The sequence below is a fragment of the Pseudoliparis swirei genome, chromosome 12 (genome assembly GCF_029220125.1).
Source record: "Pseudoliparis swirei isolate HS2019 ecotype Mariana Trench chromosome 12, NWPU_hadal_v1, whole genome shotgun sequence".
Lineage (NCBI taxonomy): Eukaryota > Metazoa > Chordata > Actinopteri > Perciformes > Liparidae > Pseudoliparis > Pseudoliparis swirei.
Genome location: NC_079399.1, coordinates 11985686 through 12057774, shown reverse-complemented (window position 1 = coordinate 12057774; position 72089 = coordinate 11985686). Strand labels below are relative to the sequence as shown.

General features: G+C 42.2%; 3 protein-coding genes and 1 long non-coding RNA gene across 5 annotated transcripts in view; all 4 read right to left on the bottom strand.

Moving 5' to 3' along the window:
* Positions 1-3670, bottom strand: part of LOC130202740 (uncharacterized) — a 7339-nt gene extending 3669 nt beyond the window's left edge. Inside the window, exons 1-16 of the mRNA XM_056428466.1 lie at positions 3651-3670; positions 3491-3567; positions 3319-3414; positions 3116-3240; positions 2674-2817; positions 2524-2598; positions 2257-2421; positions 2084-2180; positions 1785-2002; positions 1553-1709; positions 1272-1480; positions 1066-1183; positions 594-790; positions 412-526; positions 164-330; positions 7-89 (exon numbers count right to left, since the gene is read on the bottom strand). Of these exons, the coding sequence (XP_056284441.1) occupies positions 7-89; positions 164-330; positions 412-526; positions 594-790; positions 1066-1183; positions 1272-1480; positions 1553-1709; positions 1785-2002; positions 2084-2180; positions 2257-2421; positions 2524-2598; positions 2674-2817; positions 3116-3240; positions 3319-3414; positions 3491-3567; positions 3651-3670 (2063 nt within the window). The remainder of the gene's footprint in view (positions 1-6; positions 90-163; positions 331-411; positions 527-593; positions 791-1065; positions 1184-1271; positions 1481-1552; positions 1710-1784; positions 2003-2083; positions 2181-2256; positions 2422-2523; positions 2599-2673; positions 2818-3115; positions 3241-3318; positions 3415-3490; positions 3568-3650) is intronic.
* A 4615-nt stretch (positions 3671-8285) lies between these two features.
* LOC130202549 (zona pellucida sperm-binding protein 2-like) lies at positions 8286-12508 on the bottom strand. The gene is made up of 17 exons (XM_056428188.1): positions 12451-12508; positions 12032-12175; positions 11883-11957; positions 11618-11782; positions 11440-11536; positions 11139-11356; positions 10913-11069; positions 10632-10840; positions 10428-10545; positions 9975-10171; positions 9796-9910; positions 9551-9720; positions 9387-9478; positions 9185-9315; positions 8917-9106; positions 8662-8803; positions 8286-8577 (listed from the first exon to the last, which is right to left on the bottom strand). The coding sequence occupies exons 2-17, from the start codon at positions 12137-12139 to the stop codon at positions 8443-8445; spliced, it is 2319 nt and encodes a 772-aa protein (XP_056284163.1). The 5' UTR covers positions 12140-12175; positions 12451-12508; the 3' UTR covers positions 8286-8442.
* A 9567-nt stretch (positions 12509-22075) lies between these two features.
* LOC130202763 (uncharacterized) lies at positions 22076-24554 on the bottom strand. Its single transcript, XR_008833399.1, has 3 exons — positions 24458-24554; positions 23506-23625; positions 22076-23102 (listed from the first exon to the last, which is right to left on the bottom strand). It is a non-coding gene; the product is annotated as an uncharacterized LOC130202763 (long non-coding RNA).
* A 1519-nt stretch (positions 24555-26073) lies between these two features.
* On the bottom strand, positions 26074-65535 carry LOC130202756 (pleckstrin homology domain-containing family G member 1). Of its 2 annotated transcripts, none has more exons than XM_056428498.1 (17): positions 65362-65535; positions 48506-49068; positions 43132-43232; positions 41918-41987; positions 36651-36697; positions 34758-34908; positions 34275-34406; positions 33215-33397; positions 33022-33117; positions 32592-32678; positions 32419-32452; positions 32204-32296; positions 32050-32111; positions 31768-31953; positions 31549-31668; positions 29606-31457; positions 26074-28972 (listed from the first exon to the last, which is right to left on the bottom strand). In XM_056428498.1, exons 2-17 carry the CDS (start codon positions 48917-48919, stop codon positions 27999-28001), a joined length of 4602 nt encoding a protein of 1533 aa, XP_056284473.1. In that variant the 5' UTR covers positions 48920-49068; positions 65362-65535; the 3' UTR covers positions 26074-27998. The 2 variants fall into 2 exon arrangements, with proteins under 2 accessions (XP_056284473.1, XP_056284472.1); XM_056428497.1 differs by lacking the exon at positions 65362-65535 and adding an exon at positions 57544-57818.
* Between the last annotated feature and the right edge of the window lie 6554 nt (positions 65536-72089).

Genomic DNA, 72089 nt, shown 5'->3' with positions numbered 1-72089 from the left:
CTCTACCTGTACTGAGGACCAACTGGTGATGCCCTTTTGTTGTAAGGCAAGGCAATCTCATTTTCATACAGCATGTAGTGGTCAAAGAACTTAATAAAAATAAAGACCAGAAGCATTAGAAAGTTGAAAACAATGTGGATATTTAAGGTCAATTAACACTTACTGTCCTAGTGGTTCCACAGGAAGAAACACTAAAAGAGAAATATGCAAAGCGATCATCGCTGAATGCCGGTTTGCAGGACTGGTCCTTTAGGGTCAGCCTACTCGGAATATCGGCCACAGAATCCACCTTTACAGCCGTAGCGGTCATCGTTCCATTGGGGTAGCACTCTGATGGTAGAGGGGGCAAGGGTGAAGAAAATGTCCTCCAATCACATCAGCAGAAATGCTACCATATTTTTGAAGTCTTACTGGTTGTTGTTAAGGGGAAGTTGCAGGTCAAGAAAAGATCAGCAAGCACCCAGTCTTTGCTGGTATGCAACAGAAAGAAGTCAACGCTAGCCCTTAGTGAATCTGAGGTGATCAGCTGCAAGACAAAGAGGAATGTTATCCGGTGCATACAATTAATGGTGAGATGGTGTAGTGCGACATACCTCAAAGGTTGTGTCCTTGGCAGTGTACGGCAGTACAAGGCTGAAGTGTGTTCGGTTTTCTTGGAACTGGTAGTCAGACATCTCAGGTGTCAGCAGTTGATGTCCAACCATTGCCTTCAAATTGTTGCCTTGACTCCCGAGTTTCACGTTGATGTAAAACTGGTTCTGGTCACAGGTGCCAGTGATGGTGGGTAGCTCTAAAAAGGAGAACCATATTTCACTTATGTTCAGTGAGGTCAACTCCTTTCATATATTATGACCAACATCTTTGGTCATTTTGCATCCATATTACATTTTCCAGCCAACTGACAACGGTTTTTATTTCTCCTGAAGCCACCAAAAATGATATTTCAAAGGTATACATTTTAAAAGTACTTTGAAATCTCATGGCAATATTGGTTAAATCTCTTCCAGTCACCATTTGGGTCACAACAATTGTGACCTAGATAGCATGAAATGGTAAATATCTCACCAACATCCTGCAGAGATGCCTGCAACTCGACTGGGTGGACAAATGGAGCTTCTTCAGGCAGAATGATAAACCCAAAGATCAGAGAGAGGACGTAGGTTGTAACCAAGGGTTCAGGATTCTGCAGATATAAACAACTCAGTCATGTCACTGAAACAGAGCAAATAAGCTGGCACCCAGAGACATTCAGAATCTATAATTTCACATACATCTTTCAGGACAATATCTGCATCAAAGGGCACCAACACAGAGATGCTCTTGGTTCCATTGGAGTAGAGGTGCTCCTGGACGGTAAAGCCTCTGGCATTGCTCTCTTCAACAGTGAGCACCTTGGTGAAGAAGGTGATGTTCCTCAGCACCACATCATGAAGAAGGGGCCCCAAGACAACACTAAACACCTGGGCTTCTGGGACAGTATCTGAGGGACAGATAACAGGTTTATAGCATTTCTCCACGAGCCTGAAGTTCTGTCATCTATCAGATAACTTACTTTCTTGGACGTGGAGAGGTTGAAGCATAAGAGGGGTGGTAATGGGGAACAAAACCTTGTATCTGGTATCATCTTGGGTCCCAGTGGTCCTCCACAGTACCTCAAGCATGGGCTCCACAATGTAGGCAATGTGGTACTGGTAATCTGGGGCATGGCTCTGCAAATAGTCATGACATTTTAATAAAATATGCAAAAAAGAGACTTATATTTCTAAGCTAAAGAACTTCTCAACCTTGTAGTGTCCATCAGGCGAGCCAACTGGAATCTCAATGACGAAGTGGAAATCTGTGGCAGACAGCGTGTACCCCCGTGTGGCCATCTGAGATCTATCAAGTCTCTTCCCGTTGATGCCCATGTGCATTTCTAGGATTTCAAAGCTGCCATCTACCAAAGGTGTCACACGACGAGGTACGTGCCAAGCGATTACATTGTTGAGGAAGAGGACCCCACCTGTTAATGATAAAACCAACTATTGATGCAACTGTGACGACAACTGTAACCTTGTCCATTCACCAATTGTGCAAGACTTGCCTGTGGGACAAGCAGCTGCCAAATTCACCACACTCAGACCATGGGGTGCCTTGTAGTAGGCGCTCACCCTGAAAATTTCCATGGAGACTCCGCCCACCTAAGGGATGTCAGGTTTAATGTCATGCTTTTAAGGCCAAGTTTAATGCAAAACACTTGATGGGTGAGTTGCTTACATCTTCTGAATAAGTCTCTGCTGTATTGTACGGGGATCGTACAACCAGACGGGTCGAAGTTGCCATGGCACCATAGCCGGCTTGTTCAGCCTCCCTCAGTACCATCGACACTGGTTCTGGGGTGTAAAATGTCAGCTTCCAGATACCTTGCTCTGTCCCAGAGGCCTATAGGTAAGGGGAGAATTAATAATTTCCTCCGTTCAATAAGATAACAATAGCTGCAGGTTGAAAAGCAAGTCACTGAAACAGCAGAATCTTTACACTTACATCAGAAATGATGTCGATCTGCCTAACATCTTGAGCCTGTCCCTTAGCTTCAGGAAGAGCAATGTCTTGAGACACCTAAAAACAACACGTGGTGGCTTAATAGATTGTTAGAGACCAGTTGGTATGACTATCAAATGTTAAGTGACCTACTTCCATGTAGTTCCTGTCGCAGAGAATCTCCCTAGAGGCCCACCGAGTGTAGCTGCAAGTGTGCCTCACATCATGGGTAACCACGTCTGATACACTGGGGCTGTACATCCGGAGCCTTAAGCCAACAATAAATGTTTTGTCTTCCTTTAAAATGCATGAAACAAGAATTTGGCATTAGGGGAGCATAAATCGAGCAATTTAACATTGAAAATACTTTAGTTGGTATCAAGTGTAGTGGCTAAAATATATTTTCTTTCACAGGTCAAACAATGGTTGTTTTAGATACCACTAAAAATAAAAACATATCAAGAACACTCAGGCTAAATTTTCTAATAAAACGATTAGCTTTTTAAAAAAGTATTTAATGGAACAAATTTGCAAACATGTTTCTCAAAGGCAAATTATAATAACATGTCAGCCAATAAAATGAGCTATAACATACTTTGTTTTCCACATAGCAGCCCAGCAAAGACGAGTAAATTCTGGTGTTACCCCACAGGTCAGACTCCATGCTGTATCCACACTGAGCAGCCAAGTTGGGTGTTAACACAATGTGCTGGGTGCCATCTGGGGGAAATAAAGACAAGCATGACACCACTCGCCTAGTGATGAACAAATCAAGCCTATAACACATTGTATACTTACTGAAGGCCGCCACCTCAAGCTCATTCCCTACGGCTAGGGCCTTGTCCAATGACAGCCTCATTAGATTACCCACGCACTCTGAATGTATGCCACTGCCTGGTAAAGAAAAGGCTTGTGAGGAAGAGTAAAAGTTCTGTGACATGATAAAGTAATTGTTTAAATTCAGGCTTACTTGACTGTGAATTGACCTTCATATTTGGCCTTGCTTGACCCAAGAAGATTACTGCAGCCATCAAGTTCCATAACAAACTTCAACAAGTAAAACACATCAATTAGAGACATTAAGTGTGCAGCTATCAGCCTTTGAAAAAACTAAAACTAAATTAACTTACATGTTACCAAGCCTCCACATGTTGCAGTCTGAGGGAAGCCAAACAAAAGAACTAGAGGAATCCAATCACTAGCAGAGCGTGGCACTGAATACCCAGCGCACCCAATAACAGACCAACTCTGGAAATAAGTGACTGAGTGCTTTCTGATCCACCGCCAGCTGTTTTATACATCAGTTAATTACAATACACAGGTGAGACCATCACCAGCTGTTTCAGAGGCACCCGTAGCAGGTGATCTTCCATCCTATTTTGCCTGATGCCAGAGTTCAGTATTTCTTTATAACTGCTTACACCTTGAGATCCAAATGTTTGACTTCCCCAAAGACAAACGGAAAAAATGTATTCTCTTCTTCTCTTTAAAAAAAAAAAGGCTTCAGTTTTGGGGAAATAAATGTATACGCTCTGAACATCAATTGCATTAACATTAGTTCATATCTCCTAGGTCAGTCGTTAACCTTATTGGAGGTACTGAACCCTGCAAGCTTCATCAATGCATTAGCCGAACCCTTCGGAATTGGAAAAATAAAATATGATTTCTTCAAAACATAGGTATATATTTTATTAGTGCACACAATTAACCATGCATCAGTTCTCCACAAAATCACTGTGTTCAAATAACAAAAACAACAAAACATGAATTTCACATAAAAACATGACTCAATGAATATTTGACTTAGTGTTGCCTTTCAGATACAAGTTCATAAATGTGCGGCCTCACCTCGGCAAGTGCCGAGAACAGGCAGATTTGCCTTTTCGTGGAATCTGGCTCTTTTCACCTTGAATTCAGCGAGCGTTGTGTTCTTGAACATCTCCATGCAGCTTTAGGAAGTGTTCCTTTAGTTCTGCCGGTGCTAGACTAGAATTGCTCAACATGGCCTTTTCGGACGCTGACTCCCATCACGCTCCTTTATACACGTGAATCCATACTGTACTAGTCGTCCAAACACTTTCTTTTTTTGCTCGACATAGTTATTAGTATGATTGAATGATTACAATAAAAATCCCAATTGACATATAATTACAACAGCCACAAGTTGACTACTGAGCGCACCAAGTTCCTGCAGCACAAATATCAAATCTGGCGTGATCAGCTGCAGCCAATGAGCGCCAAGCAGAGCGTGACGTCACGAAAAATAAATCGAAGCATTATTATTAAACTTGGTGATCCCGAAGTCATTGCTGTGTATTAATCGTAATCGATCAGTCCGATCAGCTGAAGCATCTAATCAAAAAACTATGAGGGGGTGTCGAGCGTTAAAACACTTCCTGGAAGGCTGTTCTTGTGCGTCCTCGCTCATTACTCATGCAAGGTTGTCTGGATTCGACTGACTGGTACCCAAACAAACAAGCTAAGCCGCAGCTTTTTAATAAAGATCTGCATAGGTAGAAATAAGAAACGTAGGCGAGTGTCTGCGGTCTTCTTAGTCTCTGAAAGCTGAATCTGTCTTCCACAAGGAAACGTCAAAAGCTAAAATTTAATGGTCCAAGTTAAGTGTTAAATATGTGAATATTACAGCACGGCACAATTGTGGAGAGAATACAAATAGGTCTGTTGAGACAAAATGTTTTCTCTCTGTAGTCTGATAAACTAACTGCACTGAATATTTAAACAGTGTTTGGTATTTATACCAGGTTCTGTTTATACGCTGAGATCTGATGATTTCTACCGGCGGAATGTCTTATTTATTTGCAATTCTTATTGTAACGTCATTAAATAACCCAGAATATATATAGATATATATATATATATGTATGAATGTTTTTCTTATAAATTATATAACTCAAGCGACACTCAGGAATGATGAGCCTCACACGACTGAACGACAATGACGACAAATGTAAAATGTTTTTCCTGTGAGCTTAGATTTTAATTGTATCCATAACAGTTTTAAGGAAACAGATTAAGACATTGTTAATTGTCCTTTTGTTCAGACCTAAATTGGACATTTTAACCAGATGGTGGATCAGAAAACCAGTTTAATCTGATCCTTCACTCCAATGGCTGTTAGTGGAATTATTCTTTTCTAGGGCCATCCAATCCAGTTCAAACATCCCAGTATGATTCAATGCAAAAAATATCACACACATTACTGTCGTAGGAAAAATGTTCACAGCTGTTTCGCCTATTTCTGAAATGCTTAGAAGATTAACCTGACTCTGTGGGGTCATGGGAAAGGGTCACGGACAATAACCTAGGGACTTATTCCTGGACAGGTCAAACATAATAGATTACGCAGGGGTGGGGGTTAGACTGAAAGGACCCTTTGGGGTTATCCAAATTCCTCTAACAGATGGTTCTGGGGACTTTGTGCGTCTCTGAAATCGTATAAAGGATGGGGTTTTGCACTGAGAAGGCAGCAGTTATTTCTGACAGTCTTGAGAGAAGGCTCAGGGATTCTGCTCCATTCAGCTGAATATTTTCATGACATTGTTTCTTGTTTGTATTTAGTGCTTGGTTGATAAGTTGTAAACTTGTTACGATAATAGGGTGTTATAGGGCAACCATGCTTAAACTACTTTTGATTTTTCACAAGGTAAAGGAACACTAATTTCCATCACAAATTGGCGACGAGGATGGGATGGACGTGCTTGTCAAGGACTCCGGCTGAATGGAAGATGGCCATAATATAGATGAATCGTCCCCCGAGGTTGAGAGGCTGCCGTTCAGGCGGATACCCGATGGCCGATCCAATCCAGTTCAAAAAACTATGGAAACACGCGGTGAGAGATACCATTTTTTTTTTTTAAACAGTCATGAAACAGGGAGAATAGAAAATCTCGCAACGATGGAGTTGTTAACAGATGTGTTTTGTAACTATTGGGTTTTCTAGAAGTTTGTATGCATCAGGGGATCAAATCGTCGATGCACACTTCTCAGTTAATACGAAAAGCAGTTGTTAGAGATAGCAGCGGTCACTGACGTGCCTTAGTCATTCATGTGTATTGTTTAGAGTTTGCATGCATTTGGTGAATCCGGGAAAAAAAATTATTGACGCACACGTCGTCGTAATACACGAATGACTAGAGATGGGTAATGCTCAGAGAAGAAGAGAGACGAATAGGAACCATGTTGTCCCCATCCTGCCGCCCCTGTGTAAATGTATGTTAGATCGTTATCCTGGCAGTTTGGATCAAATGCAAAAATGGATAGAAATTGGTTTTCCTTCAAACGGAAGTTTGAGTGAGAATCAATTTAAACAATTGGAGATGCAACTGATGGAAATGGAGATGGGCGCGAGAGCTCAGCATGCAGCCTTATCAAAGAAAAAGCAGAAGAAGAATGTGATATTTAAGGCAGACTGGGAAGCCGTTGGAATGTGGAAATTTGAGTCAAAAAAGGGAGACAGATTAAAAGCATTTAATTTGCTAATGTTCAAAAAACCTACAAAGGATGTAAACATGTGTCATTGCATTCACCCAAATAGTGTTTATCCTTGTTTTTATGAGGTCCAGAGAGAATTGGTGGCTCCAGACCTGGATTCCACCTCCCCCCCACCATTGCTCCTCCAGCCTGTGCCCAGCAGGTTCCTCAGAGAGAGACATGCAGTTTGTGTCCGTCACGCCGGATGACAGCCTTTGACACTAAATGCAGCTTCACCGGACACAGACTCTGGAACAATGCAAAGACCATCTGAAAGAGCGTTTCGTGAGTGGGACGAGACCAAAACTCTTGCAGATGGTGAGAAAAGTATATGTTCTAAAGCATACTGAACATGCTAAGGGGGAGTTGCACAGAAAAGAGACACTGGCAATGATTAACATGCTTGCAAGGCAAATACGGAATATTTCCCCATGGCAACTTGGGAGGATAAGAGGTCACGGCAGAGGCAGAATAAATCTGACCTTTACATTAAGTATGTGCTACAAGTGCGGAGGGCAAGGACACTGGCGAACAGTGTCCGGAACCCAAAAAGAAAGACCCACTTTGTGCACGTCTGAGTGGAGGGAGGCGGGGGAGGGGCAGACTCCAGAGATGGACAACCTCTCAAGGGAAAACAAGGCACACAACATCCAAGAAAGAAAAGAGCGAACTTTAACATTGATTATTTCGAAACATCTGGTAAAAAAACTAAAACTCAGGCGCTAATATATCAGTTGTAAAAGCTGAATTCCCATTATTTTAGGCTATAACAGATTGCTCAAAACCACTCTGTTGTTCAGAGTGGGAACTAATAGGCCATGGAGTTTCAATAGCTCATGGTCTTGTAGGTAAAGGAACACTAATTTCCACCACAAATAATATTGCAGTTAAATATTTATTCTAACATTAAGGACATCTTAGGCATACAATTCAGTACATTCAGTAACATGTTTATTAAATAGGGCCCTATGAACCTTGTTAGGGTCAAAGTGTGCTTGTTTTTTTAATCCTCGAGTTTCATCACAATCTTGTGTGCATTGTCCAGCGACGTTCACTTTACCCAATATGGCTGCTTGACGGTGTTCTGTTTCGTGTGCTTAATGTTGCTTACTCCTGTAACTGTCCATGCCGGGTCTGATTGGAAAAGAAGCATCTCTATACAAAGAGTTCCATTGTTTGTCTAATGTGCAGCTTCAAACAAAACATGAATGCCCCAAGTTATGCAGTGTTAAATAAAATCACTTTTCAAAGCTTTGAAACAAATCGAGTCAAGAGATGATACAGAAGTTAGTTTAATCAAAAGTTTGATCAGAGATTAACACAATAGGCCCAGAGGAGATTTGCCTTTGGTTGATTAACTCCGTTCCTCTTTGGGCTAGAAAAACAAGACACAGCAATCACCAACTGCATGTAGTTATAATTGACAAGATGTCACTTACCCCGTTTTACTCCTTTTATCTCTCGTCTGTAGTTCATCTGGTGTGCAGCTTGGAAACACTGGCCTCGGCATGAACCATCTACTTGGCTGTGTCTGTCACAAATCTCTGCATCACAGTGGACAAAGATCTGTAGACGAACAGAAGGGTTTATTATACAGGGCTAACATGCGATGTGGCCAATACACAGATCATTTGGAAACTCATATTTTACCTCGTCTTTCAGAACCTCCTCATCTTTAGTGAAGGTGAACATCTTCATAGAGAAGCGTTTGATGTGGGATGGGACGAAAACCCTATCGTCGCTCACAACAGGATGGAAAATTGTCACATAGCTGTCATCTGGATTCTCACAGCTGGGGGGAATAAAACACATGTGAATGCTTCTTTTTAAACTCATAAAATTATGCTTTTTGCATCGTAAACCCTGAAGTTTTGAGCCTGCAGCTAGCTTTATGCTACTCATTACCTGTCCACAATGATATCCCAGCTAGGCAGAGCTGTCCGGTCTTCATCAAGTGTAGCCCAACAGTTCTCTAAGATAAGCTCCAAATTTGGGTCAGTAGACTCAACCAGCGCCACCTCAAAATACAGAGGCTGCCTCAGATATTTCACAACTGGATAATCTTCTGCTCGATAGAAGAGCTCGTACGATGAATCTGGAGGAGAAGTCTTATTAGAAAGAGAAATGGCACAGTCTTACAAAAACAACACTTTAAATATATTGTCAACTTTACCCTGGGCTAGCCTCATTTGAACCATCAGCTGTCCTGAGCCGATCTCTGCAGTGGGTTCAAATAGTCTTGGTTTTGAGCTGAAGCCAACAGTCTGAGTCTCATTGACCACATAGTAGCAGGAAATCGTTTGTCTTGGAGAAAAGAAAATACACTGAAGGGGTTGAACACACTAGGTATGTTAGGATTGGACTAGTCCTGCTACCTGTACTGAGGACCAACTGGTGATGTGGGGGATGCTCTTTTGTTGTACGGCCAGGCAATCTCATTTTCATACAGCATATAGTGGTCAAAGAACTTAATAAAAATAAAGACCAGAAGCATTAGAAAGTTGAAAACAATGGATATTTAAGGTCAATTAACACTTACTGTTCTAGTGGTTCCACAGGAAGAAACACTGAAAGAGAAATATGCAAAGCGATCATCGCTGAATGCCGGTTTGCAGGACTGGTCCTTTAGGGTCAGCCTACTCGGGATGATATCGGTCACAGAATCCACCTTCACAGCCGTAGCCATCATTGTTCCATTAGGGTAGCACTCTGATGGTAGAGGGCGTAAGGGTGAAGAAAATGTCCTACAATCACATATGCAGAAATTCCATTTTAAAATCTTACCGGTTGTTGTTATGGGGAAGTTGCAGGCCAAGAAAAGATCAGCAAGCACCCAGTCGTTGCTTGTATGCAAGAGAAAGACATCAACGCGGGCTCTTACTGACTCTGAGGTTATCAGCTGCAAAACAAAGGAAGTTAACCACTGCAGAAGATTCATGGTGAGATGTTGTCGTGCGACATACCTCAAAGGTTGTGTCCTTGGCAGTGTACGGCAGTATTAGGTTGTAGTGGGTGCCGTTTTCTTTGAACTGGTAGTCAGCCATCTCAGTTGTTAGATGTTGAAGCCCAACCATTACCTTGAAATTGTTTCCTTGACTCCCGTATTTCACACTGATGTAAAATTGGTTCTGGTCACAGGTGCCAGCGATGGTGGGTAGCTCTAAAAGCAGAGAAGAAGTTCACAATTGGACCGACCTTCCTTTTTCCTCTGGTTCTCATGATTAATGGGATACAGCCTAGGCGGTTAGTTCGCTTGCATATCATATCTTTGTCGACAGACAAGATTTCTCTGGAAGGCACCAAAACCAATTTTAAAAGTACGTGGGCAAGTTTATGGCTAATAGTGATATTTCTCTCCCAAGTCACCTGTTGTCAAAGCATTTATGAGCTAGATACCATGAAACGCCAAATCTCACCAACATCCTGCAGAGATGCCTGAAACTCGACTAGGTGGGCAAATGGAGCTTCTTCAGGAAGGATGATAAAGCCAAAGTTCAGAGAGAGGAAGTAGGTTGTAACCAAGGGTTCAGGATTCTGCAGATATAAACAACAGTCAGGTCCCTGAAACAGAGCAAATAAAATGGCACCGAGTGATATTTAGCATCTATAATTTCACATACATCTTTCAGGACAATATCTGCATCAAAGGGCACCAACACAGAGATGCTCTTGGTTCCATTGGAGTAGAGGTGCTCCTGGACGGTAAAGCCTCTGGCATTGCTCTCTTCAACAGTGAGCACCTTGGTGAGGAAGGTGATGTTCCTCAGCACCACATCATGAAGAAGGGGCCCCAAGACAACACTAAACACCCGGGCTTCTGCGACAGTATCTGAGGGACAGATAACAGGTTTATAGCATTTCTCCACGAGCCTGAAGTTCTGTCATCTACCAGATAACTTACTTTCTTGGACGTGGAGAGGTTGAAGCACAAGAGGGGTGGTAATGGGGAACAAAACCTTGTATCTGGTATCATCTCGAGTGTCAGTAGTTCTCCACAGTACCTCAAGCATGGGCTCCACAATGTAGGCAATGTTGTACTGGTAATCTGGAGCATGGCTCTGCAATTATTAATGGCATTTTAATAAAATATGTGACTCTTGCATTCTTAAGGAAAAGGACTTCCCAACCTTGTAGTGTCCATCAGGAGAGCCGACTGGGATCTCAATGACGATGTGGAAATCTGTGGCGGACAGTGTGTACCCCCGTGTGGCCATCTGAGATCTATCAAGCCTCTTCCCGTTAATGCCCATGTGCATTTCTAGGATTTCAAAGCTGCCATCTACCAGTGGTGTCACACGGCGAGGTACGTGCCAAGCGATTACATTGTTGAGGAAGAGGACACCACCTGTTAATGATAAAACCAAATGTTGCTGCAACTGTGTCAACACAACGGTAACCTTCTCCATCCAAAGATTGTGCAAGACTTGCCTGTGGGACAAGCAGCTGCCAAGTTCATAACACTCAGACCATGTGGTGCCTTGTAGTAGGCACTCACACTGAATATTTTCATGGAGACACCACCCACCTAAGAGTTGTCAGATTTATAGTCATGCTTTTAAGGCCAGGTTTAATGCAAAACACTTGATGGGCGTGTTGCATTGCTTACGTCGCTGGAATACGTCTCTGCTGTATTGTACGGGGATCGCATAACCAGACGGGTCGAGGTCACCATGGCACCGTAGCCAGCTTGTTTAGCCTCCCTCAGCAACATTGAAACTGGTTCTGGGGTGTAAAATGTCAGCTTCCAGATACCATGTTCTGCACCAGAGGCCTATAAGGAGATAATTAATCTTTTGCTCCATTAAATGAGATAACCAAATGGTGCAGGTGGAAAAGCAAGTCCACTGTAACTGAATAATTAGAACACATACATCTGGATTAATGTCGATCTCTTCAACATCTTGAGCCTGTCCCTTAGCTTCAGGAGTAGCAATGTGGTGAGACACCTAAAAACAAGAAATGGTGGCTTAATAGATTGTTAGAGACCAGTTGATATAACTATCAATGTTAAATGACCTACTTCCATGTAGTTCCTGTCACAGAGAATCTCCCTAGAGGCCCACCGAGTGTAGCTGCAAGTCTGCATCACATCATGCGTAACCACTTCTGAGCGAGTGGGGCCATACATCCGAAGTCTTAAGCCAACAGTAAAGGTTTGATCGTCCTACAAATTAAATGCATGAAACAATTTTGGTATTGGTGAAAAGTGGCTAAATGTTTGGATTAATTCCAGGAATTCATTTCTTTCAGCTATATTGACAATTACAAAATATTTTCAAACTTTACTGAAAAGTAACAAACACTTTATAGCCAATTGCAGTTAAAACACAGCATGTGCCTTAAGTCTCAAGAATTTAATTAGGAGATTTATACCATATTGGTTTTCCTCACTTGCAAATTATAATAAAATGTCATCCAATTAAATGAGCTATAACATACTTCGTTGTCCACGTAGCAGCCCAGCAGAGACGAGTAGATTCGAGTGTTACCCCACGGGTCGGACTCCATGCTGTATCCACACTGAGCAGCCAAGTTGGGAGTTAACACAATGTGCTGGGTGCCATCTGGGGGAGATAAAGACGAGCATGACATCACTCTCCTAGTGATAAACAACTTATGTTTATTCGCACATTGTATACTTACTGATGGCCTCCACCTCAAGCACATTCCCTACGGCTAGGGCCTTGTCCAATGACAGCCTCATTAGATTACCCACGCAGTCTGAATGTATGCCACTGCCTGTTAAAGAAAAGGCTTGTGAGGAAGAGTACACTTTATGTAACAATGGTAAAGTAATTGTTTGAATTCAGGCTTACTTGACTGTGAATTGACCTTCATATTTGGCCTTGCGTGACCCAAGAAGGTTACTGCAGCCATCAAGTTCAATAACAAACTTCAACAAATGAAACACATTATTTAGAGACATTTAGTGTGCAGCAAGTAGTCTTTGCAAAAATAAAGTAAATTAACTTACATGTTCCCAAACCTCCACATGTTGTAATTCAACTGCAGCCAAACCAAAAACTAGAGAAATCCAATCACTATCAGAGCTTGGCACTGGACAACAGACCGACTCTGAAGATAAGTGACTGATTGCTTTCTGATCCATCACCAGCTGTTTTATGTGTTCGTTAATTTCAATACACAGGTGAGCCCATAATCAGCTTTTGTTTATGTCCGTTAATTAAAATACACAGGCGAGCTCATCACCAGATGTTTTTTATATCCGTTAATTACAATACACAGGTGAGACCATCACCAGCTGTTTTTTATATATCCGTTAATTACAGAATACAGGTGAGATGGTCATGACCTGGCTCTAAAGCCATGAAAAAAGGCGCAGATTTAAGTTAAGCAATGAAGTAATTCATAATAAATTAGACAGCTGGCAATAAAGCTATGGAATAATGAGATGTGATAATCTGTGCTGTGTGAGTGATGTTTGAGAAAGTAGGTGTTGCATGGATGAGAAGAAAAAAGAGAGATTTGGCTCTCAGAAAGGTGCAGATTTGTATGTGGAAAACACAGGGCCCAGGTGCTTCTAACTGGGCGATCAACACCTCCAGGTACATGTTGCAATAAAGAGAAAGACAGACAAGTGAACAAGCTTGGGAACAGTCCCCCCCCCCCCCCCCTCCATAAGCGCTGGGTCCTGTAGGGAATCCCAGTACCAGAATATTTTAACTGTAATACCAAAACATGACAGAGAATTGTCTGAATCCCAGAAATCCTGATACTTTATCTAATGTTCTGTTCCTATCTTAAAAACATCTTTGATGAACAAGTGTATGGAGGACAGAAGATCATTTAAGTATAAATAAATACAGGAATAAATGAATGCTTAAATAAATGTATAAAAGAATAAATAAATATAAGTTATACCTAAACAGGACATCATTAAATAAATGTATTTCTACATTTCAGTATTTTTTCATTTATTTATATCTGTATTTATGTGTCCACGCGTATTTCTTCATTTATTTATGCTTGTATTTATGTGTCCTTGTATGCACATGAGCTGGGGCGGTCCGAACCTCTGTCTGAAGCATGATTGGACACAGGAGTGTGATCACACCTGGTATCTTATGCTCTATTACTTCTACCTTGCACATGTTGTTGAAGTTGGCTCGCTCAGCTAACCGTTAGCAGAAGTTAGCCTAGACAGCTTTTGACTTCAGCCGTTTATCAATTCCAAGTACACTGAGTACAGACTTGTGTTCTTTTGGAGTTTGGTCTTGGGAGTCCAGACTCCAGAGGACGAGAGGTCGAGAGGACGGAGGATGGTCTTTCTGCAATTGGAACAGCAGTTGACTTGAGGACGTCACCACATCAGCTGTTCTTGCTCATGAGTTTAATTACTCACTTTAAAGTTACATTAGAGAAACAAATATAGGCCTTTTATCCTGAGACAAGGCCTTCAGTGGAGCCAACGACCAGAGCCGAGTTCTTACAATATTCGTATCAAATCCCGCTAGATCCAAAGCCAAAAAAAGGTATTCAGTGTAAACAATAATTTGTTTGTTGTTTACTTTTAGATGGCAAAAAGGGACAGTATTGGAAATATAATCAGCTCGATTCCATCTTTGCCCCGAAAAAGGACAGAAACAGTTTTTTGCCACAATGCAAAATAAAAAGGTTGTAAGAAGGTTGAACAATTGTTCATACATGTAAATATAAAAATTTAATGTTTTCTTTTTTTTTGGGACTAAATGCTCAATAAACACTTTAATATCAAACGGTCTTAATTTTCTGAATATTATTTGTGTCAGGGTTAAAAGTCTCATTCCTCTCATCATCCAGACATATCTACAGGACTGTCTCAGAAAATTAGAATATTGTGATAAAGTTCTTTATTTTCTGTAATGCAATTAAAAAAACAAAAATGTCATGCATTCTGGATTCATTACAAATCAACTGAAATATTGCAAGCCTTTTATTCTTTTAATATTGCTGATTATGGCTTACAGCTTAAGAAAACTCTAAAATCATATCTCATAAAATTTTAATATTTCCTCAGACCAAGTAAAAAAAAGATTTATAACAGCTGAGTGTTTGTCAAGGCTCAGGAAACCCTTGCAGGTGTTTCGAGTTAATTAGACAATTCAAGTGATTTGTTTAATACCCTACTAGTATACTTTTTCATGATATTCTAATATTTAGAGATAGGATATTTGAGTTTTCTTAAGCTGTAAGCCATAATCAGCAATAAATCAGAATAAAAGGCTTGCAATATTTCAGTTGATTTGTAATGAATCCAGAATGCATGACATTTTTGTTTTTTTAATTGCATTACAGAAAATAAAGAACTTCATCACAATATTCTAATTTTCTGAGACAGTCCTGTACATGATTATTATTATTTATGAAAGCTCAAACCCCAAAAAGCACTTTACTTAGTCCGAACACTATCTTCAGTCAGAGTTATCAACGAGCGAAGTTCTGGTCTGATATAACGTGTCAGCTAAAAGGTGGAATGTTTGGTTATAAAGTATATTTTCCAAAAATCTCTTTCATTGTGCGTCTTTTTCACTCGCTCACACTCACAAACACAAGTTAGTGTTTTAGTCTTATAGATGCCTCCATATATATATCTATATATCTACTGTATATATAGATATATAGATATATATATTAACTCTGGGTTATCATCAAATCATGCAACCTCACCCTAAAAAGTTTTAACCTTTATAATTTGTCTCATAAATAAATTTCTATTTTGCTTAGAAAATCTCTGCGGCTGTAGGTAAAGTTTTAATTACTTTTTTAAATGTAAAATAATCTCTTTTGGGGGATTCTGCCAACCCAAACTTTAACATCACTACACCTTGATTATCCTATTTGAGTATGGAGTCCAATCGCCAAAGACTATTTAAATATTATGTATATGTAATAAATTATTACTCAATTCTAAACAAGTCCCCAAGAACCCAACAAACATGGATGTTTGTTGGGATCAGGGTTACGGGCCTTTAAAAAAATATATATATATAGTTTGATCGAGAAGCAAAGGATTCAACTGCAAAATTAATAACTGATGCATTGGCATCACATTAACCTGCTGTATCGTTATTGTTTTCTCCCTGCTATGTTGATAAATAATACAAACTGAATATTCATCAGTTTATGAAAAGGGAAGAAGCACAAGTCATACAACACTTGTAACCAGGGGCGGTTTTTCCTACAGGTTTTTTTGCTGGGCAGTTTTTTTTTGCGCCCCCATCTATATCTCCAACCAATATTTTGACATTTAAAAAATAAATCTAACATTAGGGTAAAATGAGCCAAAAATCGAAACCGGAAGGAAACAGAAAACAAAAAAAACATTATTTGCAGGCGACGAGGGAGTGAATGTGCACCGTTGATCAGGGGGGCGTGGCCGGAGCGTCGTTCAGCACAGACGTGACAATTTCTCAGGGATTTTGTTCTTTATTTAATGTTTGTTCATTGTTGCGATCGTTGTTCTGTTTATTTGAAAGAAATTCAGTCTTGCAGGGCAAAATAGCGTTTGAAAGTTGCAATTCCGTTTTCGTGCAAAATCTTTCTTTTTGTTCTTTTTTTTGGGGGGGGGGGGGGGGGGCGCCACGAGTGAAGCTCGCCTAGAGCGCCAAATGTGCTGTAGCTGTGAGGTGACAGTGCTAGCCACTACACAACCGAGAAGCCTTACCCATCTAACCTAAAAAACTAACCTATTAAAAAGTTGCAAATAGTTAAAACGTTATAAAAAAGTTACAAAAAAATAAAACGTAATAAAAAAGTTATAAAGTTATAAAAAATGTTAAAAAGTTAAAAAGTAACGAAAATTTAATAAAGTATTAAAAACCATTTGCACTCACATCTATGGGAAATTTTGAGATCAATTAACATGAGCATGTCTTTGGACTGTGGGAGCCACCCCAACTGGGAATTGAACCCACGGCCCTCTTGCTGTGAGGTGACAGTACTAGCGACTACACCACCGTGAAGCCTTACCCATCTAACCTAAAAAACTAACCTCCATCTAAAAAAGTTAAATAGTAATAAAAAAGATAAAAAGTAGGAAAAAAGTAATGAAAAGTTATAAAAAAGTTACAAATAGTTAAAACGTTATAAAAAGTTACAAAAGTTAAAACGTTATAGAAAAGTTCTGAAGTTATTAAAAAAAAAGTAAAAGTTAAAAAGTAACGAAAATGAAATAATGTATTAAAAACCATTTGCACTCACATCTATGGGAAATATAGAGATCTATTAACATGAGAATGTCTTTGGACTGTGGGAGCCACCTCAACTGGGAATTGAACCCACGGCCCTGTAGCTGTGAGCAGGGCCGGAGTGGGGCCACTTTTCAGCCTGGGAATTTCAGGCTCAAGACCAGCCCACTTTTTCCATGGTAGTGGAAATTGGATAAATGAAGCAACAGTTCAGCTCTTACTATCCTGTAGTTCTTTTATTAATACCATGGTCCAACAAATAATGTAAAGGTTTAAATACAACAATAATAATCCACTTAAAATGAGAAGTTCACAAAAAATATGCATAACATTAAAAAAGGCAGAAGGGCATAGCAGGGGTGTCAGACTCAGATTAGGCAGTAGGCCAGATTTGTTGGAGTGAGACCTCATGGGAGCCGTCATTGTCATGGTCATTGTCATGGTCATTATCATTTTTCTGCATGTGTATTATATAGTGGTGATTTACTCCTTTACTACACCCACTTCTGAGCAAACAATGCATATTGGTTCATCAAGTACTGTCATATCCTGCTCTTTCTTAGAATATATAACTTTAATTCATATTATTTCCTCTGTTATCCTCTCTACCTGTCCCTGTAGTTATGGCCTCCTCATTGCAAATGTCGGGCTCATCATTTTCAGCAGGAGACTCTTATCTGCTGCTCCGAAGCTACAAAGAAAAATTAAGTCATATTACTGCATACTTCAATATCAATATCAATAGTATATATCAATATTTCCATAATATTTGCAAAGTCTATGGATTGCCATATTTTGGGTGATATAAAAAGGCTAATATTTTAATTCAATTTAATATTTTGCTTGTGAATAGGTTGACAACGCTACAATGATATTAATCAAGGCTACAACGTTAGCCGAATAGCTATGTTGCTAATCATTAGGCCTCTGTCTCTCTTTACCAGTTGCCACTTGTGTTTGTCCTCTTGAAAATAAATCTGTAAGCTTGGCACATTTGGCAGCATCCTCCTCCAATGCCTTTCTTTTTTTCAACCTGGATTTTTCAGTCGGGCCGGCCCAGCTATCCGTAGCTGAGAAAACTTTTTGGAAAAGACGGCGAAGGGCCGAACCAACTCGATTAGGAAGTGCTCCTCTCCCAAATTGAGTTGGTTGGTTCCATAATGGACTGAACCAACTCTATTATTTGGGAGGGGTGAACTTCCTCGCATGGTACAACCCATGCAGAGGCTGCGGTGTCAGAATGCGGAACGTGTATAGCCCACTTTAAGAGAAGATGGACTAACGTGACAAATGTCAACAAATACAATTCTCGACCGGCCCAGAAGTGAAGCGGCCCACCGGGAACTCTCCCGATTCTCCCGATTACCCACCCCGGGCCTGGCTGTGAGGTGACAGTGCTAGCCACTACACCACCGTGAAGCCAAAATAATAGAAAGAATTCCTACATTTTGTGCCCCCATCTATATGACATTTAAACCCACTAAATATAAATATATTCATTTTTGTAATTGATTTCATTGAAAAAAATAAAACGTAATTTATGGTACAAAAGTAATAAAAAAGTAATGAAAAAGTACAAATGTAATAAAAAGTACAAAAGTAATAAATATTACAAAAGTAATGAAAAAGTAATGAAAAATTCCAAAAGTAATAAAAAGTACAAAAGTAATGAAAAGTACAAAAGTAATAAAAAGTAAAAAAGTAATGAAAAAATAATTATGTAATAAAAAGTAATTAAAAAGTTAAAACAATTAAAAAAGTACTAAAAAGTCATAAAGAATGTAAAGTTATGAATAATTATTAAAAAGTATTACAAACCATTCACAACCATGGGAATTTTAGAGATCAATCAAGCTGCGCATGTCTTTGGACTGTGGGAGGAAGCCCACGCTGCCAAGGGGAGAACATGTAAACTCCACACAGAATGACCACCCTGACTGGGAATTGAACCCACAGCCCTGTAGCTGTGAGGTGACAGTGCTAGCTACTACACAACCATGAAGCCTCACCCATCTAACCTAGAAAACTAACCTCCATATAAAAAAGTTAAATAGTAATAAAAAAGATAAAAAGTAGTAAAAAAGTAGTAAAAAAGTAATGAAAAGTTATAAAAAAGTTACAAATAGTTAAAACGTTATAAAAAAGTTAAAAAAAGTTAAAACGTTATAAAAAAGTTATACAAATGTTTAAAAGTTAAAAAGTAACGAAAATTTAATAAAGTATTAAAAACCATTTGCACTCACATCTATGGGAAAATTAGAGATCAATTAACATGAACATGTCTTTGGACTGTGGGAGCCACCCCAAAGTAAAAACTTTTTTTGCTGGGCGCATTTTTTTGCGCCCCCCCTCTGAATGGCGCCCTAGCGGCCGCCTATACCGCCTATAGGAAAAACCGCTCCTGGCTCCCACAGTCCAAAGACATGCTCATCTTAATTGATCTCTAAATTTCCCATAGATGTGAGTGCAAATGGTTTTTAATACTTTATTACATTTTCGTTACTTTTTAACTTTTTAACATTTTTTATAACTATATAACTTTTTTATAACGTTTTAACTTTTTGTAACTTTTTTATAACGTTTTAACTTTTTGTAACTTTTTATAACGTTTTAACATTTTGTAACTTTTTAATAACTTTTCATTACTTTTTTACTACTTTTTATCTTTTTCATTACTATTTAACTTTTTTATATGGAGGTTAGTTTTTTAGGTTAGATGGGTGAGGCTTCATGGTGGTTGGAGTGTCTAGCACTGTCACCTCACAGCTACAGGGCCGTGGGTTCAATTCCCAGTTGAGGTGGCTCCCACAGTCCAAAGACATGCTCAGGTTGATTGATCTCTAAAATTCCCATAGTTGTGAATGGTTTGTAATACTTTTTTACATTTTATATTACTTTTTAACTTTTTTATAATTATTCATAACTTTACATTCTTTATGACTTTTTAGTACTTTTTTAACAAATTTAACTTTTTAATTACTTTTTATTACATAATTATTTTTTCATTACTTTTGTACTTTTTCATTACTTGTGTACTTTTTATTACTTTATTACTTTTTCATTACTTTAGTACTTTTTATTACTTTTTTATTACTTTTGTACTTTTTCATTACTTTTGTACTTTTTAGATGGGTGAGGCTTCACGGTGGTGTACTGGCTAGCACTGTCACCTCACAGCTACAGGGCCGTGAGTTCGATTCCCGGTCGGGGTGGTCATTCTGTGTGGAGTTTACATGTTCTCCCCTTGGCAGGGTGGGTTCCTCCCACAGTCCAAAGACATGCCTAGGTTTATTGATCTCTAAATTGCCCATAGATGTGAGTGTGAATGCTTTTTAATACTTTATTACATTTTCATTTATTACATTGCCAAGACAAAAGGTGGTTGGACAGGGATCACACAAAATCGGTCTGCAGTGTATCGCAGCATGAAAGAGCCGCTAAAACAAGACAGTGTGAATCAATGGCAGGGATATCTCCTGAGCTGAGGACTCGAAAGGACCTTGACAACACACGCATCGATGCTGATGAAAAGGCTGTGACAGAATCATTTCCACCATTGATTCCATGCTCAACCCTTTTGATGTGTACCAAGACGGCATTGTGTGTCTTAGCTCTGGAAGAGTAGCAACAGCAGAAATCGTGAAGGATTTGCTTGTTGCCTCAGAAAAGGGTGAAGATGCCGTAAAAGAATTTATGGAGCAGAGACTGTTATCGAATTCAGTTGACATATTTGTCCCCATAAAATCACAAAAACTCAAGACCTTCAATGATCAGGTTAAGCCCAAAAAAAAATCTGCAGCAGGCAAGGAAGTGATTTTGCATGCTGACAAAAAGCTATTTTCCAGGCTCCTCATCCTTGGTCAGAGTAGAAAAATTGACATGAGGGAAATGATGTCATATTCCTTGGGAACTGTGTCCTATCCATTAGCAAGTGCTGATGGTTTACTTGCCAAAACAAATAAATCAGCTCTCATGGATCTATTGGAGAAAAAAGGTGGAAACTGCTTGGTTGACCAAGTTCCAATGGATGGTGCCATTCTTTTTGTTGGCATGGCAGTCATGCAGGCCATGAAATCCAGACCAGGTACATTTGGAGAGCTTGCAGAGACCATACTGCAGAACATACTCCAACTCGCTTTGCAGCACAAGTGTACACGCATTGACTTTGTCACTGACCAATATCCACTCATCACTATCAACAACGTAGAACGGTCAAGTAGAGCTGATGCAGGGTCACAACGCATACAAATCTTTGGCCCGGCGACAACGTCACAGCTCTAAGGTCCCCCACACACACTCATTGAAAACTGCAAGACGAGCTGAAAAACACACAAAACTAAAACGGGGACAGTAAAATAACTATAAGAGCTATCAAAAGAAACTGAATTATAAAGTTATAGCTAACAATCTTCTCAACATTTTAAAGGTGGAATTGTTTCTTTAGCTGAATGTATGCCGATATTGTAAGGTTTTAAAATTGAACAAGTTTAAGCTGATTTGAAGATTTCCACCATTGGATCCCATTCATTATTTATTCCATAAAAAAAATGTAGCATTTGAAAAATTAAAAAGATAACAAATATCTGAAAATATACAGTAATAGGTCAAAGCTGTGTGAAAATTAAATAGCTGAATTTGCTGAAAATATGCAGATACTGTAAGCATTTTAAAATTGAAGATTTTCTTCATAGGATCTGAAGAATTAAAAAGAACAAATGTATTTAGATACAAAAATTTGAAATGGTTTAGATAGCTGAATATATGAAGGACTAGAAGAGGGACAACAAAGGTACGGAATAAAGAGTAATAATAATAAAAAGTGTATTAAAGACAAGAACAATAGTTCCAACTAATTATTGAATGAAACAAACACATAATTAGTGTAATCAGTTTATTACCTCTAATACATTGTTTTGTTGAGCAATGAAAACCAGGCAGTTAAAAAAATATATATAGTACTTAACTAAACATTAAACCATACCTATTGCATACAATAAGTTTCCTAAAATGTACATCTTTACAAATAAAATGTAAAAAAGTCAGTCAATCTTCACCAGGGAAACATGTACAATAAAAATACATATCCTTCATTCATATTCCTAACTTTCCTTCGATGAATATTTTCTGATATTAACAGTAGGCCATGATTTTGTGCTTTTTAACTTTTCACATGTTGCGATGTGTCACGTTAAGCAGTGCGTGATAGAAAACTTGACAGTTGATGGGATACACATTACATCTATTGCATCTGTCCATCCTGGAGAGGGATCCTCCTCTGTTGCTCTCCTGAAGGTTTCTTCCCTTTTTTTCCCCGAAGGGTTATTTTGGAGTTTTTCCTGGTCCGATGTGAGGTTTTGGGGCAGGGATGTCTATGTGTACAGATTGTAAAGCACTCCGAGACAAATTTTTAATTTGTGAAATTGGGCTATACAAATAAACTGAATTGAATTGAATAGAATATTTGGCCACTCGCTTGCAGTCTAAACTTCACTGCGAGGGTAGCATCCACCATGTTAGCAAAGAAGTCTGAATCAGAGGGGTAAGGCAGATATGGGCTTCCTCAAAAAAAATGTGACTCTCTGCCTGCATACTGCAGGGATACATTCCAATGATGTTGGGGGACATGGAGGTCTCTGCCAAGATCATCTGTTCCGATAGTGAGATTCTCATTAATGTAGCGAACTGCTTCCCTGGAAGATGAAAAGGGAAGTTTGTATTTCAAAAATTGATGGACATATCTGAAGCCCCAAGCAATAACCAATGTTGATTATAAAAAAAAGACGGAAAATTAATTTCAGTTCATATTAGTTGCAAGCCAGACGATATCCACTGATGACTGAAGTGGGGTGAATCTTCTTCTTCACCAGCTCATCTGCACTCGAGCGTTTCTGCAGCAAGAATTACCTAAAATAATGTAAAGGTACAAATGTCACTACAAAGACACTTGCATCATATTAAACATGAAAATACTTTGTTACACTCAACACAATTTATTTTTAATTAAAGGTACGAGTTTCATATTGTGCCATCATTTTATTAGGGGTGGCAGAAATGAGGCTGCTCAACCCCTTCAGACAATGAAGGACAGTTTTTCTCTCCCGTTAGCATAGCCACACATCCGTAATAAAAGGCAGATGCATGGTACTATAAACAGGAAATTAAAGTTAACTTTTTATACAACAAACTGAAGTCAGTACCAAGAAATGTGTTTAACAAGCACAGTGTATTCCCTCTGTGAAAGTATAAAGGGCGTGTAACACTCAACCCTGAATCCAGACACTAAATCAGAGCCGTTAACCCTTCTCACCACAGATGAGGTCCCATCTCCGACCTCCTTGTCCTGCAGTTCACACAAGACCGTAGCAGCTGGGTGCTCCTCTTCCAGCAGCTTCAGGATGGTTGCTCCATCGTTGGTGATGGTCACATCCTGTCATACAATAACATGGCAGAGATGAGCAACTCGGTCTCACTCTTTGCTCTCTGATCACATCAAGACTAAAGTAATGGACCTTTTACCTTTTAGCAGTGCTGTTGACATGGCACAGCAGGGTGAACACAGATGCAAATCGATACAATTGATTATCGTTCTAGTTGGTGTCGCAGTCTGTCCAGTGAGCCAGCATGCATACAACCAGGGACACGATGTATGTTACTGATTACATGTTTACCCTGCAATGGCAAGTACATTTATATAAATAATGTTGAATGTGACATCTTGTGGAGGCCAACTCGTCTCAGTGAGCGTTCGACCATGCGGCCACAAAGACAAGAGGGAAGCTGCTACTAGCACTACTTCACACAATTTATTTCACCTTTAAAGAGAGCCAGTGCGCCGTTTAACACGCCTGACTTAACTTGTAATAATATTCTATCGTTCGCATATTCTGTCAAATTATTGAGTGGGGTTCACAGTTAGCTCAGAGCCACACCTTCAGACCATGACAGTATTTTTCTATCCCATTAGCATAGCCGTCGATTCATAGGATGCGAATGGAAAGTACTGAAATGGGATTATGACACAACTCGCGAGGTACACGGTGCACACCGTTTAAAAAGGAGCACGCTTGTACGTGCTTCGCGGAATTTTAACTAGAGACAGAGGCGAGGCTTAAAGTTGACATAAAAGTTAGCTCGCATTAGCATTAGCCACGTGTGGTGCACGCAGTAAATGAAATCACTTCTCCCATCGACAGTTTATGAAGCACAACAAATACATGAAGCGGAGGTGCACCGCCGAGTAGAAGGACCCCGTAACTTACCATTTTGAGTGCGAACTGATTCACCAGTTGTCCTCTGGCCGAGCACATTTAACGGACCATCTAACATCGACATTTTGGAATCGGGACACAAACCAAGAAGAAAGGAAGCGACGAGGTGCATTATGGGTAAACCGGTATTTAGCAGAAGGTTCGACAATGACATTTTTTGTTGAAAATAGCCTGGAAATTGCCTTTTAAGGGATGTTAATTAAGTAAATGGTGTCAACATTTAATGTGTAGTAATTGTTCACGTCAACCATTTCCCGTATCAAATTGACAAAACACGTTGTCACATTTCTTGTAAACTCCATTTCCCAGTATGCCTCACATTTAATTTAGCGCTTGCTATTTTGAGGTGGGCTGCAATTGCGTCCTCTGCTGTTGATTTTGGACACAACGTTCATGTTTCACAGTGCAACTGCTGTGGAAGTATTTAGGTGTCAGTGATTATGTTATGTTTTTTCAATATAAAGAGTTTGTTTCCGTTTTTTTCGTTTTCTTCCCATTTTGTTTGATCTACATCTAAATTGGGTTTTTTGAGATGTGATTCTTCACTTACTTTTTGGAGGAATTGTCTGTTTTATTATATTTCTTAATAAATTGGCTGAGCTATCTTCACATTTTAGTTCCTCACATACAAGTATAACAATTAAAATATAAATGAAATTGCACAAAAGAATGTTTAATACATGTTTGAGGTCATTTGGAAACTATGTCTTAGTTTCACACCAGAGAGCATTGAACAAAAACAAATATAGATATTTAATTTCTTGCTATCAGATTTGATCATATTTCAATATTTAGTTTGGCCTCAAAAATGTATTGTTCAGGACATCAAAAATGTTACTCATCTGTGGGGATGAGTCCGTCTACAGGTGGGAGAATGACCGTCTGGTGACCTGATGCAGACAAAACAACCTGGAGCTCGATGCTCTAAAGACAGTGGAGATGCTTGTGGATTTCTGGAAGAACGCAGCCCCACCTGCTCCTATCACCCTGTGTGACTCCCCGTCAACGTTGTGGAGTCCTTCTGCTTCATGGGCTCCACCTAAACCCAGTGACCTCAATGGGGAGCTGAGGCAGGAGGCTACAATCCATCAGGACCAAGACCTCACGCCGCAAGAATAGTTTCTTTTGAGTGCAGTCAGTTCATCAACAAAGCCCAGGACCCCTGAATCAGGACAATTTCAAACACTCTTGCACATCTTTTCTTTTCGTATTAACATAGACTTGCCCCTTTTATTTTTAAAAAAATACTTGTTTTAAAGTACTGTTATGTTTGTCATGCACCATATATATATATATATTGTATTGTTCTATTCTTTTATTGTTTGTTTATTGTTATACCTTTCACCGAGTCAAATTCCTCATATGTTCAATGTACTTGGCAATTAAAGAATTCTGATAATACATTGGTCATCAGGTATTACGTTGAAACCTCAAGGGAGTGTGATCCATATTATATTCTGTTTGATACTGCTGTGCTTTTATTTAAGGTGTCACAACTCTCATTGAAATGAAAAGCAATGAATATTTCCTACTGGTTAACATAATCTGTTAATTAATATCAGCTAATCCTCTGTTCTATATTGCTAATTATTGAATACAAAAACATATGAGTTTAATCTGAATTTATTACCTCCAAGACATTGTTTTGTTGAGCAATGAAAACTAGGCAGTTAAAAAAATACAGTACTTAACTTAAACATTAAACCATTATAAAGCACACCTATTGCATACAAGAATAACTTTCCTAAAATGTACATCTTTACAAAGTGTTTACAAATAAAATGTAAAAAATGACAGAAAAGTGCAAAAAAAGAGTCAAAGACAGACAATCCCCACCAGTGAAACGGGACAAAATGTACAATGAAAAAACAACAACATATTCTTCATATTCCTAACTTTCCTTTGATGCATATTTCCTGGTATTAACATTAGGCCATGATCTTGTGCTTTTTAACTTTTCACATGTTGTGATTTGTCATGTTAAGCAGTGCGTGATAGAAAACTTCTGAAACTATTCACAGTATTTTATTCAAATTTCATCTGCCCCTAAATCTGAATAAAACCATCTTTTAATAAATACTTTATTTTACAACTTGTCGGTGGCTTGAATAGGGATAAAGGCCAAAGTAACAGGGATGCTTTCAAATAAATAGGACAACTTTTGTGTGTTTTTTAAAGAGTGCGTGGTGAATTATGGAAGAGAAAAAAATGGTGTCTTATGAACATTATTAAAGTGATTGACAACTATCTCATTGTGACTTTCTTTCCGTGACTGAAGATGCAAAATCAGTAGTGTGACAGCTGGGAGAGTCCCAACGTTAACAAGGTAAAAACAGACTATCCCATTTGAGAGAAAAACAAAATACATCAAACACTGTAGTATTTTCACTCATTGTGTTCTTTGTTCTCCTTCATGGTCCCCTTTAAAAAAAAAAAAAGTTAAAACATGTGTGATTTGAAAATAATAAGGAATCCACTTTTTGAGATGCACATTTTACATGATGGATGCCTCCAGACCATAACACGTAAACACATCCAATTTAATAGCAAAGACAAAATAAAAATGACGTTCTACGGTTTCTTATAGATTATCTAAAATATCCGCATCTTCTCTTGATTTAAAAGCGTGATACCCTATTGATGACCAAGGTGGCAGGTAGAGTGTAATCCTAAAACTTTAAGGGTAGTTATACTGTACTTAACCTATTGGATACTACAAACAAGTTTTTTTTTACAGCTGCATCCTTTTTGTAACAATTATTGCTAAAAGCTGTTAAAAGGGACAATCTAGCCTGAGTAGCAAATTTGAACTGCAACTTTGTAAAGCTGCTTGTTCAGAGCATTTCGATGTGTAAGCACAATGGAAAACACTCGCCACGGCTGTGGCTCACAGCTCCTACACGAGTTATAATCAACTAGTGCTGAGAAAGCAGATAAAAAATCCTTAACAGCAAATTAAAAGAAAGAGGTACTCCGCCAAAGATCATCAGACTGTTGCAGCTTGTACTTCGGTTTGAGTCGGTGGGCACATGCACGATTTTATTTTAATATAGAATTGGTAACAGATAATCCTGAACTACTGTAACTGTACAACAGTTTATTGGCACAAAGTCCTCAAGCAGAATCCAATATTATGACTCCAATTATCTCTACAAGGCGCACACGTAAAGCATGACAAGAGTTAGAATTTCTTTGAATATTAAAACCCATTCAGTCACACTGAATGCCGTTACAAATGACTGAGCACACTTTTGCTTTGACTGCTGAAGTTTTAAGTGCTCAGGCAGCTCACCTGCAGGCTTTTGACGAATAACTGCAAAACTATCATTTACATTGAAGTTCTGTGACAGTGAGTTTCACCGAAATTGTTACAAATAGGGCTGCAACCAAAGAAAGTACTCCTGAACTACGAGAGATGCGTCACGTTTGTGGAGTGAGATGTTGAATGATGGCATTCAAGGCAAAGCAGCCGGGTCCGTTTGTTGCTATACGCTGTATGTTTACCTATATTTGGATTGTATTCGTTAAAGACTCAGGCAAAGCTACTGGAGCTCAGACACTGGAACTTCTCCCTCAAAGACTGGCCGATTTTGGTTTGGCTCTGCTGCGGCTCGCTCCACAGGTACTTCTCCAGATGCTCGCGGTCCAGAGACCTCAGCGGGTCGCAGGAGTGCACCGGCGTGCACGGCAGACTGTGGGAGTGGGCGGGACTCCGGTTCTGATTGGATAGGACTGCCGAGCTACCGTGTCGCCTTGCCAACTTGTCCTGCTCCTGCTCGCTCTCGTCCTCAGATCGGATCTCTACATAGTCATCATCATCTTCCCCATCGTCCTTAAAGTTAGCCAGGTAATTCTGGGTGGCGGTGAGTACACTCAGAGCAGAAGCCCGGTTCAGGACCAACACCTGTTGACCGTCATGTAAAGTGAGGTCCGACTGTCCCTGGGTCGAGCGCTCTGGGAGACTCCTTTGCCGACCAGCGCGACCCAGACTGGGGCCATGAAGTCTGTCTGTGGGTGTGTTACATCTCAGTCCAGTCGGGTTCTTGCCCTGCTGCTGGCTGCCCAGGGAGCCAAGTGAGTGACAGTGACTGGATGGGGAAGACTTTAAGGAGGGAGAAGACGAAGCGTGAAAGGAGGGATGTCTCTTAATGGAACTGTACACGTGCTCCTCTTTTTCGCTCGGCGCCGAAATGCACGAGCTCCATCTCTGGGACGGTGGGCTAGTTGGAGATGGGGGGGAGGTCTTGGGAGAAGGGATGGAGCAGGCAGAGGTAAGTCGGCGCCGCGGGGTAGAAGACGCTCGGCCATCATCCGGCTCACTGGACGAGGACATGAAGCTGGCCAGCTCTCCGTTGCTGTACGTGGAGTGGAGCCAGTCCTCCTCCAGGGACGTCTCGGGCATGGACGGAGAAGACGGCAGCCCTGGGTGGCTGTGATGTGGGCCCGCTGGAGGACCCCGAAACATTACCTGGTCATAGAGATGAGAGTACTCGGCTATCTTTGCACCTGGAGGGGGAGCACAGAGGGTGTAGAGAGGGTGTGAGTATATGTTTGTATTTTTCCGATTCATCTATAACAATTGCACAAGCATAAAAACAAATGACAGTATATCAGTGATGTTACTTGTAGTTAATGGGACAGTTTAGATGTTTGGAAGTGGGGTTGTATGAGGGTCGTGTGGCTTTGGCAAGGACATAGCTATATAGTTTATGTTTTTGAAGGAGAAACTGAATGCTCTTATGGCAAAATAAATCGCTGAACATTTTCTAAATACAGCGTGAATATAAACCGATTTTTTTAAGCAAGCTTTTTTGAGTTAAAATACATTTTGCTGCCGTCCATGTACACAGCAGGACAATGCTCACTCGTATCTGCTTCTCCAAGCTGTCGGTAATACACCGACTACGGACCAGTACCTCATACAATCCCACTTCAAAACATACAATTTATCCCTTTAAGACGTGACGTAACGCTTTATACAACCCTACAAAAGAATGATCCCAAATAGGTCCATGAAATAAAGTCAATATATATTAAAAGTGGGTGAAAAGAGGTCACTCTATTTGGTATTGGGAAAGAGGTTCAGGTGCATTCTTACTCACAATGATCAATAATTCTGAACTAAATGTTTTGTGTTACCTATGGCAGTGCCCCCTTGTTTCTTTTCTTCCAAGATGGCTGCCAGGTCCTTCTGCTTCTTTTCCGTTCTGGAGCGACCGCACGCGTCTCCAGGGTCCATGCTCCTCATGCGCAGCAGCTGGTTGGCTTTCTTGATCTTCTGGCTGTACTGTCGTGCCATCAGGAAAACACGGTTCTTTGATTTCTCCATCATTTCCAAGTCCACAGACTCCCCCAACAGCAGAGAGGAGGAGGCCAGGGGGGAGTCCATACCTGCCAACTCCCCCGGAAACAACCTCTGAAGGTCCTTGAGGGGAAGATCCTTCCGATGGGTGTTTCGTGGAGGGAGCTCCACCAGGTCGTCGTCCTCCAGGCGGAAGCTGCCGCTGCTGAGGCGTGCCAGTCTGTTACGGATGCTCTTCACTGTGCCGGGGAGGGGCTCTGGGGTGTCAGGGAGGGGGCGTGGTGTCGCAGCAGGGCTCCGGGTTTCTTCCGCAGTGGTGCCTTCACTTTGAGGTTCAGGGAAGTTTATGACTGGGATGGTGAATGACGGCATGGAGGTGACAGGTGGGGGTTTAGGCTGATGTGTGGGGGGACTGGGAGTTGGAGGGCTGGCTGCTCGAGGACTAATTACAGGCGGGCTCTTTGCACGGCTGACTTTGACCGAGGACGCTTTCTGAGCCGACTCACTGGCACTGACAGGGAAGGCAGCTGGGAGGCGATCGGCTTTCTTCTCATTGGTCTTGATGTAGTTTTCCAGGTCGTTCCAGATCTCATCGACTTGCTCTGACATCTTATCCCCTTTCTGTGAACGCTGAGAGAAAGTCTCGGAGGCAGACGAGGAGTAATAATCTGGCTCAGAGGAACATGGGACAGGATGGGAGGCGTCTGGTCCTTCGTCCTCTCCAAAGTGGAGACTCTCCTCGGATACAAACCCTCCAATGCTGTCGGTCAAGTCTTGTTCAGAGGCCAGCAGACTGTCACTCTCTGGTTTTAGTTTATCGCATTCATTCATTGTTCTAAGCTCTGTTGATGGAGGCTCCCTGAAACAGATGGTGTCATAGACGTTCTCCTCTACTATCTTAAGCTCACATGTCCCAAATGGCCTCGCCTCCTGTGTGGAGGACCGATTGCTGTCTGAGGAAATGTCTGGTTCAAGCAGAGGCTGTGTTTCCACAGAAGCCTCTGGAGCATTTAGTACCCTTGCTGCCTGGCCCTGGAGACCCTGTGCATCTGCAGAAGGTTCTTTTCGTGACTGGCTTTCCTCAGGGCCTCTTCTGACGAGGCCCATATTCTTAAGGTCCTCATAGCTGATGTTGTCATACACATTTTCAACATCGTCTAGCGTCAGCTGCTCGGCTGAGGATGATCCAGATATTTCATTGCTGGAGGATTCAGTGTGGATCACCTCCAAGTTGCTGTGAGCGGCCTCGTCATTCTCAGGGCTCTGTCCCTCTGTAGCCTTCTCCCCTGCACTGCTCGCCCGCCGCAGGACTCTGCTCCCATCAGGCGGAGGGTCGATCTGCACAGTGGGCAGCTGTTCGACGTGCCAGCTGCAGGGCCGAGCTGTCTTGGGGGACGAGGTGGCCCCTGACCTCTCCGAGGGCACCTCTGGTTCCGGTCCGCTTGGCTCCGTTGGTACAAACATCTGGTAGATGTCCTCGTCCTCATCCTCCGGCTGCATGGTTCTCTGGCGGGTGGGGAACATGGCCCTGCGAGCACGGTGGTCGGCCCAGATGTTCCTCACAGAACGGTCACTCTCTGTGACGACCACAGAGGGTATGGCGGTCTCTGGAGGCTCCTCTGTTACGTGACGTGTCCTGAGAAGCGGCGGGTGTTGACTTCCTTCCCTCACGAGGGATTCTCTGGCTTTCTGTGGTACAGGGAAAGCAGAAGTTGTTGAGGCTGTCTAAAAACATCGAGATGTACAGATTAAATTCCCATGATGTCATTGGGATTCATACCTGTAGGTCTGAAGAGCTCATGTTGAAGGATTTCCACTGTTCTATACTGTCGACCGATGCCTGAGGGTTCAGCCTCTTCCTACTGCTTTTGCCAAGGACGCGAAGCCGCTTTCCGCCCCCCTGAATAAAAGAGTTTTCAGCATTAACAACATGTTTGAAGGACTAGACATGAACGTCTATATATACAGAACATCACTCGTTGGGCAGCTGTAAACTCACCAGGCCACTGTCATCTTCATCATCAGCATCTTGCTGATGTGGCTCTTCTTCTCGGTCACTGTGGTCATAGTGATCTCCAGGGTCCAGTGACTCCTGTGATTGGTTGATGAGGCTGCGGCTGCGACCAATGGTGCCCAAGGCCAGCTGGGACATTGGCGAGAGCAGGGTGGCACCCAGACTTATTCGCTGGAGAGGAGAACGTTTTTCACGAGTTTGGTTAAACGAGTGCGAGTGAGTGAACTGCTTCTCAAAATCTGCTCCTCATCTCTGGCTATCACTTACCTTTTCGCCATCTGTGTTGGCAGCATTCTGTTTGGCATTCTTCAATAATTTAGATAGAGGTTCTGGAAAGTAAAACAAATGATTGATTCATTTTGGAAGTTCAACTTTGCTGTGTGTCATTTCTTAAAACACAAAAATGTATTTCTCCTCTTACCTTTCCTACGTCCTCTACGAGGAGTTGGACCCTCCTTGGTCTGATGGGAATCTTTCTTGTCTCCATCAGGGCTGTAGTGAAACCCTGGATGATCTGGAGAAATGACAGAAAACACATGATTAAAAGGCATTTAATACTTCTAAACGAGGCAAAAGAACATCAAATTATAAGATACTGTAAACAAAATTTAAAAAAGTTTAACTATAGTTACTTACGCATTGCATCCATCTCCAAAATTGCTTGCTTAGCCTAAACATCAAGTTAGAAAATGAGAGTGAGTTCAATAGGTTAGATAATGAATGTACATACACTTTGACACTAGGTGGCGCCACATTACAGGTCTCTCCACAACTTTTGACACTTAACAAGCCCTTTAAACTGCTCTTACCTTGGCAGGGATTTTGGCCGGATGGTTTTCAAGTATGAGTCTCTTCAGGTGCAAGATCCACATGCGCTTATCTTGCTGTGATTTGGCCTGAGGGCAGAGCACACAACTTCAGAGAGAAGATAATACTGGACACAGATGGTGTATACACCCAAAAACATTCAGAACATTCTTACGTCACACAGATTATGTTATATTTTTCATGATTTGTCCAAAACACAGTGGTTAGGAAACAACAATGGCCGCTATCAGCCTCCAAACACTCAACATGTCTGAGCAACTCTTTGCCGTCACACCTGCAAATAATCGTCACACTTTCCGCTTGCATATTTTAACCAATGTTGCTCGTATCTTCACGGTTCAAATGAAACATTTAATCACATTCACATTTTTACTTTTGTTATGATGTGGGCTCTCTGATGTGATGTCATACCTGGACCATGTGCTGAAGTTTGGGATTCTTGTAGTGAAACACGCTGAAGCTCAGTGGTTCTTTCAGAATAACTTCCACCAGCATCAGGTTACAGCACTGCAGAAAAGACAGGGAGCGAGGAAGTCGTGTGAAGAACCCTTTTACCGAGGAGAAACATTTCGATACGTGTCATGCTTCGAGTAGCATGACTGACCAGTATGTGAGCCTTGTACGTGTAGGTTTCTTCTCGTTTCTTGGTAATGAGCAGGAGCTTGTCAAACAGAAAGAGAGTTCTCTCGTTTTTGGCTCGCTGCAGACGAAATGTTCCTTCAAGAACCAACTCTCCATAGCCGATAAGATCGGGGCCCTTCCAGTTGGTCAGCAGGCTCTGGATCTCCTGCAGATAGCACAGCAAAAGAGTAATTTGTTTCTTTTTGGAAAAATAATAATAATGACCGACCGCACATAATAAAAGTAATCTGGCTTTAAAACTTAAAAATAAATGATGCAGAAAATAGTGAGCGAGGTGTTCAAAGATTGATAACAATAATAAATAACATAATTTGTGTTTTTAAAACACAATTACAATTGCACTCTACAAAATGAGAAATCAAAACAGCATATAAACATTAAGTTTGTAAAACATTTAAATCGTAAATGAATTACGGAAGAAAAGTTATTTTAAAAAAGTGATATTCTTAAGAAGCGAGGATGAACTGTTGTGCTACTGAAACGGATAATAACAGAAAGTGGAGGAAAGCAACACAAAAAAGAGATACATGCCGGAAAGCAAAAAATAAATAACAACGAAGAGGACAAAACAACAAAAAATGGAATTTCTATCAAGCCAATCCTTTCTCCGGAGTGAACGCTTCCACACACATTCCTGCATCCAATTCTACCCGTCTGGCTCACAGCTGATAAAAGAAACAAGCTTCCCTTTTATGCAAGGCCATCATTAGCCCAGTGGAAAACGCTGCGACTTGCGTAAGACGTGGGGAGTATCAAAGCCCCGGCTAGACTTCACATAACACTTCTGCAGAACACTAAAAAAGATCTGGCTCCTTTCGAAAAGGTTTGAAAGCATTGCGTCCGTTTTAGGCCGAGGAACGATGAGAGACGTGGGAAGTGTGCTGGAGACGTCACGGAGGAGATCGCACGCTCAACATTTAGTGGATTCACCAGAGGTTTTGAGCAAGGGGGAAAACACCTGTTTAATAAATAAACGTACATCTTATATATTGGGAATCTTTCTTATTTTGTGCAGGTCGTACCTGCAACCGAACCGCATGCTCATGTTTCCTCTTCATGTCGTTGATGTGCCAGGCCACTCTCTGCATGGTGTCTATGGCCTCCTGCACCACCTCGTAGGTCTCTGTGTCCTTCTCCATGCGGTTGGCTATCTCCTGCACGGACGACACATACACAATGCTGGGAGTCAGCACGTGCACAGGGGGGGGGCACTCATACAGGCAAGCCATGTGTGCGTTTTTTGCACACAAACACACACTAATGCAAAGTACATACACAGGAACATACATACTGAGCACCATATGTCTAAACATTGGGCTTCTCCAATGGAGATTGCCAGAGGGGGCGGAGTCAGGAAATGCTGCGATTCGACTGTGCACATCCATTTGTAAAAAACATTGGTGCGTGCCGGGCTGACGAGTGTGTGCCTGTGCTTGCATTTCTGTGGGCAAAGAGTAATTGTTTGCGTGTAAGTGTTTTCCGCTGCCGTTGGCAGACACACGTACGTGCAGCAGTAGGTGGTACTTGAGGATCCTCTGCACTGGCTTGAGTAGGTAGGAGCCCAGGGGCAGGGAGTGCCGCAGAGATTCCTGGCGCTCGCGGAAAAACTTGGCCAACGCCTTGTTCCTCATGCACTCCGTCAGCACAGCCACCGACCTGTGGAGGCAGAGTGCACCGAATCAATATCAGGGACGTGCAATAGACCTCAAATTGACACGATGACAAGCTAGAGTTGTAATGTATGTCACGACGGACAAGAAAAAAGAAGAAGAAAAGAAGAAGGAAATCATTTTTATCATGGCGTCTGAAGATTAAAAATGGTCCCATCTTTCTGCCTCCTGCTGAAATAATACCACATTTTCAAATCGAGTTCCTTCATGATATAACAATGAGACATTCACAAAGTTCATGCCTGTATTTCAAATGTTTTGACAAGTCTGCCATCAAGCAATACTCACATGTCCATATGTACATTGAAGCAGTTTTTGCTGTAATCTGTCCTCCTGTTCATACTGACCGTTAAAAGATCCTTTTCTAAGCATGATAACCTGATTATTGTGTAAAGACATGCATGAAAATTTATTTATTTTTTTACATTAAATGTTTAATACAAAGAACTGTGTTCCAATGTCAGGTATATTACATCAGATAAAACTCTATAAATATGGAGAAAAAATTAACACATTATACATTTTTTATTACAATTTGCTTGAAATTTCTTTATACCACTGACTGTTAACACATGGTCAACGGAAATGACTGTTTTGTCTTATTTTAGCCTCAGATCTCCCCATATGACATATTCTGCTCAAACAGCAGCACTATAACATTTACTGGTTACTGCAGCAAGTGGGCTGTGGAGAGAGCCCTTTCTCAAAGAAATGGAGGCTTTGTATGTGTGTGTGTGTGTGTGTGTGTGCGTGTGTGTGTGTGGAAAAAGACAAGTGAATGTCAGTTGTGAATTGCTAAAAACATTCTTTTTGTGTATTCTGTGTGTGCGCACGCACGTGCATGTCTAAATTCCAGTGAAGCGACACACAGGCCTCACATTGTTCTAGAGGAAACCCGACCTTAGAGCACAGCATGACCATAATACATCTGCAGCCTCTGCATATGTGTGTGTGTGTGTGTGTGTGTGTGTGTGTGTGTGTATGAGTGTCTCCTATGTGAGTGTGTCTGTCGTGTGTGACCCTGGTTGAGGTCACCAGCTGTGGTGTGGATGTGGGAGGAGGTCTATCTCAAACAGCTGACAATAGTCTGTTCAACCACACACACACACACACACACACACACACACACACACACACACTCTTCAATTAGTCATCATTAGCGTATAAATACATTCTTCACCCACGTGCCTCTCTGATCATACACTGTGAAAAGAAAAGAAACATAGCCAGAGGAGAAGGTGTGTTGGGATGGCGCAGTGTGTCTTGGCATGAAGAATAGCCTCACGTTTCACACACACACACACACACTATATACACACTGACACAAACAAACCATCATTCCTCCCATAGGACCACACTCACACACAAAAAACATTAACAGTGTTATAAGGTGACAACTATAATACTCCCTCTGTCAGTCTGAGCTGTAATGCTGTCAATAGCCAGCGAATAAAAGACTGGAGGAAATTGGGCATGAAAGGAGGGAGGGAGGGAGGGAGGGAGGGAGACCCCGAGGCACAACTGAAGGTAGACACTTTGACTCCTGCTGAAATGACTTCTATGGAACATGTCAGTTTATCAGGGAGGGTAGAAGGGTAAGGCATTGATGGAGAAACACAATGGAGCTACGTGAGACGCTGGGAAGACAGTGTGTGAGCTGAGATCAAGACGGGGGGCAAAACAAGAAGGTTGTGTGCGGTAGATGGTTGATAAGCAGACATGTCTTACCGTGGGTAGTTGGTGCAGTACTGAGTATAAATGTGGAATTCTTCACTCTGTAAAATACAACAGGACAAATTAGTTGATGCATTTGAATAACAGACTCAAGAGTTAAGTATGTTTGTCTCGTTGTAGTACGACTGTAGATGTGTCCGCGTCTCAATATTTAAAGGACCCACTATTTACATGGTCAAAAATACACTTTACATTTTGTTTAAGCCAACAAAGCTCTGGGGAAACTAATGGACTGGTGAGATTCTTTTGCAACTATTTCCAAGGTCCAAATGGAAACATGTCCTCTAGCGTCTTGTCAGGTCGGTCTGTCAAACCGTACTTCCTCTTTTAAGTGACAGGAAATAACCGAAGACTCAAGAGACTCCATATTCTAACGAGCTCACAGTCCCAATGCGAGCAGGAATGTTGACCATGTTCACCATCGTTATCGTTACGATGCTTTTGGGCTCAGGATTAATCACAATATAAAATGAATTAAAGGCCCGTAAAGTATGTTTGAAAGTGTTGCAACTTAAAAACTAATTATTTACTTTGTGGAGCTTTTATGGTTAAAGCACCTCAACCTGCCTGACCAGCTCAGATTAGTAAAATCAATATTCTCTTTTAAATCCCTTCTACACACACATTTATATATATATATATACAAACACATATATATATATATACACACATATATATATACACACACATATATATATACAGGACTGTCTCAGAAAATTAGAATATTGTGATAAAGTTCTTTATTTTCTGTAATGCAATTAAAAAAACAAAAATGTCATGCATTCTGGATTCATTACAAATCAACTGAAATATTGCAAGCCTTTTATTCTTTTAATATTGCTGATTATGGCTTACAGCTTAAGAAAACTCTAAAATCCTATCTCATAAAATTTTAATATTTCCTCAGACCAAGTTAAAAAAAAGATTTATAACAGCTGAGTGTTTGTCAAGGCTCAGGAAACCCTTGCAGGTGTTTCCAGTTAATTAGACAATTCAAGTGATTTGTTTAATACCCTACTAGTATACTTTTTCATGATATTCTAATATTTAGAGATAGGATATTTGAGTTTTCTTAAGCTGTAAGCCATAATCAGCAATAAATCAGAATAAAAGGCTTGCAATATTGCAGTTGATTTGTAATGAATCCAGAATGCATGACATTTTTGTTTTTTTAATTGCATTACAGAAAATAAAGAACTTCATCACAATATTCTAATTTTCTGAGACAGTCCTGTATACACACATATATATATATATATATATACACACACATATATATATATATATATGTGTTTAATTTGGCCAATGTGTGTCCTTATATATGTATATATGTGTAGTAGCAGCAGACAACATCAGGTCTACATTATTTATTTATTCTTGTTTAGTAACGCAGTTTAATTGCAGAATTATTTGAAACAACTTAAAGCCGACTTGATGTTCACAAAGCTCGATGACACAACCAATGCAGGAGTCTGCGAATACATCTTATTTGAACACATTGGATGACTGGAACGACAGCATTTCGTTTGCATTTGTGAAACTCGGCTCAAAATCATAAGTTATATAACGTATATGCGCCTTGTAATCAAACCAAACCAACCGACTGGTCGTAAACGACGCAGTGGTCCGGTACAGTTCTGATGACTGGCCCAGTTGTTTCATGTTTACGGCCCGACACACTCGGGGCCCTCAGACAAGGTCTTCCCTCTCCTCCGCTCACTGCTACTCATTGAAAGTCAACCCTGTGGCTTATGATTAGTCTGCGTTGTGGCCTTCGAGTCTCGCTTGATCCTGAGCGCTCTGATTATATATCCCCTCAGACTTCATCGCCGCCCCTTTAATTGAGACTTTCCCACCTCGCATGCCTCTCTGAACATCACAGACATCAGAGACAACGGGACTTCTCAAAGCTCGGAGCTCCTGCTCTGGAAAACAAACATGCTCTCCGTCTAGATATTGGCCACTCTGTCTGCTGACCGCTACGTCGTGTCTTCATTGATCTCTCTCATCATGTTCTCACGGAGGCCTGGGGATGAACCCCTTTTGATTATATAACGTGAGAGTAACTGAACTCTATTTGTATCCATAAACACTTCGGGGTCGCAGGATGCAGACGGCTCTCAGGAAGCGACATCACACACACACACATACACACACACACTGCATATACTGTGTGTGATTCTTAGGGTTCTTGCTGTAGGTAAATATACATTCCTATTCAAGCCACAGAAAACAATTCAAGGCACCTACACAAACCCAAACATTGCCTCCAACCCAAATATACTCAACGCTCACGCACACAAATGCACACAGACAGGCTGATGGTAGTTCGCCCGAGGTGCTCCGTGGGAACCGTCCTAAATTGAAGAGCCGAGCTCTCCTCCTCGTCTCCAGCAGTCTGCCGCCACAGACCAGGACTAAACACAACCAGATGTGCCAACATCGATTTCTAACAACACACACTCCTAATACACACTCATAATATCCCTCTGGACCATGGACACAAGACCACAAGATACATAAATGCTTCTATGAGTACAAATTTGTGCCGAGCGTGCACGTCTGCACACAGACTTTGTCATTAAAGCTGACATGTCAGCACACACTCTTTGAACCCATCCAGGAAAGCAGCAGACCCTGAAATAGCTCAGATCTGTAATATACTTCCCTTTTAGAAATATATACAAGCTCAGTTAAATCATATAATCATCATATCCAAATGCTGCATGTGAGAGTTTGGGTTCCCATACATGAGAAAACTAAAAATCTTTTTCCAGAGTATCAAGATACTAATTATATAGGGTGATTTTTATTTTTTGGAGTGGTGGCTACTAATCACTGCTCAGTGAAACAAGAAAAGGTGGAGTTGTATCACCACCCACTGATCCTTTTTAATGAGAAAGTCATACATCAGCAGTTATTGTTGAGTCGTCAAGACTGGACTGGTCGCAGTGAGTCATCGGCTCAGCAAGGAACACAACAGAATCACTGGAGGCGAGAGGGAAGAACATCTTCTTGTTCTCGTTGCAATAGTGTTCCCTGAGCTTCAGTCAGCATGTAGCAACCCATAACACACGTTAAAGGCTTACTCATCACATAGCGCAGTTGGGATTTAGTCAAATGGAAAGGAACATGAGGATAGATGGCCAATTATCTGAGAGGGAGGCGGAGACCTACAAGCAAGATCTGTCTCTTCTTCAAACACTGAGCTAAGTTGTGATTCTTGGCTGCTCAGACTAGAAAAGCATTAGCTGCCAGTGTGTGTGTGTGTGTGTGTGTGTGTGTGTCTGTCTGTGCATTTCAGAGCAGATAGTGAAAGATACATTTTGTGGTTTTACTGGGTCTTAGCAATCATGACTAACTGTCACAAAAATTAAAGAACTCTGGTTACTGATCCGGTGACAACCCTTTCAACAGAAGTCAGTGTGTGAAAAGATGAAGTAACACACACACACAAACTTTTGGATATTTAAGCATGAATACATTGGTTCATGAGAAGGTTTAGATTGTATTTGATGATTTTCCTCAGAAGATGAATTTTGTCTATTTGTAGTATAATTGCAGATGTCTCCATTTCCCAATATTATAATGACCTAATATTTCCAAGGTCAAAGATGCACTTTAAATCTCTTTTAAGTAAAGAAGGACACACTTGGTCAAAACATCTCAAATTGTATTTGCTGAGGCTCCAGAGCAACTAACGAACCTTGTGGTAAGAAGATCTTTCTGATTTCAATGGAAACATGTCTTTGCAAAGTAAACTTTGGGTTGTGTACTCCTGGTGTAATCTCAGTTTTAACGAGTATTTGACCAACTCAAATGAAGTATTTTGGGGTTAAATCCTGGCTGGCATACATGCATCAGATTAAACCTGCATACGGTAGCTGAACTGTATTGATGCATATTAACATTAACAGGAGGCACGTGTGTTGGCAGGACGTGGAGCAGCAAGTTATGAGTGCTACCAGTAAAAATGAGGGATACATTTAATGGTTTTAATGGACACCTGCAGTGCGTGTACGAGTCTCATGAGAGGAACGGCTCCCGGCAGGATGTGATTAGGCCTTTCAGCTGGCTTTTGACCCCTGGCTATAGGAAGCTATATACTGTTTATTAGAATAAACGTACTGGTACAGAATAAGAAGTCCAGATATGTCATCCGTATTATAGATTAGAGGATTATCTGAGATCAGTCCATCACTCAGTTACAATAATCAGTCGGTAACAAGATGGCATCATGCTGGTTTGTTGATGGATCTCAGCTAATTATTCAGCGTGGTGCTGTGGGCTGCTACACAACTGCTCCCTCTAAACAACAGCTGCTGTATTTAGGGAGCCGGTGATGCTGACTGCGACTGGTTTCTTTATATATGGTCAGACAGTTGCTCTGCGGTATCGGGTGTAATTGCAGTCCGGTAGGGATAGAATGTAAAGTGTAAAAGAGGAAGTGCTGGAATGCAGCACATTGTCATGGGACATAATCAGGCAATCATTTTTCTTTTTTGGGGCATGGGGGGGGGGGGGGTTGATGAGTGGAATAAAAGCTGAAACACCCAAACAGAGGCACCAGTGATAGTTTGACAAGAGTTGCTGAGTCTATGTTTTCTAGATGAATAACTGCTATTATTCCCCTCCTGTATAAAAAAAAAACCAGAAAAGAGAAAAGGTGATTATATATTTGGACAGCCTTTCAAATTCCTCTGGAGTTGTCCTTCCTCCCGGACCTCCTGCTGCACTTAAACTTCACATTCCAACAACCAAAAATAATGATACTGGCCTCAATAAAGTTAGTGCTTCATGCAGCGTCTCCTACCGTTTTTTGTCGACTTATTACATTACATTTAATTTAGCTGAGGCTTTTATCCAAAGCGACTTACAATCATGTTACATTCCTACACCGTAGACACAGCTACAGGGAGCAACTCAGGGTTAAGTGTCTTGCTCAAGGACACACTGACTAGGTCAGGGATTAAACCACCAACCCCCTGATTGAAAGACGTACCTGCTAACCACTGACCCACAGTCGCCACTTACTAAAGTGCATGGCCTGTTTCCCATTTTCTGTCCTGTGTATGTTTATGTCTAAACCAGCTGTTTGGACAAGTCCCAACAAGAGGAGGAGGAGTGTAGACCGGAGAATAATTCAGAAATACAACAATGTCAAAATACTCCATTGCAAGTAAAAGACACACATTTAAACGCCTACTTGAGTAATAGCATCGACGACAAAAAAACATCGGCAGGGAGGCGACCATCTTTACCTTGGATACGAAGCACTCTGCGATGGCGACAGGGTCGGCGTTGCACTTCTCAAGATCATGAAGAAGATCCCTGAAACAATCAAAGAGCTCATAGAAATCAGTATTGGATGTGAAAGATCTGCACACACAAATTCCTGCGTCATATATATATATATATATATTATTTCTATATAATAAATGTCAGGAGAGAAGTATATATATATATATATATATACTTCTCTCCTGACATTTATTGTTCCAGGTACGTTTTTCAGGGGCAAAAGTCAGAGACAGAAATGAGGTCTTCGGGCACTTGGCTCTGAACAAACTTCCATGAATTCAATCAGGCAGCTCCTGTGTGTAGTGCATGTGTGTGTGTGTGTGTGCGTGTGTAACTGCACACTGTTGGGAGTTATTGTTTCGTGGCTGAAGCATGAGGTTATTGCGACCGCTTTAACCTGCTTTTATGTTTCCTTTTAACTGAGCAGTTTGTCTGCGCATGACCGCTGAGAAATGCACAAGTGGGAAGAATAAGTGAGCTTGTTTGAGACCACCATGGCTGGAGCTCAACTCGCCACCTCGGTTTAGACCGGTGGCGACACACACACACACACACACAGACACCTGGAATCAACAATGCAACTTCCCAGAAAGGAACAGGTGGCTCAGCCAGTTCCTCAGCAGCACATTGCCTGTTGAGCCTGAGAGACAAAAGGCTGTCTGTTCCTGTAGTCAGAGCTGATTTTAGTCTCCATCAAACTGAAGGTTAAGATCAATGTTGTTCAAAAAACATTTACTGAGCACATTGATACTGCTTTGTCAGTTGAAGTCCTATAAAGTATAAATTACTGAAGCTATGTGGCAATGTGTGGTCTGTCTGTTGCTATCCTGTTTATTTTGTATTGTTCGAGAATTTAAAGAAACGGTTCAAACTTGAGAATTTTACTTTTTCTTTTCAAAATGGCCGAGATCTTTCTGGAAGATACATATTATCTAGTGCAAATTAAATGGAAGTGCCTACAAATCATGGAATGAGGAATACGTCAGGGCAGACCGTGATTAAAAGGTAATTAAGCCCAATAGAAATGTAATAAAAACAGTATCTGTAACCCAGACTCAACCAGCACTACAACACCTCGTCAGCATAGGGCTCTTTCCCATCTTTCCCATTCAGTCCACTGCGATGGGAACGCCGCATTAGGCCTCAAGTCTCCCGCTCTGTGAGTCCGTTGTACCTGTTGAAGTGGTAGATGTCCTGGATGTTGCCGAAGAGGGAACCTTTATCCTCAGAGCTCAAGGCCAGCCGAGACTGATTACTAATACACTCCAAGTAGTCCTGTGGAGAGAAAGAGAAATCGTCAAGTGGGAACTTTACGGCTGACGTTTTGATTCCTGCATACGCACACATTTAGTTTTAGCAGACCCCTCCCACAGGAACTCCTCCAGCCTTCACCTCAGTAGCTTTCAAAGTGTGTTGGCGCACTTGATCCTACTTTGCACCACTTTGGTTGGATAGCCTCTGTTCCAATTTCCCATAATTACGCTGTGTGAGTTATCTGAATGTTATAGTACGAATAGTTACTCTTTACTGATTGCTGAAACAGATGGTTTTATAATGCTGGTCTTAAGAGAGGCTTAATTGTTCTTATTCTTGTGTCTCAGGAGAATCTGCAAACTCATGTGTTATTTGCAGATGATTAGTTATTGTGATTTGGTGTGGTGACAACGGACTTGCGTGTCTCAGGCCCAGCGACAAACTAATGTGAACTTCAATTATGTATCAATTAATCAAGTTCACTCAATCCTCCAGCTGTGATACGTTGCTTCCAGAGCTGAAGGAAACATTCAAATGTAGATTTTTTATTAACTAATTTTTTAACTTCACTCCATTTGTCTGAGCATTTATACTTATACTCTGCATTGTTTAGGTTACATTACCTAGCAATGTATATTGTTTTTATTGGAATTAAAACTCATCCTCGTCATACCTGTTGTTATATTTTCTTTCATTTTTAAGCAAGAGAGACATAACACATATTCTAGTTATGCTTTTGGAAAAGAAACCCAGGTGTATTGTAGATAACGACAGGCCATTTGTGTAAAGTCCTGCCTGATCCATGTGTTGTTGTTTAGTGCAAACAGCTGGACACAGAAACAACACAGGTCATCTGGTTTAGTGAAAATGAAAACCAGGGGAGGACGAGTGCTGCGAAACAGCAGGTTCAACATGGCGGGTGCTGAACAACCGGTATCAGCCAATTCAACAGGATTTCTCTTCTCACTGCCTCCATCACTGCCGCTAGAGGAGTGCTTATTAAACACCAGCCTCAGGTCTCAGTCTGTCCTGCAGAAAGAAAGTGAGAGGTGGGGAGAAAAGGACGGACAGACCCGTAGCCAGAAGCAGAGGATTGTTTCTGGCGTGCGGGCGGCATCAAGATTTGACACGACGTTGAGAAAACAAGCGTCTTTGAGTACTATGAAAAGCGCTATAGAAATTGTATGTATTATTATTATTATTATTAAAATAACATCTACTGCTGCCGGCTGGAAGTCATTGCGTTGCACTTCATTCCTTCCAAATGAAATGAAATTGTTAATTATTGCGTTGCTGTACCATAAAAACAGCATTGCACAGACATCCACAGAAATGATCTCAATGCGGCTGTATTTATACTTCAAACCAGGAGCAGGTGTGGATAGAGCTTGAGGAGGAGGAGGAGGAGGAGGAGGAGGAGGAAGAATCCAGTACAGTAACCACAGTCTGTCACTGGGCAGGACAGACATTACCACACTGAGTAAAGTACCAGGCTGCCCTGAACGCACACCCACACTGAACATTTCAGCACATGCAACACTTGTGTGTTTGCAAGAGACCAAAGAGGAGAGAGAGAAAGAGAGAGAGAGACAGAGAGAGAGACAGAGAGAGAAAGAGAGAGAGACTCTCCCTGCTCGCCCCCATGTCAGTTTGCCTAGTCTCCAGTCTGCTCTGGTGGTTTCTGCTCCTGGTCGTTTATGTATTTAGCCATCATACTGATTATTTCTATACCAGCTGAGCCTGAGCAGTCCATCACATGCGTTTGGTTCGGTAAACACAGGGCTGTAAAAAGAGAAAGAGACAAAATGATCTCAGGTAAAACAAAAACAAGGACTGGCGATATGACAGATGAAAGCCATCTTGGATGTTTCTGGTCTGAAGGTAAAATAAGAGCTTTAGGCCAATATTTGGGTTTTAAGGATTCAATGTTTAATGTCGGTGTTCTTTCGGTAGTCAACAAACAAACATAAAGTACCTCACACTTAAACTTGGAAAACAATATTAATTCTAATAATTTTCTGGAGGTTTTAATTGCTGGGGTCATATTGACCTCAAGGGTAAAATATGTCAGTAAATATAAAGGTAACAGGAGGGTGAAACATTGAATCGGGTCAAATTGACCCGAAGGCAACAGGAGGGTTAAGTAACAGAATAAGGCTAACGGGCGTGTTGGAGGTAATGTGTGTGTGTGTGTCTGTGTGTCTGTGTGTGTGTGTGTGTGTGGGGGGGTCACGTCAAAGGGTCATGTTTAGAATTGTTGACTATTGGAGGTAATGTGATGCTTTATTAGCTACGGGGTCACACATCTGACTTGGCCTGACCTGTTCAATCATCACACTCAGCCAAAGCCTAACTGAGCTCAACAATGGGCAGCATTCTCACACACACACACACACACACACGCACGCACACGCACACGCATACTTGCACCAGACATAACATGTACAAACTTGATGTTTTCTTGTGTTAACAATTAACCTTTACCTCAAGTACACACTCTTTTCATCCACACCAAGTCCTTCCCTTTTTAAGAAGGAGGACATTCCTCAAGACAATGCGGAGGGTAAACATCCAAATCTCATTAATTTCAATGTGAGGTTCCCTTAGGTCATACTGTATTTCCACATTTCTGGTCAGCTTCAAATGGCCTGATGATGCGTTAAGGGGACAAGAGATGATGAAGAGGAGGGTGGAAATATATATCAGAGCTTTGTCTTTGAGGTTGTTTGTGGATGACGGTTTGGCCTCATTACACACAGTGATCGAGCCGAGGAAGGGTAATCACGCAGAACCAACTAACACCCAAACAATGTACACACACACACACAGAAAAGAGCAGTGGCCCCGAGACACACAACACACTGCAACTAAAGGAAAGACACACAAGTAGACAAAACAAAAGCAGAAGAAGAAAAACAGCCTCACCACAGAGATAAACGCTGCAAAGTCAAAACCAAATACAAAAAGTTTCAAATCGCACTGAACACAACAGGAACTGGTTACAAAACAATGGGACACTAAATATGGCAAAATGTAGTATTTTTAGTGTGTCCAGGAAACGTTTCCATTGTGTTCGGAGCGACTTGCAGCATTTCTGTATCTGGTTGATTTTCCCGTCTTTCCTTGTTGTGTTTTCCGTGTTTGCGACATGTTTCTGTATTTGGTTCAGACTGTCGTCTTTCTGCATGTGTTTTCTTACGTTGCAGGTCGTTGAGCTTTCACGGTCACCGTGGAAACATTCATAATTGCACCAACCGAAAAAGCGAGTGATACATACATGTAGAATTTAAATACAACCACATATTTAACACATATAGGCCGGCCGAAAGAGAGAGAGAGAGAGAGAGAGAGAGAGAGCGAGCGAGCGTGCGTGCGTGCGTGCGTGCGTGCGTGCGTTCGTGCGTGCGTGCGTGTGTGTGTGTGTCGCTGACAGATGATCCACAGGTGAGCCCTTGGGAGTCTGGGTAAATATTTGTGTTGAGGCTGTCACACCCTCCTCTACTGCAGGAAGCAGCATGGGAAAATGGGATTACTGAAACGGGGGTTGCAGCATTAGCTCATGTAGGATGGAGCTGATAATAGATGGAAGAATGCTGTTATCATCAGTCTGTGTAAACTGTCATGTTAAAAGCAGTAATAGATACAATTTTTGCATCCATCCTCTGTGCACTCACTGGAACTGTCATTAAAGGAGTGTGAAACGGCTAAATGCACACGTCTTGTTCGAAAGTCCTGGTGAAGAATTATCTGTCTTGCCATGTGAGTGAGGTCTTTCAGGGCCGGGTGGTCCGCTTCTAGAGTGGCAATAGGTGGTCTGCAAGGCAGAGGCAGCAAAGGGATATTAAGTACAGCTCCTAAGCTTGGTTCAGTGTTTTCTTAACCTACTTTGGACACTGTTATCTCAGAGCTAAGTCCCTCCACATACCTTCCTCTATCTCTAACCCCTTTCCTTCACCTGCCAGTCCTGAAGAGGGGAGGAAAGGAGGAGCAGGAGAGGCTGGGACATCGATCAGGGGTGAAAGGCAAAACCCTCAAAAAACAAACATTATTTATCCCCTCGCTGGGGAAAATGAGTTTCCTGATTTCTTTTGACAACATTTTAACCCAAAATAACACACACACACACACTCACATGCACACACACACTCACAAACTCCAACACATACATGCTCATAAACACACACACAATACCGCAATTGCCACACAAACAGTCCTTTTACACCACAATCAATCAAAATCAAGCTGCAGAACATAAACGCAAAACACACGTCATGTGTGTGCGCCACACACACACACACACACACACACACACACACACACACACACACACACACACACACACACACACACACACACACACACACACACACACACACACACACACACACACACACACACACACACACACAATGGATTTGAAGTTTCCGAGACAACCAAAAAGAGCTGCGCATGGAGACAAAGAGAAAGGAGAGCAACCTTTGATACAAACCACTGCACCCAATCCTCAACAAAGCCACTGAAGCCCTGACTAGAGGCAATGTGTATCCTCGCAGTTCAAAGACAAGCAGACAAAAAAGAGTGTATTTATTTGAGTGTGTGCATACAGTATTGTCGGTGTGTTAAAATAGTCGAAAGTTTTTTGAATGTGTGCCTTTGCCGGCAGCACAAAAGGAAATGGTGTTGTGTAACTGGACCAAACCCATCCTGCAAGCGCAGGTGACCTTATTGTTCCTAGCAGGCAACGAGTGTGTGAGGAAAACCACGAAGACCGAAGGGATGCGTGTTCTCTGGTGATTTAAAGCCCCGTATTTCTCCTTGTGTTCCACTGCTTGGGCCTCAACCGGGTGAGCGGGAAACGTTTTAAAGTTGGGACCTTCAGAAGACTTAAAACCGTATGCTCCCTTTTCAGTTCATGCCTCTGTTTATTGAATCAGGACTGAAGTTTCCAAACTGGGGCCCCTCGTCAAGTCTCAGTTTAGATGTTGTATGGCTATCTGGCTCTGATATTTACTTCTACTTCTTTGAGATTTTTTTCCCTTTGAACTTCATGATGTTGTCTCTTCAGGCCTCTAGTCATCGAAATCATGCCGATAAAACAAGGGATACAATTTGGATTATTTCTCATTAAATAAGTTAAATTCACACACACGTCACAATGAAGACACCTTTGTTCAAGGCCTCACTTTGATGTCCTACACCTTTAAATTCCTGCCTATATGTCCAATATTTCTGCACCCAATGTCTTACACAGCTTGTGTTTAATTATCATGTTCTTGTGGTCGAGGGTTCCTCACCTCTACAATGCTGCGCAGGTCCTGGACATATGTTCTCTCCGTGTCCAGTATCTCCTGCACCACCCGGTCCACATACGTCCTGGGTCCCTGCACCGGACCAGTCCGTTCCCCTGGTCCATCTGGACCAACTTCAGGCTCTGAATGTTCTGTCAGAGTCTGTCCACCGCTCTGCCTCCCTGTGTCCACTCGTCCGTCGTTGCCGTCATCTTCCTCCTGGCATCCCAGCTGCCGGGTGGGGACCAGTTCCAACCGAATCGCCCCGGAGTCCCGGTCCGGGTTCACCGGGCTGCAGTGAGGGGCGGGGACGAGGGTGGAGCGGCTGCCCAGCGAGCAGTGGCTGTCCCGGGAGGATGCTGAGGAAGAGGTGGAGCTGTAGCTGATCGGCCTTTCGGCGCTGTCGGGAGAGGAGTCCATGCTGAGGGCGGAGCAGTAGCGCGAGGAGGTGTAGCGGAAGGCCGGGTTACGCAGGCAGCGGGCCGGGAAGTCAACGGAGCTCAGGACTGAGCCGGAGTCCGGGACTTCAGGAAGAGGAGGCAACGCATCAGGCAGGTAGTTGTAATCGTCTAGAGAGGGGGGAAAAAAGAGGAGAAAAGAAATTCTCGTTCATCAAATTGATTTCAAATATGTCAACAGTGTTTTGAATGTTAGATCTTAGTTCATGCGCGCTTATTTATATATTTTTCCACGCTAACATTTTCTCCTGTCGTGAGTCCCAGCAAAGGTTGGACACAATCAAAGTGGAATGCCTTGCAAGCATCGAGATCGCCATGAGCCTTATTGGGATACCATTACAACCTTCCAAAATGTCTAAATCCCGGCTCAATGCTGCACGAACGGCTGGAGTCGGTCGTGGTTTTTAATATAGCTTCACACTGGATTTCCTGGTTTCCGTTTCCTCTTCTGTCAGTATAACCTGGAGCAACACGCCCCACACCAACGCAGCCCCTTGAGATGCTGTGCTATTGTTGGTTTGAATGTCCCCTAAACAATGACTCTGGTGATTAACAAACACACTTTTATGCTATTAAGCTCAATGCTCGTCATCTGACACACATATTAAATAACCTGAGTTAAAATAAGTACTTTAGGTGAAGAGTAAAATGTATTTTTTCACAGTATCTCTCAAAATGAATGTCCTAATAATTTAATGCTGCTGTAAAATCACACACAGCAGCGCTGTTAAAATTATAATCAAATTCACACATTCAACAGGTAATAACATTGTATTTATTTTTCCCAAAGCTAAGTGCAAAAGGGACTCACTGTGTACCACTTCTGACCGTCACAACACCACTCTCATATCCCTACAGTGTCGTTGTGTTTAGCATCCAGTCCCTGACATTCCAGCCGACCACAGTCTGACTGACCACCCTCCATACGACGACCACGAGCCCTCCCAGAGTTGTCCTCAGTTCCACTCAAAGACACTTCTGATTGCTAATGCATTTGTGCGAGCAGTAACTCTATGCGTGTGTGTGTGTGTGTGTGTGTGAGCATTTTTGCAGCAAGATTGGAAAAAAATGGAGTTTAATGACACGATTAGGAGTGTAATGCTGAGAACACTCCACCGAGGCAATGAATGAAAGTCCTATTCCGATGGAGGCGAGACGAGGTTGTGTGTAACTACAGAGGGCTATGAGGCGTCAGGCTGGTGCCAAACTGGCTCAAAACCTCGTGTCCGCCAAGAGATCCGTTAAGATATGATTACCGGCTCCCGAGGCCCCACAGCTAAGGCCAGCTGAAGTGAAACCACACATGCAGCGTATCGGGCGGATGCCTTCCAAGTTTCCCCTCAACGTTTTCCAGGCTTTGACGAGAAGACCAGGGAGCAGATAAACGGAGCGGACAGGCGAGGGAAGGACGGCATGAGAGGACCTCATACCGGCTGTGTGGGAGTTTGACACCAACCAGTCGTTATCATCAAAGCTTGCTATCGTGGTGTTGTGGCAACATTGAGATCCGGCACAATATAGGACCGTGTCGCTCTCTCGCTGCCAGCGACCCGGCTGAGGCTAAACCTGTCTCACTTCAAAGCATCGAAGATCACAGATTGAAAACATGAAACGTGAAACTGAGAACAAGCTCAAAGAATCCCGCTCTCACCTTTCAAATAGGCACCTTGGAGGTCTTTTGCCATGGCGACACCTCTTTTGAAATCTCTCGAGCAGCAGGCGTGCCGGTTTGACTGGTCTGTGATGGAGCGATCACGGGTTTGATTCTGTCAACCTCGACTGTACTGGTGCCGACTTAAAAGAGTGAACCTGCATCGTCCTGCTCGAGCCGGGCCCGCGGGGATCAAATCTACACATTCCCGGCTACTCGTTCCTCTACAAGCTCAAACCGTTTGACTTATATTCATCACCCTACAAATGTGTCAGCATATTTACACATGCAGCACAATTGCCATTCACTTGGAGTTGTGATTATTACCACTTGTTGACTGTTAAATATCTTAAAAGCTAGGTTATTTGTTTTCTTACTAAGATTTAGATCAGAAGTTTGATACCACTCTGTTAACTACCTAATCACAGATCTGTTTACTCTCAAAAAGAGAATAATATATTATCCGAACTTGAAGTATAATGTTAATTCTCTTTTTACCTTCATTTTTTTTGTTAGCACTGAATGCTCCACTTTCTTCACCAGCTAATTGCTACTTGTTTTGTATCTGGCTGCTGTTGATGCTGGCAGGTGGCACATGGTTTATCCATTGTATTGATTAGTATCGATTAGTGCTGCGGTCACACATAGCAGTCGCAGTTCACTGAACCCTTACATGCATATCACAAGAATACAAAATGAATGACATTTCTGCTTACATAGTTTCTCAGAAGGATTTAAAGCGCTGAATCATTGTGTACATGTTGCTCCACTGCGATGCCAAGGAAAGCAGGAAGGAACTGGAGCATTCAAAAACTGAAGAGCCACGACGTTTGTTTTTACGGAGACAAGTTTGGAGCTGATTCACCGGCCATGTTTGTGTCTATCCATCCAAATGTTTGCACTCCGATTCCTGACCCACTTTTTTAACAATTACAGATCAGAAGGGAGGAGGAATCTGGTGGCTGAAAACAGCAGACTCACACAAACCGACAGCCTTGTTTTTTGGATAAGCAACATACTGCTTTGAAGTTAGCGTACACAATGCACAAAGGCCCTTATTATATTACATACCATGACATTAATGGGTAACTTGCCATTTGCATTGCCCTTTGACAAATCTATAATATATCCTTCCTTATCACAGTAAGTGATATATGTACATCTATACTATGTGTGTGTGTGTGTGTGTGTGTGTGTATCACACAAAATGCATTCAGTTTATCACACCAAAGATAACACTAACTGAGCTAATAACTTAATGGTTCAACACCATCAATTAAGGCTAGATATGAGTGGGCAGATTGTGCACACACACACACACACACACACACATCCGCACACAAACACACACACACACACACACACAGCAAATACAGGGAAACCATGTTTCCGTCTGCCATGAAACCCAAACACCTCAAAGGGAGATTGCTCCATCGTGTGTTTGCCCAGCCCCTCCTTCCCACCTTCCAGCTTCATGTTTGGGGCACACCCTGGCCGTCTCCTGGGTGAACTGGCTCTTGTACACACATAGACAACTAGTACCCCCACCCCTCTTCTCAACACACACACACACACAGACAGACAGAGAGCAAAGATGTCCGAGCTTCAGTTACCTTCTGTCCAGATTATGTTCAACCTGATCCTTGTAAATGATTTCTAATGATGCTCCTTAGCATGCAGGTTGGGACTGTTTATCCCCTGTGTGTGTGTGTGTGTGTGTGTGTTTATGTGCTGTGCACATTAGGATTAGTATAGTGTGTAAGGGCTCTGTAACCCGCCATACGAGCGAGAGAGAGAGAGAGAGAGAGAGAGAGAGAGAGAGAGAGCAACCTGGCTTCAATCTCTGGCTTTCATTTAACATGAAAAAGACAAAGAGCTGGGACGCTTTATTATTCACTCTGGTTTAATAAGTTGAAAATCCGTCCTATCTGGAAGGCAAACGGCGAGAACCACGAGGAGTCAGACTGAAGACTAGGCAGACAAGTACCCAGCGGGTACAGAACACTGGCAATACACTGCGAGACACATGTGGTGTCTTTGCTCTAAACACAACTCTTGTCATTCATTTTTTGATTAACAAATACCTGTCATTTAAATGCATGTGTGCTTATCTTGATGAGCAAGAATGAGGGGAAAAATGGATTTAAAATACTGTAAATTTAAGAATTTGGGTGAAACTAAGATCTTTAAAGTACCCTCGGACGTACAGATGTTGAAACCTCAAACACTTTTACATACTCTGACACGTATTCAGCAGTTCATCTGGATTACATCGAAATGCTTAGAATACCAGAAGTATTTTCCGAGGAGAAGACAACTTAATGTAGTGAATTACTTCACATTCAAAGTGTAAGATTGAAAATTCGCGTTAGCTGTTCTGGACATGTTGGTCCTACCACATCATCTTCTTCAGCAGAATGGCAGCAGAGAGAAGTTTCACAGTGTTCGTGGAAACATTAATGTTTAAATCTCACTCCACCAAATGGACTTTGTGGTGAAATCTTAAGGGTGTTTTTGTATAATTTACCTCATCTTCACATTCTCCTTCAATAATAAAAGAAATTCAACTTCCCAAAATTCTGTCATCAGTTACTAATGACAATGCAAATTTAGCTAAGAATGAATCAACGCGATCAAATGGCCATCTGCACAGTGTGTCTGTTCATTCACACATGTGCTTGTATATGACCCACAATGCTGCAGTCACTCCCATGCAGTCCAGCCAGGTGTAATGACTCACGCTACACTTAAATCGTCCACTTCAGTCGAGCTCTTTATGGTCACCTGAAGTGCTCTTTAAGCTGCAGTGGTCAGCAAACAGCCGTCAGCTGATGATCAGAGTAGCTCAGACAACCCTGACAGTGTTTTGTAATGGGAATGTGAACATTTAAACCACAAACAAGAAATATTTTAAACTAATTATGCAGATGGTTGCATTTTTGGAATGCGTGGTCTCCCTTGTAGAAAACTGACAATGTGCATTATTCTGGTTCCAGCAACAAAGACGACACACGACTTTAAAGGCGTTATCCCTCAGCAATAAAACACAACCGTGGAAAATCAAAGAGGGTATTTCAACATGAAAGGGTTCTAACTTTGGAAAATACTCAGTTGGTTTGGCTACCTCTAAAGGCTCACATTAGATTGAGCTGAACTTTGGAAGGCATGGTGGCGGGAGGACTTTCGTGCAAGAGAGGGAGTGGTTCAGGGTCAGTTTGGAGAGAAGCAGTGATTATAGTGACCAATGAACGAGCCGATACGCTGTAGATTACGCCACATTGACCCTGGACTTCTACTTACGCTCCATTGGTGGTCTGCGTTTAGGTGTCCACAGTCCAAGCAATCATAAATGTTGGGCTGCATTGAGACCGTCAGTCTGCGCTGAAATTTACATAAAGCAATGCAGATGTCTTCTTCTTTTTTTTTGCATTATCCAAACAGATTATGCTATCATGTCAGTCTGTGAAAGACGGTCATCTTTACCCTTCTGTTTAACTCTAAATCTCTCTTGCTTCCATTTGCTCACTCTTTCCTTTTTCATTAATATTAGTTACATCCAGCCTCTCTATCTTTATTCTTGCCTTCTTTGTCCCAGCCTGCCATTCTTTTGTTCCCTCATCCTATTTTCTTCCTCAGAATATGTTTTAGCAGGTCATAAAATAACTCAAGGTTTGCTGTGTGAGCTCCACGAGACATTCCAATGGGCTCAAGCCATGCCAAGCATATATTTAAACATATACGTAAAAATACACTTTGACCTGAATGTATACGTTTACACAGGAGACCACCCGGTGTCATATTTGCAATTAGAGCACATCTAAGGCGTTGTATCTCACTAGACTTTAAACTTTCTGGGATAATTGAAAACCTTTAAATGCAAGATTGTGTGGATGTATTTGAATTAAATTGCATGAAGGAAAAACATTTTTTTAATTTTTCTGAAAAATAGAAGATCCATTAGAAAAATACAATTAATTGACGATAAAAAGAACACAAAGCCTTTTAATGTCCAACGGAAGCAGACAATTAGGTGTCATGAGGGTATGAGGAAGACATTGAATACAACATTCACAGCCGTTTAATCCACCTTCAACTGTTGCCCACTGAGCAGCACAACTACTAAAATAGTTGAAATAAAACAGCTGCAATATTTATCTAAAAAATGACCAAAATGTGAGGAAAAAGCCTGAAGCTTTCGTCCCAGACAGACTTGACCACACACTTCGTACAGCTCATGGATCCTTTAATTAGTTTGTCTGTGTGTGTTCTTGTTTACGCTGCAAAGGCCGGCCAGATGGCAAGTTAGTTCAATTCCATGCAGCCTATTGCTGACTTTACAAGATGGATAGTTGATAGTAGTTTTTATTCAAGTATAAGTTTGAAGCAAAAAGCTTCTCATTGGGTTATAGTCCAGTGGTTGTTGTCTTCACTTCGGCAACATCTTGGGAACACTAACTGCGATTTAAGAAGACAACGTAATGGAGAAACATGGTGGGTGGAGGACATGTGTGAGTCTGAGAGAGTGAGAAAGGAGGAGGAGAGGACCTGAAGGAATGAAAGTAGGAAGAGGAGATGAGAAAGGTCAGAAGGTCACCCACTCACCACCCACTCCCTTGTTTTGTTTTTTTCCTTTTCCATTTCCCACATGCTCCATCTAATTTTGAATCGAGTCTTTTGTTGTTTATTAACTTCAAAGTATTCCACCAATATCTCTGATCTTTAAAGCATCACAAACAAGCTTCTGAGAGTGTTTGTTCCCTGCAGGCGGAGCGGAGAAACAGCAGCACAAAGCAGCACATAAGTCCTCACTGTTTGTTTAGTTACGGCCTCACATCTTCCGCCGCGTCCACTCAGAGGTCAGACTCGGTTTCTGATAGAGACGCAGGCCTGATCTCAACTGACGCTAAGGACCTTAAAGTGTCACTCAGGATTTCACAGCGCAGCCAAACGACGGCCGAGGAGCCGAGAGAAACAGAGAGAGGCCAGAAGAGGGAGAGAAGGAGAGACGCAAAGGATGGCGTCGGAGGAGACGGGAGGTAAAAAGCTGCGCTGGCTGGCTCACACATTATATTGCAGATGTTTTCGGAAGAAGGACGGAGAAAGAAAAGATGGAGAAAACAAACCGAATTCTTTTTTAACTGTGTTGGCGAAAAACAAACGTCGCAAGCTCCAGCGAACTCAAGACAGAATTTCAAACATCTCAACACAGGAGTTTAAACTTGAAGTAGGACTTAATAGACTCCTGTGGCTTTCATTGCCTCACAAAACATGGCTCAAGTAAACACACACACACCCACAGCTGGGAGACTAATTAGCAACTAATGTCTTTTTCTCGCAATAAACCACAACCACTGAAGCATCTGCCATGGGCGGTGGCATTCACACATGTATTGTACACAGATGAACATCTCCTATTCTAGTTGTGTTCAAGAGACGGGAGTTCAATCCTAGAGTCGGGAAGAGATTCTCTGTTTGCCATCGGACATCCACGAGAAATGTGCAGCAGAGTCTGAGCTGACAGCCCCGGTATTTAGCCTCTGTGGGAAAAAATGTCCACCTGCAAACGTACACCCCCTATTTTCGGACACACACTCTCACACCCACCCTCGGGACACCCATGCGACCGTAGCTGCACACACCCTCGCCCTCCCTCGGCACATGAAACACTAGCCTCTTTTCGTTTCCCCGATTGGATTGCGGCCCCGAGTTCGCCACTGGACTTCCTGCAGTCAATCACCTGAGCAGCCCTGAACACCAACATGGGAGATTTAAGAACTCACGATTTGTTTTCTATGTTAGGCAGGTTGCTTAAAAATACGAAAAAGGGCTCTGCCCCTCCATTCTGATCCCACCCAGCCTCAACAGGGCTGCAGCTCCTTGCACATGAGTGCTCAGAATGGGGGGTGGGGGGGCAGTTGTCCTCCCAGAGGACTGGGCTAGCAGGGTGGGAGGAGAGGGACGGAGGGGTCCATTGTCTCCGGCACCTCGAAACCAAAGAGTCTGCTCTAAACAGTAATTATTCCCCCCCCCACCCTCCTCTTCTCTGTTCTGCTCCCCTCTATCCCCATTTGTAGCGACCCCCAACTGCTGCCCTCAAGGCTCTAATTTGGGTCACAGGCTGCAGAATGGCATCTCTACACTCGGTCAAACCTACACCCGGCGAGAGGAATCTGTCACACGTGCTGGACCGAAGTGATTCGAGACGGAAAGAAACTAGTCCATTTGATTTGTTGCTTTCTTAAATTCATACCATACATTTCTTTCATTTTCTGCAGAGCCGACATTACAACGACTTGTGTCACTACCAACTAAGTCAAACGTATAACCACCATGGTCTCGAGAGCCGTGCGCGCCATAGTTTCAGCAACACGACGAAATGATCCCGCGAAGTCCGCGAGAAAGCAAACACGCTCCATTCAACACCGGGGGTGAGAGAACAAGCCGGAGCCGCTGTTCATACAGCTGTACTGCAGAGAGACGGACGCTGCCGAGGCACTTCACACGGCGCTGTCAGCCGAGGACAAAATACCACACACACCACACAAAAGAGCCACTAAGACAAACAGCCATCGCTGGATAGAGGTAAATGGACCGTTTAGAAGTTGCTGTCTGAAGTTTGACCCGATGGCCCTTGAAAATAAATACTTTTTGATGTGTTTTGTGATGCCATACGTGATATCTTATTCTGGGTGGCTTCTTGAATTCACTAAAGCGGTATGCAAAGAACGGATATTATTCGACATGAATATGGTTTAAGCCCGTTTGATTCAGCCTTGTAGACATGCAGCACCTTTGACAGTGAACTCTCATCCCACCACGTCACAGAATCACTTCACCTCAGGGATGAACTTGTGTGAGGGTGTCTAACATGTACAGCCTGTGAAACCATCATTGAACGCATTTTAAGAAAAAGAAGAAGAAAAGTTGCAGCTTACCGGTAGGCATTGTGGTTAGGCTCCAATTTACCAGATATTAAAGTGAATGAGTTTTTTCTTTTTTGAATTGATGCACAGATTTGGAAAGTAAACCGGATTTCATGAGCAGGTCACATATCCAGAGTAGTCCAAACTGTATTTTGCAGCGAAAGCCTGGAGAGATTTCCTTAGATTTCTCAAATCATGGCGAGTCCTTTCTTCTGCAGTGCGCTCCCCCAAAACACAGGAGCGTACGATCTCAGGTCTTCTCCTGAACACGCACTCAAACACACTCCCCTGACTGGTGTCTTTTCTTTCTCTCACTTCAGCTTGCTAAGGATCTCCTCTGTCTGAATGCTCTCTCTCTCTCTCTCTCTCTCTCTCTCTCTCTCCTTTGGCAACACATCCACCGCATGCATGTGTGCGTCTAAAAGTGTTCATGTGTGTGTTTGCATGTGAGTGTGTCGGTGTGTGTGTGTCAGAGTGAATGGCCTCTGCTCTCTAATGCTCCCTCCCTGCTGGGTATTCCCCTCCCCTTGACTCCTCCTCCCTCTCTCCCGCAGCAAATTACAAGGAGCTGGGAGTTCCTCCTCTCTTTTTTCCTCTCTTTCTTGCCCTTCTTTTATCTTCCCCCTCTCCATTTCATGACTGCCTCTTCTTCGCTGCGTCCAAAATCGAACATTAAAGCTGGGTTTGTGACGCTTGCATGCTTGTGTGTGTGTGTGTGTGTGTGTACGTCTGCTGCACGCTCAGCAGGCGGCTGAACTGCGCACAGCTCCAGAGATCACACACGTACACACACTTTACAAGGAGGTGAGGGGGGTTACGGCTGATCAATAGAGCCGGCTCAAACAAAGGCTCCTCATCCACCGCAGCGCTCATTGTGTCCCACATCAGAGAAAGGCTGGACCGAATGAGCGCACAAAATGTCAGAAGTGGGTTCCCAAACGGTTTGGCTTTTGTTAACATGCTTCTTTTTTTTTTTAAACATGCCAAACTTCTCTGTGTGTCTCCGCTACAACTTTTACTGAGTTTAAAAATGAAGTTCATGTTACTCATGGTCGTCATCATCAACACGGTTATTTTGTCTTGTGTTCAAGACTTTAAATGGATATAAGCAGCTTTCCAACCAGCTGAGCATCATTTCAATGTGGGTAGTGTATGCAAATGGTCAATATTTAACTTCCCTCCATGTTGGCAGCACCTAAAGGCCCACGCTCATTTGCTCTCGGGCTGTTTGTTCCATCGACACATTTTACTTCCGCTTTTTTTTTATGCAATCTCTTTCATTGTTATCCTGGGATTGAACAATCTGGTCTTTTTGAGCCACGGAAACCAGAATACAGTGTGGAAGAATGACAGCGTCTAGAACAGGAAGATACAGAACGCAGGCTGCATTGCAACATGAAGGTGTGGATCCAGGGAGGGTTTAATTCAATATAATACAGAGTTACATGATGGCATTTGTTTTGGAACTTGACTCATACAGAGAGTTCAAGTCAGAACATCTCGGCTCTTGTGAACATGTCTGTTGCAAGTCTGCAGACTTAAGGGAAGTGCAATACTAAATCCCTCCAGGAACCTTTAAACATTGCATTGCCCAAGCAGCCAAACAAGGACTAATTAAAAGAGAGCCGAGTTTATGATTTACTGCAGGAAATATTTATAACATTGAATGCAACTTTCGATCCAAAGCAAGTTTAAAAAACTGTTTGATTGGTCAGAAAAGCAGTTTAATACCCAGTCCTGTGTGGGTGAGTAAAGGAAATGAAATCATACAAACATTTGCATGTTATAAAGCTTAGATAACAGAAAGGTTTGGCAAAATAAACAAATTGTCAGAAATAAATCATGTTATCTTTTGACCCCTCCTAGGTGTCACAAGCTCCAAGTTGGGAACCTCTGTAATATCAATAGGCAGGACCGGCTTCGTGTCCCATAAAGACGACACACGTGAGACAATGGGCCCTCAGTCTCACACACTAAAGCAAATGTGTCGACTATTTGTCGTCCCTCTTTAAAGACAGGGACTGGTCGCAGCAGCATGGGGTCCTGCTGAAAACTGCCCCCTTGTCCTCACCATACAATGATAGAGACCCACCTCTCTCTCTCTCTCCTCCTCCTCCTCCTCCTCCTCCTTCTCCTCCTCCTCCGACCCCCGACCCCCGACCCCCACACACACCTAAACGCCTCGGTTCAGCCAAGCACGACCTGATGACAGAAGCATACAGCAGCAGTCCGGCTTATCTGATGCCCCCTGTATGCTCCGAGGCTATGAACGGGGAGACAGAAAGGCTGAGCGCATTGATATCAATCAAACATTAGTTCAATGTTGTGACTACAGGTTTGATCCGGCCAAAGAAAACTAGCTTGAACAGGTTTTAGTAAATATCTTTCCCTGATGAAAGAGAGAAAGATTGCAGCAACTTGTGGCTCCAATGATGATCATTTTCATTATTGATTTAATGCGTTGAATATAATTGATGAATAGTCACTAATTGTTTGTAAAATGCTTGTCACAATGTCCCAAGGTGAAGTCTTCTTTAGTTTTGGCTGGTAATCTGAAGCAAACAGTTCAACATTTTGTGAAATACGGTTATTTACATCACAGATTCAGATAAAAATATTGATACCAGGAGCTGCTCAGCAAGACTGGAAACAGGGGGAACAGCATGGCTCGGTCCAGTGGTAAGAAATCAGCCTCCCAGAACCATGACAGCTCAATCGCAACTTCCCAGACTTCATAGGAGGTGCTTTGCCTATTTGTGGTTGTACTCTTTTAAATGATGAATCGACAATCAAAGTTTATGCACTGTTTGTAGTCAAGTCAACAAGGTGCTTTCTCCCTCCGGCCAGTACTCATCCGAACTCGGCTTCAGTTTCAGCCCTCTCAAATCAGATCTCTCTCCTTTTCACGCTACAGACGCTCTCGCAAACTCACTCCAAGCACCCAGAGTCACAACTGATGGTTCGAGAGTTTGCGCCGTTGCCAAGCTGATCGGGAGCCATAGCGCCATGGTGGTCACTATGACGACAGGGAGGCATTCATCTCCCAGGCAAAGTGGCATATGGAAAGACAGTGAGGATGAGAAAGAGAGAGAGAGAGAAAATGTTTATCGTCAATAAAGCACCCCATTCCTCAAAACACTTGGGCAGTGCAAACAGTGAAGCAGGGCACAGGGTTCAGACACACTATTCAACTTTTAGGGTGCGCACACACAATCACTTGTTTTCCAACAGCATTGTAAAGTCCCACTTAAAGGACGACAGCCTCTTGAACATGTTTTAGTGTGTGTGTGTTCAGAAATAAAAACTGTGCCCATCCACTTAAACATGTCCTGAAGGGAGGAGGGCTGCAGCCTGGATGTTATTGCTGTGAGTGTGTGTGCGTGTGTGTGTGCATGTGTGTGTGTGTGTAACCTGCTTCAATGCTCAGACACCCGGACAGCTTCTTCATTTTCTCAGCTGTCCATAGTTTAAAGTGAAGCCTGTTTCTGTTGAAACCTCTAGAACACATTGGAAGACAGAGAAATAGATTCAGACCGAGACACTGTGACTAATGACAAGAGTTTGTGGCTGGAGGGGTCATTCAGATACAGTTTCCCCCTCCCTCTGTGACCGGGTCTGTCACTCGTGAGATGGATCATCTGCAGACTCTTTCTTTCTCCCTCACACACACACACACACACACACACACATACACACACCTTAAGTGCCACAACTCTTAAAGCTTTTGTTCTTCCCGGCTGAGCTCTTCATTAACCCCTCAACACACAGTTTACCACCTTTAGGTAAAAGTCATTCCTCACTGACAAACTCGTCCTCCAACATAACGGCGACCAATGGAAGTGTTTTGAGATCTACCGAGCTGCAGGACAACATCATTCGTCTCGACCTCCCAATCGTGATCCTGTTTGATGTCAATGGAAACGGACAGCTGTCTGCTGCGCTAAAGCAAATATACTGTTTTGCCTAATTTTATTAACCTGATAATCAGAAAAACTGTCTTTGACCAAATACATTGTTATTTGCAAAATAATTTTGTTAACTACTAGATCAGTTGATTTAATTGACAAATATGTAAAACTGAGTTTCTGAATATTGAATCACACAAAAGCAACACTTTAAATGATGTGTTTATCAGAAGTGTGCTCATAAGTTTCATAAGAATGTCTAATTGTCTAATGTCTAAAACCAAAATGTCAGATTAGTTGACTTATTGACTAAAAGGGGGCATCCTTAACAACCCCGCTAATTTCTTGCTTGGAGGGGGATATTTTATTATGTTATTACTGAGCAATTAGAAGTGAATAACTCATCTGGTGACAAAGAAGCAGTAGGGGTCACTCGCAGGGAACATTTTCACAGTGCTAACAAAATATACCAATTTAAAAGGAATAGTTTGACATTTTAGGAAATACACATATTCACTTTGCAGCAGAGAGTGAGATGAGAAGATCAATACCACTCTCATATATGTCCATTAAATATGAAGCTGGACTCCCAGCGGCTGGTTAGCCTAGCTTAGCAAAAAGACTAAATCGAGGGACGCTGCTCTTGGCTCCAGCTGAATGCAACAAGTGAGGTTCAAAGGGTTTAATTCATTCTTCTGAGAGGAGCATCTACATCATGCAAGACAGAGATCTTTTGTTGTGGAGTTAGTGATGCGCAGCAGCACACTTGTTACAGCAAATTTGGCATATTAGATCACCAGATTCCATAAATCATGAACTGAGCTCTGGCCAACAGAACCAGTAAGACACGTCCATCCTCTGTGTCGCGTGTGTAAAATCTGCCGAATCAACATTGCTAAAATCCTGCATTGATTCTCCGTTTCACAGATTCATGGCATCAACAGATTCACAGATAGTATTCCCTCCGGCTGCAGCCGTCTGCTCGCGGTGCCGGGACAAGTCCAGGAATTTCTGACTCTTGCCGGCCAGAAACCTCACTGAGGCAAACGGCCTCGGCTTATACGAGAGCAGGAATCCCTGAACATTGGCCGGAGGAGCGTCCCAAGAAAACAAGGAGCGTCTTCGCCATTCCAGCAGACGAAACAACAGTGACGCAGAAATAACTACAGCTGCTACGTCAACAACAAACAAGGTCAACAGCCGCGGCTAATGATAGGTCGGGGTGGCACCACGGCCACAGCAGAACCCAGGAGAAGTATTTACGATGGGGGATAATGTCAATATTCAACGATGAAGCGAGTCGGTATTCACATTAGCAGACGAGGAGGAAATCACCAGGAGGAGGAGAGGAGAAAAACAGGTGGTTTACAGCAGGGAACGAGAACTTTCATTTCTTATAAGTGAATATATTTGGCTGTGGGGATTGTAGATAGATATGTATCTATAGCAACACTATGTAAATACATTGTTAATGTTCTTTCTATAGAGTCTGTGTGGCACTTGATGCGTGTTGGCAGACTTGTTGTGTGTTGAGGGAGCATATGTGGCGGATATACGGAGGAAGCTGTGTTTGGCCTCAGATTAAAAAGCAGGACTAGGGTCTCGCTCCAGGAAAGGAGACCAGCAGAGCGCAGACATAGGGACTTTTCTTCCATTAGGGAAACACGTGACACACTGAAATAACACAGCATAAATAACACAGCATATACGGAACATTTACGATATTTGCAAGACTACATTTTTTAATATGTAGTAATTAGTTTTTTATGAGCTAACGCATTTAACGAATGAGCCAATCCGTCTGTTGTTGCCTCGCCGAAAAAAAAAAAAAAAAAAAAAAAAAAGCAAAATGAACTCCACACTTCCATCTCACACTCTGTCCTCCTCATGCAGACGGTCATTTATAATGATTCGATCTTTGGTTCACCCTCCGGAAATGTTTGTTCCTTCTTTCCTTTGAATCAGGGTCTTTTCTTCCGATCGATCAGACCTGCCAGTCGAGTCGCTCGAGTGGCAGTAGATCGCATGAGTAAAAAGATTGGCCCGCCTGACATGTTCTCTCTCTAGATCTCTTCTGTTGTTTTAAACTAAACGTCTGTTGTTGATTGTATCTCCACAGCAGCAGCAGCAGCATGTCATCTCTGTTCTTTCTTCACTCTCGATCTCCTCTCTCTCCGCCCACATCGCCCTCCGTGCGCGCGACAGAGGACACAAAAAAAAAAAAAAAAAAAAAAGTGTCATGGTTTCATGTATGGTTGTCATGGTGGAAGTTAAAGGTTGACAAACAGAAAAAAGCTCTGTTTACCCCTCCTGTTTTTATTACATTTTTTTACATTTTTACCTCGGGTTTTTGACTCAAAAAATTAAAAAAAAAAGAAAATTATTATTTTAATATTTGCTATTGTTTAAGTGTGAGGAGTTTTTATGTGTTTGTTTGTTTTTTAACCTAAAAAGCCCTTTAAATAAAAAAAAAGATATTTCTGATATAATTGTTTGATGAAAAAAAAAACAGCCTCAAATCAAATTATTAAAGAACACCGACACATTACATATTGAATGGGTCAAATGGAGGAAAAAAGTAACAAGAGGTTTAACATTCTGTTTAGATGAGAGATATATATGATTTCCAATGATAAAAAACTGCTGAGTTGCAGCAGCATTGTATAGAAGTATATGTATATATATATATATATATTTTGTCATAAATCTCTCTGTCTCACAACAAAATAAACCGAGAATATAAATATGTGATTAATCATGATTAATCCACAAAAACCTGTGATTAATCCTATTAAAATTTTTAATCGTTTCACAGCCCTAGTAGTAATGTGTTTAATCTGCACACACCTATGGCATGGACTTTTTTTAAAGCAAAAGAATAGATTCACTAATATATAAGGACTCATATTAAGATGTGCTGCATATGGCTCTTATATTTATGTTTTTGAAGTAACCAAAAAGAGCACGGTTCTGTTCAGTTTAAACATATATATAAGGAGGAGATATTTAGTACGTTGATCCCAGGTTATCATCAATAATATCTGAACCAGTTTTACGATTAGAAATACTGGTAAATGATCCAAATGCAACTATCTGATACATGGTATATATATATATATATTTAAAGAAAAATAATAATATATATAACTATCTGAGTCTGATCTATCATTCAGTCAGTTCAAGAAACCAAAATAAAAAATAATAAGATGATCAGCAAGAAATTAGTCCGTCCCGTTTCGTCCATGTCCCACAGAAGCTGGTGCTCCAGTTAGAGCTCCCATAATGAGGACACACCACACAGGAGAACATGTGTGTGAACACACACACACACACACACTCACTCACACACACTCAAACACTCACTATTGTGTTAAAATTCTCACTATAAAAACCATGTTTCCGGTAAAAGCTGCTAAATTTGATTTATGTTGTATCCAATGTTCCCTGTGGAGATAAGGCTGTAAAAGTTAAAATACTTCCAGGACTTAAGCTATTTTCTATTGTTCTAACCACAAGGCGTGTTGAAATGCGTGTGTTACATAAACATAAACACATGTACAAAAAGCACGTTGATCATCATCATCTCAGAAATACAAAGGTGAATACATTATTAATATATGTCCATCCAGCATCGACTCCCGAGCTTAAGCCGGACTGATCGCTAAACACAGCAGTATGGTTCCTAATTAGACAAGTGAGTTAGAGTCACGCCAAATTGAGACTTTGGACCGAGTAATTGGAGGTCAGACTGGGTTTGGCGGAGTCGACCGCTGCAATTATGATGAAATAAAGAGCTGGGATGTGAAGAAGAACAAACCCAACTCTGCATCGCTGGAGAAGAGCAGAACCATCGACGGCAATTTAAAGATGGTCTGTCTGTGTGTCCTGGTAGTTTACAGCGCCACACAAAGACAATGAGACTCACCTCAGAGAGACCATCCCAGCTGGGCCGGTTCTCGGCCGCTGGTATCCCAGTGTCCTCTCATCACAGGTTAGATCCATACCTCCGGCACTCAAAAAGTTTCACACGCAACGTGCAGCCATAGAAACGCTGACTGGCTTCAGAGAGGCAGGTAGGGCTCGTGTCGAGGTCGCCCGGTTCGAGGTCCACCCCTCTATGAGGTCAGTTCAGAGAGACAGAGGGACACAGAGGAAATAGGGTGAGAGAGAGAGAGAGAGATAGAGAGAGAACAGATGGAAGCAAAACACAACTGAACTGACTGCCCACTGGGAGAGGAGAGGAGGGGGGGGGGGAAGAGAGAGAGAGAGAGAGAACATCCAAGCAGCCCACTTCCTGACCAATTACTGCTGCAAGACTAGCCTCTTTCCCTCTTTCCAACTGGGCCCTCTCTCTCTCTCTCTCTCTCTCTCTCCTCGCTCACTTTGCGGAGTGGGTGAGCCGCAAGAACTGGAGAGCGGTCAGCACTGCAGGCGACGCCAGTGAAATTAACACTGAAAAAAGCGAGAGTGAGGTGTCGCTGTAACTGTGACGAGGAGCGAAGGGGGGGAGACGGCGATCAAGAACGAATGTGAGATCATGGTGATGAAGAGGAGAAGGGGGTGGGTGACCCAAAGCTGGCGCAGAAGGGGCGGAAAAGATGGCAGCGCAAGGACGAGCCGTCTGGTCTCACCCCCCGGAAAAACACGACAAGTGGGTCACATTGCACACAGAATCTGTTTAGAGACTCTTCTTCTTCCTTTTTCTTGGTCTGGACTCTAGAGCGCCATCTTGGAGATCAGCTCCTCTGTGACGTAAGGGATCGGGTTAGACTCCCCAGAAACCTCCGGCGGGGCAGAGATCTCAGGCCTCAGAGCTCAACCCGCTGTGAGCAGGCCGGTATGAGCACACACACTAAATATCCAAGCCAGTGGTCATTGTACGTGTGAGTAATTTGGTCATTGTTCTGCTTCCTAACGGAGCAGGATGGAGGAAAGTCCCCTTTCTCAGAGCCAGTGGCGCTTGTTCCTGCCTCCTGGTTGCAAGGCTTCCTGGGATTGATGAAGCAGCTCCTGGCCCGGTCAGCACACACACACACTTTCTCACTTCCTAGTTTTCACCGGTCTTAAAGTTTTCCAGGGAAAACAAAACTGCACGGGTTGCTGTGCGATCTGAGGCGGTGGCAGACATTGACCTTTGATAAGAAACAAACTAAGATGTTATTAAGATCTTATAGAAACACACACGAGTCGTGCACACACACAATGCAGTGACTTTTAGCATACGTCAGTCAACTTGAGGATCTTTTGTAACCCTGCTTTCTGTGACCTCCTGTTGCAGAGACCAGGAACACGACAAACAGGGCTGAGGTGGGTCAGGGGCTTGCTGCTGTTATCCGAACCTGGACACCACAAACACAGTCCCGTAAACCAACACCACACCTTGCACTTTAAAACACAGTCGTTAGCGCAGAGGCACAACAAGCCCATCGCCTGCTGCCGACCGCACGCTTGTGTCTTTGTTTCTATTCTGCTTCGAGAGAAAGACGGGCGGAGATCGTCAGCTTGTTCAACACAGACAAATGGACTGAGTTGACTTTTCAACGGTTTCCTGTAATTGTTTGAGATATCCTAAATCTAATCATATATGTTTTGACAACACTTGATGGCTGACGTATTCCTCAAAGTCTTGTTCATCCCGTGACTAATGGCAACTGGTAATTTAGGTAGTGAGGATATAAACATATACCAGCAGCTTGGAGGCAGATTTAACAGAGATCTGGACTACATGAAAGATATTTAAGGAGAATCTAAGATCTGTTTGTTATCCATTTATGTGAGAAAGATCTGCTCTGAAATTCAAATCCTTTAAATTGCATTCTGCTAATTGCAATGGCTCTTCCCGGCAATGTGTTGCTACTTTCTGATCAACTTATGAATCAACTAATTGCGAAGTTAATGATTGCTAATTGCTGATTATTTTCTGAGGTGCGGCCTTACAACGTTTTGCCTGCACTGAAGTCATATGCAGCATGACACTGTGTGATCACAAAGAGGAAATCGGTCACGTCCCATTCCAAATAAACAGAAGTTGCCTCTCTGAAAAAGCCTGAAATTGAGAATAAAGTAACTGGATTAAATAAATAAAGGAAAAGGGCCCATACATTTCTGTCTGAAGCGACTGAAGGATACTAAGGGATCATTCAGGTGTATCATACAGATAATTGTTCTTCCCAACAGGAAACCAGAATACAAGTTAAAATGCTGTTTTAGAAAGCATCTGAAGACCTGCCCAGCCCACAGCAGAAGGAAAACCCCTTTCCATCTTCCCCACGACCATTTCAGTCTTCAGCTGCTTGTGATGGAGGAATCAAACAGGAAGTGATTTCATCGGGCAGGTGAATCATACTCATGTGATGGTTTTGTCATTACAGCGTCACCGAAGATTACGTTTTTATCTCCTCCTCCCAGAGGTTTCCTGGTGGCTTTCAATTTAGAGCACAGGAAACGTTCATGAGTGAAACTTATTTCGAGTGTTTATTCTCTTGATGCAATCTTTGTTTCTCTGATGTCATTTTTACCATCAAAACACAAATGTCTGACGCGTGATATTCTCACTACAGGCCAACGATAAGAAATATTCTGTTATGGGATGGGCCGGATTAACCTCAAATCACAGTTGAGTAGATGCATGTGACCACACATGAATTCGAGGGAAGCTATCAAACAAATCTTATCGTTTAAAAAAAAGTCAAACCCTCAAACTTTTAAAACGTTACTGATATTAATTTCCACAGCGTAATTACTGAACTTGTAATCCTTTGTATTTCTTGCTTGAATGAAGTAATCACATTACTATATTGTACACTGGAGGCCATGTATTCATATTATTTGTGCCAGAAATCTGGCAGGGTGGACCCGAAATGTAATGTCAAGCTTTAACAATAAAACTCCTGCCTATTGAAAGTGAGAGAATGAATGTTATCGGACTTTTGTCAAAGTGCTGCAGTGTACAAAAGCCTCGACATCGGCATCAAAGGGATCTCTTGAATGATCACTGCTTTCATGTGGGCAGCTCTGAAACACAAACACGCTCAGATTTACATCATATTTCTTGGTGTGCTTTGAAAAGTGTAACTGATATTACCTCCACTTGTATACGTATGAACTGGCTATCGGAGTGAGCGCATGTGTTTGGGATTTAGATTAAAAGCGTTCCACTATAGTTAGAGACAGAGGAAAGGCCACAATTCCACCTCTGGGCTGCTGTTCGAAATAGGAGCCGAAACACGCTCAGAATAAGATAACGCAGTGCTGATGTGTGTGTAAGTGTGTGTGTGTGTGTGGGGGGGGGGGGGGGGGCGCCTGCATGTCTGCTTATGTGGTTTTCAATGGGATAAAGAGCCAGGAGTGTGTGTTGGCTGGTTCCCTTTGACCTGTGGAGGCTTTATTTCTCATATTCATATTGGGCTAATACTCTGCCTTTCCCATGCCAGTGAAAACCCTGGAAACCGAGCCCTCGTCTCTCTTTAGGGAACCTAAGATGTCACTGAACACAAAAGGAGCCGTGAAAGCCGTCCAACTCAAGCAGGGGCTATTATTTACAGTACCAAAAGAAAATGGCTCCTGTCCCGAACAGTACCCTCCCTCTGAGCGTCAACGGTCTGTCTCCTTGTAATGCTTCCCCCCATGTTGCCCTTATCCAATCCCTTCCTTTCTCCCTCTTTATCCTTCTATATGGCTTCACTTTCTTCCAATCGTCTCTCTCACTCCTTCTCTCCGTCTCTAACCCTCTCCCTCAAACATAATAAAGTAAATAGTGGGTTTTGTAACCAGTAAAGCCCAAAATTAGGAGTAAGCCTTAAATCGTCTTCAAAACAGGCAGAAAAATCCACACTAATCATACAAGTTCCTGAGAGGAGAAACTCCATTTGATGGACTACCAGAATAAATAAGAGACCTTAAGGCAACAGCCTCCCATGTCTTTCTTCAGGGGAATTCATTCCTGCACGAAAAAACATGCACAAAGTAAAGTTGCAGACATGAAGCCGATTCGGCCAATGACATGCTTCAAAAATCCTCTGTTCTCTTTCCATACAGTTACCATGAAGGTGATGCATGCATGATATCTGACCCTGTATGAACGAAAGCAAATGTTTCTTATCCTGCTTTGAAGTTTGGTAAGAATGCATTTCACTAATTCATCTACATTACAAAGACCATTTCACACAGTTTCATTGATGTGAATGTCTCACATATGCAGTCTATAGCTGATGAAGAGATTAAACTGTGGAGTGATATTCATTTCAGGTATTAGCATAACAGGTTTTTAATAGTTGCTTAGCAACATGAGCCGCGGCCAGTGCCTCTCAATTACAAGCTACTGTATAAACAGCAGTCTCAACTGTGGCCCAGCTGACAGAGAGAAGTATGAGGTCACATGTCGCTGTCATAACAGCTGGACACCAACACTACAAATACATCGACGGTCCTTCAAATGAATTTGTTAAAAGGCTCTGGGGCTGGAAAAAGTTCCTCCCCTTGTGTTTACAATGGTTACAGATGTTAGTGACAGGTCTTAACTCGACCCAGATGTGACCAAGAGGAAGGAAATGCGTCAACACCTTCAGACACCCTGATAGCACTTCCACCCCCAAGAGGAAAAAAGATGATAATATGCATCCACAGTCTCCAACATGAACACAGAGATATTAGAGAACTATAACCGGCGTCCCTCTTGAGAGAACCGTTCAGTCCCGAGAAATTCATCAGGAAAAATTCTAAATATTGTAAATACATGGAGAACAAGTGATTGAAATCCGGAGGCTTTTGGTTCTTTTATAGTCAGTTTATGATTCAACGCACCTTCAACACTTTCTGGGGTGATTACAAATAATATTTAGAAAAACAAGTTAAAGGCTTCGTTTGCTCGCTTTGCCTTAATCAGTTGTCTGTAGAGCTGAAATGTAATTACTTTTATAATGGCCTTTTAATAAAAGAAAGAGGTCGAATGGATAAGCCCAACACTTCCTGTTCATTTTGAAGTGGTAATTAGTAATGAAAAGCAGTATTTCCAAACAGTTTTGAATGGTATGTTATGAATGCGTGGTGCTACCATACATAGGGTCACGATGACTGCATCATTACTCAATATATTAAATTCACACAGGTCCAGGTCTCACAATTATAGACTAGCCTAGCTCCACCTCTCTTTATCTCCCTGCCTCTCTTTCTGCTCTCTGTCTTTATGCCCACTGCAGTGTTGGCCACCTGTATTGTGTTTTGGCTGAAGTGTGCTCCTAAAAAGATAGGCCATCAGCGACAACCCCTTGAACTGTTGTGGCACGTCCGTGCAAAAAAGGTTGCATGGACGTGCGAGATGATGACGCTGGTGAGAACGCGTGGCCCCGGTCTAAATGTGGCCTGGATTCACGAGAGCCATGGAGAGAGCCGGATGGAGGAGGGAGGAGGGTTCTTTATTTTAAGCATTGTTCCCCTGCGCACGAATCACCAGGATGTGATTTAGAGACAAGTTTCTAGCTGAGCTTCAGAGCTCATAAAGACCTGCCGTGATGCTTACGAAGCACGGTCAAGTGAACCATCGCATTGCTGACCGATGGAAAAGAGACATTTGAAAGTAGAGCTTTGGAGCAGCTCATATTCTTAACTTTAAATAACTCGTGAAACAAAAGAAGATGAATTTGCCAGATGAAATACCGTTGTGTGAGGGAAATTACAACATAGTTACATAGCTTAGCAAACTGTGCCTGTGGTGTGTCAATACATTTCCTAAAGTACAATTAATTCACATCAAACCGGATCACACACACACACACACAGCACAAGAACTCCACTCATGCAGACGTAGGAGGCTATTTATACACCACTTCCTTTTATTTACCCTGCTCATTGTTCAGGCCACATCTGTTAAGGTCCAAGGGCACAATGGCCAGTCCGTCGAGCTGACCACACACACACACACACACACAAACACACACACACACACACTTGCAGCACAGAGACCACGGCAGCAGTTAAGACACAAGCCAGCATTCAGGAAAATCCACAGCTTTTGTTCTGGGACCGAGTGACCAACTGCAAAAGCTGATACCACCTGTTGAACAGCCTGACGTATTTTTACACCACACACAGACACACACACATGCACACACACACACACACACATTACTGTCTGTTTCATGACAGCTTTAATAGAACAGGAAGTCAGTTTAAAGCCATCAGACGTCTCATAACCCTCATGACCCAGAGGCTGTCGGCTCATAGCACACCGCCTGTCACATATAAATGAAACAACAAGTCTGTAGGCTAATAAATATTGTAAGATCGACCCCGCTCCAAACAAACATATAGAAAAGACATGCAATGACCTTCAATTCCCGTAAATTCAAAAAAATGTGCCGTTGCTTATAGCCATTTACTTTAGTAGTTATTTTCTCTGCTCAAAAGGGCCCCTACAGGGTAAACAGACATTATCTTCCTCCCTCTCCAGCAGCCAGCCAGGGGGGTACAGTGGTGAGGCCAACTCGGGGAACAGGAAACCGCTGTGGTTTCATTTTCAAGCCACTGACCCAACCATCCCACCACAAATATCTGTAAATCAGATTCAGGTCGACAATAACATATTGTTAAAGTCTGCACTTTACGGTAGTTTACACCCTCCACAAGTCACTTAAAAGGCACGATAAGTTGGCTTTA

Coding starts and splice junctions, on each gene's coding strand:
- LOC130202756 (XM_056428497.1), bottom strand. Junction 33,398..34,274: donor AGCATGCGGTTCGGTTGCAG/GTACGACCTGCA, acceptor TGCTATCTGCAG/GAGATCCAGAGCCTGCTGAC. Junction 32,453..32,591: donor CGGCCAAAATCCCTGCCAAG/GTAAGAGCAGTT, acceptor CTTGATGTTTAG/GCTAAGCAAGCAATTTTGGA.
- LOC130202549 (XM_056428188.1), bottom strand. CDS start 12,139: ATGTATGGCCCCACTCGCTCAGAAGTGGTTACGCATGATGTGATGCAG. Junction 9,911..9,974: donor CCAAGGACACAACCTTTGAG/GTATGTCGCACG, acceptor TTTGTTTTGCAG/CTGATAACCTCAGAGTCAGT. Junction 8,578..8,661: donor AGGAGGTTCTGAAAGACGAG/GTAAAATATGAG, acceptor GTTCGTCTACAG/ATCTTTGTCCACTGTGATGC.